This window comes from Sciurus carolinensis, chromosome 8, assembly GCF_902686445.1.
Source record: "Sciurus carolinensis chromosome 8, mSciCar1.2, whole genome shotgun sequence".
Taxonomy (NCBI): domain Eukaryota; kingdom Metazoa; phylum Chordata; class Mammalia; order Rodentia; family Sciuridae; genus Sciurus; species Sciurus carolinensis.
The window spans coordinates 145740534-145810015 of NC_062220.1; the positions used below are offsets into that span (position 1 = coordinate 145740534).

General features: G+C 47.7%; 1 protein-coding gene across 1 annotated transcript; it reads left to right on the forward strand.

The window, feature by feature from the left end:
• Nucleotides 1-35733: 35733 nt before the first annotated feature.
• Ppp1cc (protein phosphatase 1 catalytic subunit gamma) lies at nucleotides 35734-55102 on the forward strand. The gene is made up of 8 exons (XM_047562494.1): nucleotides 35734-35988; nucleotides 45852-45983; nucleotides 46874-47104; nucleotides 51002-51106; nucleotides 52244-52467; nucleotides 52676-52810; nucleotides 53739-53799; nucleotides 54711-55102. Exons 1-8 carry the CDS (start codon nucleotides 35934-35936, stop codon nucleotides 54779-54781), a joined length of 1014 nt encoding a protein of 337 aa, XP_047418450.1. The 5' UTR covers nucleotides 35734-35933; the 3' UTR covers nucleotides 54782-55102.
• Nucleotides 55103-69482: the final 14380 nt, after the last annotated feature.

Genomic DNA, 69482 nt, shown 5'->3' on the forward strand with positions numbered 1-69482 from the left:
TCCAGGGTAGAATGGAATCTCTTTTTCTAGTGCCCACTTATTTCAATACAATCAGGGGCAGGGGAAAAACCCACCTAAACAGGGTTCAGTATGTGCTGATTTTATTGTAAGTGCTTGATAAACAGTAGCAAATATAATCTCATACATGAGTGTCTTTATTACACCCATTTTACAGATGAGGAGACTGAAGCACAGAGAGTCAAAGTAACTTGCCAGTAAGTGGCAGGGCTAGGATTTGAACCCAGGTAGCCAGGCTCAGAAACTGAACTCCACCCCCTCTCTCCTCTGCCTCTTATAGTTCTAGAAACAATCTCCATTGGCATTTCGGGTTAGCTCCTTTTAGACTTTAAAAAGGATCTACCTTTCACATTTGTTTCTGTCTGCATAAAGATAGATTCAGGACAGGGGGACCTGGGGTGGGAGGTGGTAACTGGCAGAGAGAGAATGCATAGAAATGTCGCAGAAACCCCTCCAGGTGTATTTTTTGGGAAGATGCATTCACTATACTCAAAAGAGTCGATATGTGGACTTCTGTTGTAATGGGAAATTGACACAAAAGATGGGGTCCCCTTCTGCTGTCCAGGCTGTTCTTGGACTTCTGGGCTCACCTGGTCCTCCAGCCTCAGCCTCCCGAGCCGCTGGGACTACAGGGGTGCCGCCACACCCAGCTAAGGGCTCCGTGCTGGTGGGAAGTCAGACATGCATAAAACGACAAGGGCTCGTCTAAGTAGCAGCGTGAAGAGTGCTGGGTGGGAGTCCTGGAAGCAGGTGACCGTGTGTAACTGGGGTCTGGCCTGGATACAGAGGGCTTTCTGGAGAAGGGGGCGTCCAAGCTGGACTGAGGCCATCAGAGCTGGTGGCGTCTCTGGGCAGGTGGGAGCAGGCAGGCTCACTGGGCCCCTGAGGAAGGGGCCAGGGCTGGAGCTGAGGCTGGGAGTGGAAGGGACAGGACAAGGCAGGTCTGGCGGCTGTTGGACGGTCCGTCTGTCCTGGCAATAGTGAGAAGCAAGGGGTACCAGTCCAGCAGAGGCCAGGTCAGATGACCTCGTGGAAGCCCGCCCAGGAGGGAGGAGTGAAAAGTCCACACTCAGGTCCCTCAGCCACCATCCCTGGGTTGTCCGGTAGATAAGGAGGCCAAGAGGGAGGATCACGATAGTGAAATTGACAGAAGATGCACTGTTTGCCAAACGCTGCTCCAAACACTTAAACGTGGGCTCACCACAGGTGGTGAGTAAGGTGCATCCCCGTTTCACAGAGTGGTAAGTTGAGGCTCAGAGTGGTTAGGCACTTTGGAAGGTGGCAAGGTTTGGAATTGACTGAACAGGGATAGGAGTAGGTGATCCCGGGCACGTGTCAGAGCAAAATGTCTCACCGCTGTCCTGCCCGCAGAGCCAAAAGCACCCCAGAGGTTTCTGGTCCTGCCCTCCTGCTTCACGAATTCCCCCTCAGAGCACTTATTTGGCTTCAGGCCGCTAAGGGTAGTAGCTCAAGTCTAGGCCCCAGGGTCTTCCTGTCTCCCCAGCTGTGTGACCTTGAACAAGTTGCTTGAGCTCTCTGTGCCTCGACTTCGTCATCTGTGGAATGGAATGGTGAGTGGACCTACCGCCCAGGATTGCTGTGAGGAGCCAAGGCAGATAAAGGGCGCAGCATGACCCTTAGCTGGCAGCTAGCGGCCAGTGAAGGGACCCAGGCACGAGGTGGCCGGGTGAGCACGGTGCCCTCGCTCTGCCACGGCTTCCCCTCTGGGCCTGTCTGCGTCCTGCTCATCTTCCTGTGATCCAGTCGGAAGCTCCTCTTCACGGACCCCTTCCTGCCTCCTCCAGAAACGAGTGAGATGGACAGTCTAATAAAGGGACCTCTGGCAAAGGTGTGGCAAGGCATGGGACACGGGCCAGGGACAGAGCCATACCCAGGAACCGGGGCAACAGTCCAACAGTCGGGAGCCCTTACTCCCTGACCCCAGCCCCAAGGCTGCGGGAGGGGAGGGGAGGCTTCCAGCGCTGGGCGGAGCCGCTGTCCCTGCTGCACAGATTAGGCAGGACTCAGCGTCAGCAGAAGGCGGAGTGTCCCCAGGGAAGAGCGGACATCACGACCTCCCCGGCACCTCCCTCCCACCCACTGGGTCAAGCCCCGCCCCCAAGCGGAGGGCAGGGGAGCTTCCTGCGGCTGAATCCCTCCCGGGCAGAGCAGGTCTGGAGAGGCCGCAGCGGACACCCAGCATGGCCATCGCTGGTGAAGGACGAAGCCAGAATTCAAACTCAAGCCACCGTGAACCCAGACAGCTGCAGGTGGCAAGGTCTCAAATCACCCAGCAGATCTGGGACACGCACCCAACCCCGGCAGGTCCTAGACTCGGCTATGCCGGCGCTGAGTCAGATCGCAGGCTCCTCCGCCTCAGTTCCTGCCAGGGCTTTCCTGACCTCGTCTGTATTGCTCTGGGTTCTGTCACGGCTTGGTCAACGAAGGCCTTGCAGTCACACGGGTTCAAATCCCTGCTCGGCTTCCTGAGCCTCCGTCACCTCATCTGCACAAGGGATCAATGCTGACCCTGCTCACACAGTGGTGGCCAGGATGCCCCACTGAGCGCCGGGGAGACGCGGTGGCTGTTTTCATGCCTGTCCACCCTTGACCAGTCCCTCCCCCACTCACCTCCCAGCTGGTGGTAGCAGCGGCTCCAGCTCAGACCCCGCCGGAGCCCCCCTCCTTACAGAGGATCAAAGTCAGGGAAATTAAAAGCCCAGCAGGATCCCCCAAGACAGCCAGCTTAGCAACCCAGGCAATTAAAGAAATCTCGCAGATTTGAGTTCCAAGCAAAGCGGATCGTAAAATAAATAAATCCCCAACTGGAAACCCCTCTACGGCACTAAATCTGTGCCCTGCGAAACTATTTTTTAAAGTCCTTTGGGCGTTGGAGTTATGAGAGGTAAGAGTTGAGAGCGTGAGTGTCTCAGGGCTGTCCCATCTGCTCACGGTTTCAAGGTCAGCGGAGACCATAATCGGGCTCCCCAGACACAGGCGAACGAAAGGGCTTCTACCCAAGGAACCACCTAAAGCTCTGTATGAGTATTCAAAAGCAGGGAGGGACAATTTCAGGAATGTACTAGGTACTGGTGATTAGAGCATAGTATTGCCTTCATGCCGAACATCCTGAAGTTGATAATCGTGCTGTAGTTATGGAAGAGAATTTTCTGGTTCCTTGGAGGCAAGCTTCGGTAAAAAAAAGGCATCACATTCATAACTTCTCAAATGATTCTGATGTTTACTTACATATGGAAAGAGAAATGAGAGAACAGACATGATAAAAATCAGGGGATGTGGGAATCCTTTAAACTATGATGGGAAATTTTCTGTAAGAGTGAAATGATCTGGGAAGTTTTTTGGTTTTTGTTTTTTAATGCAGATTCCAGGGTCAGCCCCCTGCACACTGGACCTGGGGACAGCCCAGAAGTCTGCATGACCCAAGCTCCCCAGGGGATTTCAACACTCAGGGAATTCATCATTCCAAGCTCTGCAAAAACTGGGGTGCTTTCCCAACCAGAGAGCAGAAGCCCAACCCTCTGGTTCTTCTTTCCTTTTCCCCGCCACAACTGGCAAGGAGCCACCAATGGAGAGGTGTGCAAACCCAGTATGAGGGGTTCCTCCAGGATTCTGCCAAGAGCAGGGATGGCTCCCAGCTTCCAGCCTCTGTTTCAGATGTCCCATTCCGCTCTTATTTTTCTTCTTTCTTTCTTTTTTTTTTTTTTTTTTTTTTTTTTTTTTGAGGTGGGGTGGTACCAGGGATTGAACTCAGGGGCACTCAAGCACCAAGTCACATCCCCAGCCCTATTTTGTATTTTATTTAGAGGCGGGGTCTCACTGAGTCACTTAGTGTTTCGCTTTTGCTGAGGCTGGCTTTGAACTCTCGATCCTCCTGCCTCAGCCTCCCGAGCCGTGGCCCATCACGCCCAGCCATTCAGCTCTTATTTTCATCTAGCGCCCCATGACAAAGGCCCTGAGATTGGGGCAAAGTGGTTGACCCAAAGCAGATTCACGGCAAACACCACTGGTCCATCTCCACCAGCTCCCACCGGCAGGAACGTGGCTCCAGCACACAGTTCCCCAGGCACCCTCTCCAAGCACTGCAGTCGGAACCTGAGATAAGATCTGGTTCCTGCTCTGGTCTCCTGACCAGAGGATGAACCAAGGAGCTTCCCTACAGTGGCTTTTGCTCAGTTCTTTGAGAACACTCCCTGTTCGTGCTATCTGCTCTCCCTGCTCACTTGGGATCTTTATAAACATCCTGTCTAAATCCCCCGTCTCTCAGAGAGGCCCAACTCCAGCCTGACTCCTCTGGAAGCCTCCCCCGGGGTATCCCAACCCCACCTAAAGTCATTCGTGGGACGCGCTGATGAGAGATGCCCATGCAGGGCAGAGGAACGTCCCTGAAAGCCTTCTCGCTAATCTAATTCAGCCTCTAGCGGAAATCGCACCCGGTCCTTTCGGCAGCGTCCCTCTGGCCACACATCAGCCCCACTTGGTATGGGAGGGTGTGGCATCCGGGCACTGTGACTGGCAGGGTTCTAAGACGGCCCCCAGGTGCCCACCCCTGGCGTACAGGCCCGGCATCGTCTCTGCCCCTCCGGTGTGGCGGGACTTGGGAACTTGGCAGGGTTTCTGGCCCACGGTTGCGTTACTTTATGAAACAGAAGAAATCTTGCTGATGGAATGAAGGTTCCTAAGTCACAGGAGTCGAATCAAACGAAAATTCCCTACACGGCCTGACCTACGGAACTGTGAGGCTAAATGGCTGCTGGCTTGAGTGGCCTCGTTTATGGTGACCTGTGGCCTCGTTTATGGTGACCTGTTACATGGCAGCAGGACACTAATGCCTGGGTGAACGTCAGGAGCCAGGCCCCCTTGCAGTCTGGCTACCAAAACTTAGTATTAGCTGACCATGACCTTTGTGCCCATCTGCTTGGTGCCAGTCTCCTCTTCTTCCCTCCGTCCCCCACGCTTGACCTTCTGCACTTCATTCATTCCCTCATTCATTCATTCATCCACCCCACAGCCCCTGAGCCTTTACTCTGTTCATGTCCAGTGCTGGTTACTGGGGACCCAGAAGTGACTTGTGTGTTCCCCAGCCTCCGGGAGCTCTGTCTGGGGCAGAGAGCACTCCATGGTATCCCTTAGCTCCCTTAAGGCCCCTCCCGGTATAACCTGTATGGGGTCTTGACTCCAGAACCTTCCAAGGACTGGTTTCAGCACATTGCTCCACCTGAACCATGAACCTAACTCCCGAATCGTTGATGTGCAACAGATCTTGCTGACGTTTCCAAGTGGAGACCAAAGATGGCATTGCACCACGCCTCATCCATCCAACATCCTCAGCTGTGATATTAAGCTTCTCTCTCCTGAGCCGTGATATTCCAGGTGTCCTCGCTCCAACCTCCTCCCTTGTAAATATCCTTATTACCCTGAGAGTTCGTTTTGGTTTTCATATTCCACTCGGCACCAAACCAATGTGGCTGTGGACCTTTGAGCCTCCTGGTTCTCTGGGCAATCCGGCCCTAGCTCTTGTGACCTTGAATGAAGTCCCTGCTGTCCCAGTTTTGTGGCCTGCATTCTGGCAAAGGCCCTCAAGGAAGAACAGCAGCTCTCTGAGTACCCCAGCCAAGCTGTGGGAGTGCTTGAGGGAAGGTACCATGTGACCTGACGCCAAAGCCAGATCGTGACCATCGGCACACCTTTCAGAGGAGGACACTGGGGCAGAAAGGCAGAGGCCCCGGCACAGCGTCTAAGATCGGTTTCTAGAACATCACAGCCACTCCGGGACCCTCAGGGACCCCTTGGGCATGGCCGTGAGCTGAGCCGCTGGAGGTCCCAGCTGGTCACACTGGATGACATGCATATTCGTCTCCCCGTTCTCTTGAGGAGGGGACTGTATTTATGGCTTGGATCTGGGACGTCCCCGAGGTTCACGCTGTGGAAGGCTTTGGGAGGTGGTGGGATCGCAAGGGCTCTGAGCTCGTGGCTGGATTCACCAGGTGTTCACAGCCGATGGCTGTGCGAGGAGGCGGAAGCTTGAGGAGGCTGTCGCTGGGGACACGACTTTGAAGGGTATATCTTGGCCCCAGCCCCTGGGCCCCTCGCGCCCACTGGCCACCATGAGGTGAGCAACTCTGTTCCACCATGCGCGCCACCGAGATGCTCTGCCTCACCACAAGCCACGACCGTGGGGCCCGGCCACTGTGATCTGAATCCATGCGCCAAAACAGATCTGTCCTCAAGTTGATTTTCTCAGGTGTTTTGTCACAGCAACGGAGAACGAGCACAGGGACTGTCCTCACACATCCAGCCCTACGGCTTTACCGCCCATGGCCCAGGAATCTCCTGCTGACTGAGATGCAGCGGTGCCCAGCCAGCTTCCGATGCCCGACGAGGCGCTCCCGCTCAGTCTCCCTGAGTGGCTCTGTCACCACCTGCTCATTGCTCCAGTCAAGGCACCGTCCTGACTCTTCTCTTGCTCCCATCCCCCCACCACGATCCGCTCTGCTAAATGCTCCCCAACCTGCTTTCTCTTGTTTCCACAGACCCCGCCTTGGTCCAGGCCACCATTATCACAGACTCCTCCTCACTATGGCCCTGGCTGCTTCTTTTCTCCATGCTACCGTCTATTCTCCACCTGAGAAAACATTATTCCCCTCCTGGAGCACCACAAATTCTCACATGACCAATATGCCTGCTTGGTCCGACCCTTGACCGCCATCTTGAACTCTGTGCCTACCACTCTCCCCTGCTGCTCAGCTCTAGTCATGCTAGTGTTTGCTTCCTAAACGCAGCAAGCTGGATTCAACCTCAGGACCCTTGCACGCACATACTGTTCCTTCTGCTTAGAATCTTCTTGCTCCTCCTACCTACTTGTGAAACTGGTTCCTTCTTGCCATTCAGCTCTCATCCAAAGGTCACCTCCTTAGACACCATTCCTACTAGCACTGGACCACCTACCCTCACGCCTACCCAGCCCCTGCCTCTACTTCATCTTATTGGATTTCCTACATAGATCCCTGTACTTTCATGACCTCATTTTTAAAAAAATTTTTTAGTTATCAATGGACCTTTATTTATTTATTTATTTGTGGTGCTGAGAATCGAACCCAGTGCCTCACACATGCCAGGCAAGTGCTCTGCCACTGAGCCACAACTCCAGTCTGTGACCTCATTTTTGTTTGCTTGTTTGCTTATTTGTTTGAATTGTCTTCTGCATGGGAATCTCAACTCTAAGAAGGCATCTGGTTTGCTATTCTGGGCCTGGTGTCTAGACCAGTGCCTGACCTAAGGGCTTGCATGGGAAATGTCTCACAAGTTTACTCATGCATTCATCCAGCACATCTCCTGAGGCTTATGCTTTGCGAGCCAGGAAGCCCAGGGTAGAAGACTCACCAAGACTTCTGGCATCAGCAGATTCAAATTCGGGCTCACCATCACCCAGGTCTGAGCCTGTTTCCTTGTCCATAACATGGAGACAACAATACCTGTTTGGCCGACTCGTTATAAGAATTAAACATGAACTTGTACAAGGGTCCCAGACAGCCTGGCCCATAGTAGGTACTTGTGCATCCTGTGGCCCAGGATGTCTGGAAGAGGTCTGGACACTGTGGGCACAGGCCTGGCACACGGACAGCTGTGGAACAGCTGGGGCCTGCGTGGGTGGGAGACCAAGAATGGATGTGGGGCAGGGAAGGGGGAGACCCTGAGGCCAGCTGGTGACCCACTTGGCCACAGGAACAAGGAAGAGAAGGGTCATAAACAAGCCAGAACAACTTCTTGAAAGGAGAAATGATGGGAACAGCCTCGGGGCTCAGGGTCACAAGGTGCATTCCAGGGGCAAATAATTGGGAGGACAGGCACATGCGGGCCTCCCAGCCTGACCTCCAAGACCCTGCAGTTGGGTCAGGGATCACGGCCCACTCTCAGGACACCACCTCCCAGAGGGCCTACCTATGTGTCCACTGGTCAAGGGCACAGAGGAGTCTGGTCAGGACTAAAAGACAGCAGGTGTCTGGAGTACTGTGCAGTGGCACCAAGAGCAAGCTGCCCCTGGGCCGGGGTGGTGGCTGGGAGGCAGAGCGCTTGCCTCGCACGCGGGAGGCATTGGGTGCGATCCCCAGCACCACATTAAAATAACTAAATAAACAAAACAAAGGCATCGTGTCCATCTACAACTAACAATTTTTAAAAAATTAAAAAACAAAAAGAACGAGCTGCCCTCTAGGCCCCCTGCCCCGAAGATGTTGTCAATTAGGAAAGACGAGTTGGAAGAGGCTCTGAGAAGAGTTCATACGTGTCTTTGCATGTGCATACCCCACCAGCTCCAGAAGGATGCGGGAGAAGCTAGAAGAAGCTAGGACAGCAGGGCCCTCCCCAGAGGAGAAGGGAGTGGTGGAGCGGTGGGAGGGAGGCAGGGCCCACCCCCGTGGAAGGCTGGATCAGAAACGAACACGCAAAAGCTGCAAGGAACAAAGCAAAGGAGGAAATCACTGCGGCTACCCATCCTGGGAACTGCCTCAGCCGTCCTCCTCCACCACGCAGGGCAGACAGCATATTTCTTTCCAAATGATCCAAATAGGAAAGCTGCTTCTATTGCCCCTTCTGGGGTCACTCCTCTGCTTAAATCCTTTCAATGCCTCAAAGCTGAGCATATTGTACAAGCTGGAAAAAAAGAAAAAGGATTGGTGGATTGAATGAGTCAATTCATATATGCACACATGGACTGATCACACTTCCTTGATTTTTTATGATTGAAATAGAAAAGTGTGCAGACTATTACATCAAAGATGATCTCATTTTTTAAAAAAAGATAATTACGTATACACAAAATCATCTATGCATATATTAGCACATACAGTATGTGTATATGATTTCTGGTCTGTAACTGGAAAAAAAAATCTAGAAAGATCAAAAAATGCTTGTTCTACATCTTAATTTTAGTGGTGATTATAAGGGTATAATCGAGAGTAAAAATTCACTGACTTGTACTTAAAAATTGGACACTTTCCTATATGTAGTTATATCTCACTTCTTTAAAAGGAGAAAAGAGATCTGCTATCATTTGGATTTGGATTTGGAATGTCCCCAATGACCTGAGAGTTAATGACTTGGTCCCAGCCCCATCTTCTTCCTCATGGCTTCCTGGCCATGAGGTGGGCAGTTTACTCTTCCATTGTCCCCCAGAGGACTGAGAGCAAATCCACCCAATCACAAGCCAGAACCCCTAAAACCATGAGCCAAGATAAACCTTTTTTTCTTTACGAGTAATTATCTCAGGTACTTTGTTATAATGACTAGAAGCTGACTAACACACAATCTATGTACATTTTCTGCTTGACATATTTCATAGACACCCCCCGCCACCCGCAATAAATGAGGAAGATGGCTTCCAGAATCAGCTTGAGGTTTTTAGTAGCAATTCCAGTCACAGATGCACATTGGCTAAATTCAGTAGAAAAGGAATTTAATCCCGGGGAGAGCCAGGAGCTCACACAATTGCCAGGAAGGCACACACGGGCCCCACACTGGGGAAACCTGCTTGGAACCTGGCTGCTGAACCAGCTCCTCTCTGGTTGCTGCTGCTGCTGCTGCTGTTCCCGGACCCTGGATGGGTTTCCCTTCTACACCATCCCCCACTCCAGATTTCTCTCGTGGCCGCTCCTCTGGCCCAGTGAGGGTGGAAATCCTCCTTGGGCGGACGTGCAGCTTGATCAATTGAGCCGCCTGCAAGAGGTGCTGGGAAAGGGAGGTCTGGCAACGCCTGCTTCTTTGAGGCGGGTTCTGCCTGCCCCGGTGAGAGCCATCGTCTGAGGAAGTCCCAAATTCAGCAAGGGGACACAAACGCTGAGAGCCAAAAAATGCAGTGTGGTGTGCTCTGCCGGGAGGGTCAGAGGCTAGGACAGGCATCAGGGCGCATCCTAAAGGATCTGGAAGGTGGCCAAATACTATAATTCTGCCATTCTCCTCACCTGCAGGGTTAAGATTTAGGGTGAGATTTTTGCATTTAACACTGAAGTGGGTGTCAGGGTCAAGGTCAAGAAAAGGGCCATTTTTAACAAAGGGATCTGTCCATCTCCAGCCCACTTTTTCATCTACGTACTGCACCCTGACCAGGCCGGCTCCTGATTGGACCCGATTCGAAGCCACTCACCTCATTGGCTGGCCGTTAACCAATTAGAGCCTTTCTTCCGAGCCACGTGGTTCCCCAACTTTCTCGCCTTGCGCTGTCGCTGTCGGAGGAATCTCTGTGACTTTTTTCTGGGTGGCCTTAGGTGAAAAGAAATACCTAAGGGTTCCACTTATTAAGTAGTTAGGCCCAAACAATTTGATAAGTATGTATGGCCCAACGGTTTACAGCTTTTTGGAAAAATAAATTGATATGAAACTTAAAAAAAATTTTTTTTTCATTCTTAACCACAGTTTCACGGAACAGAACGTGGGCGCCTGATGGGCAAGACACAAATTCTCAAACCTCAGAATCAGATTGGACACCACCTCATTTCCGGCTCCACCTTGATTTTCCGGTGGTAACTACTCTCCGTTACAACCACCGGGAAAAGCCCAGCTTGCACAGATGTGACATCATGGAAATGGATGTCGTGAGAGCCAACGCTAAAACTGTGAAGGATGCCTCCACGGTTTTTAAGCAAATATTAACTGAGCACCTGCAACGTGCCAGATACTGAGCTAGGCAAGGAGGGTAACGTGGCTACTTCGATTTGAAAGTGTCTGCTTCAAATCATCCAAATTGCTGCTCCCCCTCCTCCACTCAGAAACTCCTGGAAATCCATTTAGATCCCCTGGGTTAGTTTCTATCACGGGTTCCCACCGGTGCCTCATCCTGGACCAGACGCCACCTGCCCTGCTCTGGGAGAATACTCGGATTCAGGAGGCAGGGCTAGTCCAGCAAGACCTCAGTTCCTTGGCCGCGTGTTCTGCCAGGGAGCTGTGAGCAGGATCTCAAGCCAGGCTGTAGATATAACTCCTGATGGTTCTGACTTTCGTATGAGTAGGCGTATGGTATGTAGACTTACATTTATTATTCTTATGCCAATGTGTCACACGGGTTCTAGATTCTGGTACAGGAACAGCAAATACAATTGTCCCTCAGTATCCTTGGGGATTGGTTTCAGATGCCAGCCACTCCCAGAAGTTAACCCAACCTGAAGATGCTCACACCCCTTCTATAAAATGACATCATATTTGCATATAACCTACCCACATCCTCTCATGGACTGGAAAACATCTCACAATGATACAATGTAAGTGCTATGTAAATAGTTGTTCCTGTTACAGGGTATTGTCTAAGAAATACTGTATAAGTTCAGGATAGATGCAATATTTTTTCCCAAATATTCAAGCAAGGTTGGTTGAATCAGGATATGTGGAACTTACCAATTTGGAGCGCCAACTGTGCATGGCAAACCTGCCCCCGCTGCCCCTTCCCAGATGGTGGCAGGCATCAATAATGGATCACAGCACTCTTTCTGCCTGAGATGTGGCCTCAGAACTCCTCCTTACACAACACTCCAGGAAGCCACACTAACCTTCTGTTGGCACCCAGAGGGGAAAATTCCCTTCCCTGTTCTAGAACTTTCTGTACATCTGTCTCCTCTGTGTCCCCCAACATACACCAAGAGGCCTCTCAATCTTACTTTTACATAGCTGGGGCCCTCCGAGCAACTGGGAAAGTACAAGACCCCCCTTCAAACCCCAAGTCTTACCATCAAGTGAGAAAGGGTTCAGACATGTCACTCAGAGTAGCAGGAATGAGTTTATTGAAGGAATAGGAAAAGGGAAAGGGGACACTCTCAAGGGAGAGAATGGGTCCTCACAGAGGAGAGGGACCATGTGCCTCTCCTGCACTCCAGAGAAGTTTGCAGAGAGTCCCACCCAGGTCTACTTCTTGACTTTTGACTGACAGCAAGATGACATCAGACTTTCCAGTACCCATTGCCATGACAACTCTAGGTCACCTTGACCCATGCTGATCAGTTCTAATTGGATTCTTTTTTGTGGGGTGGGGGTAACAGGGATTGAACTCAGGGGCATTTGGCCACTGAACCACATCCCTAGCCCTATTTTGTGTTTTCTTCAGAGGCAGGATCCCACTGAGTTACTTAGCACCTCGCTGTTACCGAGGCTGGCTTTGAACTCAGGATCCTCCTGTCTCAGCTTCCCGAGCAGCTGGGATTACAGCTGGCTAATGGGATTCTGAACCATACATTCCTACAGATTTTATGGTTAGGAGGAATGATCCTTATCTCCCTGAGTTTCAGGCTCTGTTCTATGAAAATGGTCTAAAAGCTCCCTTCAGGGTAACCTGGGTTCTTCCCATCGACATTATCTCAGGTCTGCATTTTACTGTAGATAAGAGGTGGTTTGCTGAGGAATGTGACATAGCCTGTCCGCTTAGGCCAGGCAGGGCTACAGGTCAATTGCTTCTTGAAAAAGAGAGCTTGTGGGGTCAGCACAGCGGGTCCACTTTATGGAATTAGTCTCTTAGCCTCGTGTTCCCACCGTCTGCATCTGTCTGGCCCCTAGCATTACCAGGATACTTTTATCTGCTGTTAAGAAGAAACTAGCAAAAAAAAAAAAAAAAAAAAAAAGAAGAAGAAGAAGAAAGTAGCTGTACGCCCCTGTCATCGCAGCCGCTCGGGAGGCTGAGGCAGAATCGGGAGTTCAAGGCCAGCCTCAGTGACAGCGAGGTGCTAAGCAACTCAGTGAAACCCTGTCTCTAAATAAAATAGAAAATAGGGCTGTGGCTGTGGCTCAGTGGTTGAGTGCCCCTGAGTTCAATCCCCAGTACCCCATGGCCCCCCAAAAAATGAAGAAGAAACTGCTGCTAGGTATTTAAAGAAAGTGAACAACACTCAAACACTGTCTTGGAAGCTGCTCAGAAAGTTCTGAGTTATAAGGGAAAAAGAAAAAAAGTGAATAAAATAATTCGCCCTTTGGGGAGCAATTGCTTCTATTAAGAACATTTTTTAAGCCCACTCTTTCTTCTAAAGAGATCAGTGTTCTGGATTAAGGGCTATCACAGTCTGAGTCTCTGGAGTTGGGGGCAGAACAGAAGACCTCAGTGGATCTTTCTGTGTGAACGCTTCAGTTTTCTTTCTGGAGGATCTGCTGCTCTCCCTCCGCCCTCCCTCTCTCCTTCCCCCTCCCTCCTCTCTGCCTTTCTGCAGGTGTATTTGTCTCTCCTCCCACCTGTCTGTCCATCTCCATTCATGCCTTCCTGAGAACCCAGCTTAGGGGCGCCTGCTGACATTCGTCCCTGCTTCCTGGCCTCTGTCCTGGATGTGGGTCTCCATTCTCAACCTGGTCTATTTCTCTGTCTTCGCTGTCTGTTCTGTCAACCGACTGTCTATGGGAGTCAAGCTCATCCATCTTTTCTTTTTTAGGGCAGGGGATGGAACCAGAGGCTCAGGCCTGCTAGGCAAGCGCTGCCCCTGAGCTACACCCCAGGCTTTGGGCTTTGCTACCTTTCTATCTTTTTCTGTGCTTTTATGTCTGTCTCTGTGTGAACTTCCCTTGGTGTCCTTGCCTCGGTCCTTCCCTCTCCCTCCCCCTCCCCTCCCCCTCCTTCCTCCCTCCCTCCCCCTCCCCTCCCCCTCCCCACCCCACCCGGCCTCCTTTCCCTCCTGTGAGCCGCAGACAGCAAGCCAGTGAACGTAAAGGGAAGAGCCACCAGAGATTTCTAGGCCACCAGATGTGCAGCACATTCAGACAGCACAGCTGGAGAGTGTAATGACTTCCTGGCTTTCCGGAACAAGCTTGCTGGCTGAAGATTCTGTGGGCTCTGCGTGCCTCCCCCCGCAGCCCCCATAGGCCCTATGTCCTGTTGGTCCCGAGTCTCTCCCTCCTCTCCTCCTTCTCCAGGCAGCAGCTCCCAGGTCCTCCACCTGCACCTGGACCCTGGTCATGAGCAGCGCTTGGGAAGAGGAACCGAGGAGGCAGGAAGGCCTAAAGGAGGCTCTAGAGAGGACGGGAAGAAAAGGCTCAAAGCAGGGCCTGGCCTTGTTCTTGGCCCCATTTTACAAATGAAAACCCAGGGGCCACCCCAAAAGCTGCCCAGAGCTAATGCCCCAGTCATACCCCCAGCATCAGGGCCCACAGGCGGGCAAAGCCTGGGCAACCAGACAGGGCGGTGCAGTGGGCATGACCCCTCGGGCTTCTGCCAGGTGGATAGAGGATCCCGAGTTCAAGTCCCTCCACTGGGACTTAGAGACGGTGGCCTTATGCAAGCTGTGCTCACTCTCTGAGCCTCAGTCTCCTCATCTGTGGAATGGGAATACCAGCCCCCATCACAAGGGGGTCTCAGGGATCAGGTGAGACAGGACGTGTGAACTTCTGTTGCTGGAGTCGTTTGCAGACCAGTGGGAATAAGACTGAGGCCCACTTTCACACAGTGTGGTCGACGGCGGATCCCCACCTCCCAAATTTTTCTGAGTACTTTCTATGCCAGACCCGATCCCAGCACCTCATACGGGTTCACTGAACCCTCAAGGCCACACTGTTTTGTGGATGAAGACACTGAGGCCCAGAGAGCCTAAGATCCTTGCCCAAGGCCACACAGCACGTAGCCAGCGGGGTTGGGCACCATGCTGGCAGCTGGCACAGAGCCACCTTGTAACCACACACTCACTCTGTTGTCTGCTCAGATTCTTGGGGATTTACGCTCACCTCTCTCTCTCTCTTGACTTTCCTGTACACAAATAATACGTGAATGTGTTCTCAATGGAAAAAGTGAGGGGCGGGTGTTACCAAAGCTCCACCCTTTCCTGTACTTTCCACTGGGCTTGATTTGGAGAGAATCCTGCTAGATGTTTCCGAAGCGTTTGCTGCTTTCCAGAACCTTCCCCCGGCTCTCTAGAAAACCGTCATGGAGGCTGTAACCCTGAGACTAAAGGAAGGTGGGGCTGGAGATGGCGTCTCTTTCTGATGTTTAAAGGTCTGTGACCTACGGATCCGCGGAGAGCTTGCGGCAGGCAGACTCTGCCAGGGAGCCCAAGCTGACCGGTGCTTCTTTGCCTGTCCAGAGACAAAATCCAGGGTGGGTCACCCCTGGCGCTGATTGCGGCAGCCGCTCCCCAGGTGTGGCTTTGGGCCCTTGGTGAGGCTGGTCCACCTGGGATGGGCTGTAAGTGCAAGAGGATGCCACACAAGACTCAGTGCGTCAGCCGAGGTCACCATGATCGTCATTGCTGCCATCGTTTGCAGGAGGAAGGCGTTGGGAGCTCTTTTGGTGGAAATACACTGCCCTTCCAGCATCCTGAAGCCTTATGCACAGAAAGGTATAGACCGTCTCCGGAATACTTCATGTTGGTACCATGTTGATCATTGGGTTTAACATCGTGTTGATGATCATTGGGTTTTAATGTCATGTTGATGAAGTTAACTTTTCCTGATATTTTTACTTTGTTAATGTAGCCTCTATTCTATTTCTAATGGAGTCACTATTCCAAAACGGATGGTTAAAGAGACAAGCTAATTTTTAAAAAAAATTCTCAGTAGTTCAATTGTATCAGGTGCTCAGGAGCCAAGTAGAAGGCTAAACTCACCCCGTTTCTCACTTCGTCCATCTCCTCACAATAGCTCACAGGTACGCACTATTCTTGCCTCCATTTTGCAGAGGAAAAAACTGAAGCTCAGAGAGGTGAAGTCATTCACCCAAGGTCACACAGTCTGGAAGCAGCAGAACAGCAATCTGGCACATCTTTCACAGGATTAGCTGTGCTCAGTGGCAGGACAAAGAAGCACTCCGGGGACTCCGCTCAGAAACAAGTGTAGTCAACTGGAGCTTTTGAAAAGCCAGCTGGCATTGGAGTAGTGAGCAGGAGCCATCGGAGAAACACAAACCCATCTCTTGAACGGCCTTCCAAGAGGAGACATCAGCTGGATCATTTCCACGCCCTTTTTATTTGTCCTACCCTTAAAAAGGCCCCTGCTCTAACCGAATGTGGAGCACACATTTGAAAGCACTGGTTTGACGTAACAATCAGTCTGGGGCACTGACAGGCCTGGAGGTACGGGCTCCCCAGTTCTGTGCTTCCTTCTTCCTTTAGTAATAAAACCACATGTGACTATTCAAACCAGAGACCATGGTTCACTGCAGCTGCATGGTTGTTGATATGATCGTGGGTTACCTTCCAGTTCATGCGATATAAGCAGAAATGGTAAAAATAAGTTCTAGGAAGTGTCCTTAAATATAAGAGACACACCTTCATTTCCCCTTGACAAACTCTGTGAGGCTGGAATGCAGACAGGATGGTTGGTGCTCCAGCAGCCATCTTGTCTTCCAAGGGGGCAGGTGCCAGTCGCGGCTCTGCAGTGATACGCACATACCCGTGTTCGTAGCAGTGCAACTCAAAAGAGCCAAACTACGGAGCCAGCCTAGGTGTCCAGCAACAGATGGTCATAAAGAAAATGCGGTCTAGATACACAGTGGAGTTTTACTCAGCCATGAAGAAAAATGCAATTAGGGCATTTGCAGGAAAATGGACGGACTAGAGACCATCACGTTACGCGAGATCAGTCAAACTCAGGAGGTCAAGGGTCAAGTGTCTTCTCTCATATGTGGAAGCCAGAGAGGAGAAAGGAAACCGAGTTAAAAGGAGTGGGGATGGGCTGGGGAGATGGCTCAGTTGGTAAAGTGTTCGCTCTCGCAAGCACAAGGCCCTGGGTTCGATCCCCAGCACCACAAAAAAAAAAAAAAAAAAGGAGTGGGGACGAAGCCACAGTGAGACTGTAGGGAGAGTGGGGTGGGGACGCTGGACAGCGTCAGGTGGCACCCTGGACATTGAAAGTGGGTGGCCGGTGGGGAGACTGGAAGTGGGTGCCTCGGGACCGTGGGCCCTCAAGGGAGGTGACTGGAAGGCCCTTCCCCAGGTGGTCCCAGGGAGACCGAAGCAGGGACCGCCCGCTCCCGTCCCTCCCAGACCCACCGGGTCGGCAGCCACAGCAAAGCTGTCTGCGGAGCAGAGAGAGCCTCGCGGGACCCCGGAGGCCAGGCCTTCCCTGTGGCCCGGAGCAGGGGACTCCGCCTTCCTCCGGCTGGCGAGCGGCACCTTGGGAGTGGGTGGGAGAGAGGCAGCGGCTGCAGGTCAGGGCCACGCCGAGCACTTGCCGCCCCTGGTCTTCTGCCCGTGGACTGGGCCCTGTGACCCGCTCCGGCTCCGGGACGCCAGGCGTGGCTGGGGTGTCCCTGGGGGGAGCACTTGCCTAGCACGCAAGAGGCTCTGGGTTCCACCCCGCACCAGAGGGGGACAAAAGACCACCGCGGGCCCGTCACTCAGGCAGGAGGGGGCCTTGCTGCTGCCCCCCCGCTTCCTGGCCGTTTCCTTTTAGCCACAGAAGCGAGGTGTCCCTTTGGGCCCCAGAATGAGAAGACCCGCCAGGCAGAGCCACAGCTGCGCCCCGACCTGCACAGGGCCAGCCGAGGGTGACCGCTGGGACCCGGGGCCTTGGGGCTGTGTCCAGGCGGCAGAGGCCCCCAGCACAGCCACCCTGAGTGGCTGGGGTGGCCGAGGGCTGTGGAGGAGGAGGGCAGACCTCAGGTCCATCCCAGCTCTGCCTGGAGCAGGTCGCCCGGGACCCTGCTGCTTCATCTAGTGAAGTGGGGACCATCAGGGCAGGCGCCTCCTGGGGCCGCCGGGCAGTAGGTGATGTGCCTGGGGCAGGGGACAGAGAGGGCCGTGCTAGGAAGGGCGAGGACCTCCTGCACCTCACGCTGGGGCCGGAGCCCCTGAGCTCCAGGCTGGGTGACCTGGGCTCATACCATGGGAAACGCAGCCAGGAGGAAGCCCCCGTCCCAGCCCAGCCTCCGCCCTCCCCCAGAAACCCCCAGGAGAACTGGAACCCAGGCTGGGTGCTGCCCGGGTCCTGCCCTGCTCATGCCCAGCAAGGAGCAAGTTGGTTTGTGCTGGCCGCTCAGCAGAGGCCCTCCCCTCGGGCTGTGTGGGAAGAGAAGCCAGTCCTGGCTGCAGAGCTCCCTGCTCTTGGCTTGACTCGCCTTCCAGGCAAGGCGCTTAGGGTGTGGAAGAGGCTCCCCCGACCGGAGACACAGATCCACACGCCACCCACCCACCTGCTCGGATGAGGCCGCCTGTTCAGGCCACTTCCGGGGCTTCTTCAAGGCAGACAGCCCTGGTGGACAGGGAACGTGCCTCCTGGTTGATACCATTGCTCTGACTTGGTTTGAGTCCCACGAAACAGACTCAGAGGCAAGGATTTCTACTGCGAGTTGCTTATCTGGGAAGGGATTCCAAGAAACTTCAGGAGGAGAGAGGGAGGGAGACAGGAAAGGGAAGGATATTAGTAAAAGGGTCCTTGACTTGGGCAGGTGTCCACCCAATCCCTGGCTCTCTTGGGAAGTGGTAGAACCTTTAAGGGGCAGGGCCGAATAGGAGGAAATGAGGTCACGGAGAGTGTGCCCTTGAAGGGGGTTTGGGGACCCAGCCCCTCCCTGTTTCTCTTTTTGCTTCTACCTGACACAAGGTGAGCAGCTTCCTCCACCACGTGCTCCCACCATGTTCATACTGCCTCAAAAAGCAATGGGGCCAACCAGCCACAGACCTAAACCTCCAAAACTGTGAGCCAAAACAAACCTTTCATCTTTTTAAGTTTATCATATCAGGTATTTTGTTACAGTTCTTGAAAGCTGACTAACACAAATGGCATCTTTTATCAAGCAAATTACCACTGTGGACAACCACGGCTCAATCCTACAGGTGGACATGAAGAACAGGGCAGAACATACCTCAGTGTTCTCCCAGGCACGGGATGACAGAACTGGGGTATCATCTATCACTCACTACCACAGTTTAGAGATGTTCCCAGGGGAAGCTCACTCCCTGGCGCTTCTGATTTGCCCCTGAATATGCTGAGCAAGCTGGGGGCAGAGCCAGGTGCAGGAGTTGGCAGCAGGCCCAGGGGTAGTGGGAAGTCATGAGATGCTTCAAGCACAAAATTCGAGGAGGCTTCTACTCCAGGGATTGTGGAGGTATGACACCTAAGTTCAAGCCTCAGATGGGCTTGCACAGAGACTGAAAGCTGATGAGGTGGTCGGACAGCTTTTACTCTGCTCTGCAGCCCACCGGCCCGGATTGAATCCTGACTCAGCTCCTCCAGGGGCTACTCTTATTTATTTATTTATTGTTGGGACTGGAGATTGAACCCAGGGATGCTTTACCACTGAGCTGTAGCCCCAGCCCTTTTTATTTTTGATTTTGAGACAGGGCCTGGCTCAGTTGCTGAGGCCGACCTTGCGCTCACAGTCCTCCTGCCTCAGCCTCTTGAGTCGCTGTCCTGAGTTACAGGTGTGCGCCACTGCACCTGGCCAGGAGCCACCCTGGACTTCTTCCCCTTCTGGAAACTGGGCTACTTATAGTACTGGCTCCGCAGGACTGTGAGGATCACACAGGATGATTCACTGGAGATGCTGAGTTCAGTTCCCTATGTGTTAGTTCTGACGGCAGCAGCCAGCATCGCTGCGCACGGGTCCTGACGTTTTTCAAGAATCGAGGAACAAGATCATTTAAGAGAAGAACCCTTGCAGTCAGGCAGAAGAGGAGTCAAGTCCCCGGACCACCTCTCTGAACCTCAGGTCCTGATGGTTAAAATCATGATTAAATAGAAAGACGTTTAGCCACAAGTTAAAATTTTTTACACATAAAATAAAAGGTGCGTGCACAGAGTGTCTCTAAACACTGTGCCTGGTTTGAAGTCAAGTGTGCGATCAGTCTCAGGGGTAATTACTGCGTTTTTAATTTCCCGTCCTGCCCAGGAATGTCCAGGAAGAACGCATTCAGTCAGCGCTATTTATTGCACATCTGCAACTTGCAAGGCACTGAGAGGCGAGGTGAGAGTTGTTAAGAAGAAGCGTTAACGACCAGACCTCTGGGTGCCTCTGCTGTGCCCCTCGGCTGCCCCCGCCAGAGCAGCAGAGTGAACTTGCCAGCAACCTCAAGCACATGAGCGGATTCAGAGGGAGCTGGTCCCGCAGATTCCGTGGGTTTCCCCACGCCCGCCCGGAGCTGCCCGTCCGCTCGCCCCTGCACTTGTTCCAGAGCAAGAGGAAAAGAACCACCCTACCCAGTGCAGCCCAGTTACTCCACGGCAGGCACCTTGATTTGCCCTGTCTTCTTGCTTTCCCTGCTCCGGGTGTGGCAGGAGGGGAACCGTGTTATCCAGGGTCGCAGAGGAAGGGTCTCACATCCCGCAAGGAGGAAAGCTTCCCGGTGTCCCCGTGGGGTGTGGTGCCTCCGTCCCACCCGACCCCTGCATGCAGCCGGCATCTCCTGTCGATGACACAGCCCTGCTGGGCCCTGGCCCTTTGTCTTTAGAGGCGTGAATCCACCAATGCCAGATCAGGCCCTGGTCAGGAGAGCAGAGTGCGAACGGTCCCGCGCCCTGCGTCTTGCCCCGGCCCTTCCCTCTTGGCCCTGACCGCAGTGGGCGTCCCCTCTGCCCGCAGTAGAGCCGCCTGTCTTCCGCCGCGCCCATTCATTAAGCAGCTGGGCCTTTATGTCCTGATGGCTGCCTTTTCCTTTTTTTCTTTTTGGTTTTTGGCAAGAGAAATCAGGCCAGAACTGCCAAATAATTTTCAGAAATCATCTTCTGATGTAACCAAGGACAGCTGGTTAGAATTCGGAGAAGAGAGGCCTTCAAAGGTCGCCTTCAAAGTCACCCGCCACGTACTGGCCACCGCCTGCTCCTCCACCCCTGCACGTCTCCGCACCCTTCTCCCAGTAACAATATCCTGCTTTTCCTGGGGACCAACCCTCCGCCTCATCCTGGGTTTGGTCGGGAAGATGGCAATCGCACGTCCTGTACCCATGTGGTCGTGACTCTGGCCTGGCTGAGCGGAAACTCACGCACCTCTGGCTACTGTGATTGCTGACTGAACCACTGAGCATCAGGTTCAAGAATTGTGTTCGATCTGCCAGGGAGATGAAACTGCTACCTTCTTTGCTAGTCTTGGGGTTGTGAGGATGGCGGAGGGGAAGGTCTGACTGAGGGAATGAAGTTCGAACAGAGGGACACTGAACTGAGGGATGGGAGGAGAGAGACGAAGGGAGACCAGCCCTGATAGCATTTAAGTTCCTGGATCGAGCCATACCTGAATGCACTTTTAGCTCACACTAGTCAGTTCAATGTTTTGCTGAAGCCACATGAGGTTGGGTTTTCTGGTTCTTACAAATAACGGTCCCAATTTTTATCCCCTTTCCCTCATTATATCACCATAGAACATTCTATATAGTGTGCCTACTTATCTTTTTTTGTTGTCTGTCCCTACTCCACTGCCACATAAAGTCAGTGATTTTTTATTTCTTCTTCTTCTTCTTCTTCTTCTTCTTCTTCTTCCCCTCCTCCTCCTCCTCCTCCTCCTCCTTCTTCTTCTTCTTTTTAATGCAGGGCTAATATGTGAAGGGACTCTGTTTTACTTACTGCCCAAAATAGTGCTTGGCACATAGCAAGTGTTCAATAAATATCCTTGAACAGGAAAATAAAGAGCCCTGAATAGGAGCTTTCCTACCCATTATCTCACCTGGACCTTGCCCCCAGGCCGCAGGTAGGGAAAAAATGCTAAGAAGTCTCACACTTCCAGAGCCACTGACCCGACTAATGATGTGACCCTTGTGTGGGAGGCTTCTGCTCAAATTCCACTGATCTTCATTATATTGCTCTGAAATTCCATTTATTATTCTGAGGACAATACAGTCACCATAGGAACTATGATTTAGTGAAACTCTTGCTACTGCCAAACTCAGTCCTCTATGTGGATTCCCTTTTCCATCCCCCACAAAAGTAGGCATCACTCTTATCCCAAATTACAGAGAAAGAAACAGAAGTTCAGAGAGGTCCAAGCCACATAGCTAGAAAGCATCAGAGCTATAGAGAGATGCCGTTGGCCGGCTGCCCACACAACAGCCCTTCCCTCTCCTCCCCTTATCCCTTGCTGGCAGAGTTCCACTCTCAGTATAGACGCTGAAAATCCAGACTCCCCTGCAATAAAAACAAAACAAAACAAAACAAACAAACAAACAAAAAACGGTGTCTTTTAAAAAGTGCTTTCTCCCTTCATCACCTGTACACTGTAGGGACTATCCGTGATGTCTGGAGCTGTGGCCACCATCTTGTAACTATAAGGCAGCCAATACTCTGAGATGAGACAGCACAGAAAAAAGCAAAAGAGCCCCTGTTTTCAGTTGATAAAGAATATCCAGAGACCCTGGGGAGTATTGATTTCATCCCCTAAAAAATGCCAATTACCAACTAAACATGCATACGGGAGACTAAAGTATAGCCACACAATGGAATACTATGGAACCATATAAAAGAATTAAGAACTTCTCTGAGCACCAATATGGAAAAAATCTCCAGGCAATGTCGGGAATTGAGAAAAGTAAAGAACATGATCTGCATCTGCTTGTCAGTGAAACAACTCTGAAAGAATATCAAGAAATTAATGAAGCGACTCACTCCAGGGATGGGAGACAGTATAGATGGGGGACAGGAGTGGGAGGGAGATAAAATTATTTTTATAAATTGTCAACTTTTAAACATGTAGGTATCACATGAAAACACAGAAATTTAAAAGTAAAAACCGAAATTTAAAAATCCAGGTATTCTAAAGACCAGTGTTTTCAAAACTTCTTTACAATAGTTATGGAGGCTGGGGTCGTGGCTCAGTGGTAGAGCGCTTGCCTGGCATGTGTGAGCCCCTGGGTTTGATCCTCAGAACCACATATAAATAAATAAATAAATAAAGGTCCATTGACAATTTTAAAAAAAGTTTTTAAATAATTATGCCTGCTCTGCTGTTAATACATCTTTAACATTTTTAATCAATTTTCTTTTCTTTTTTTCTTCTTTTTTAGTACCACGAATGGAACCAGGGACACTTAACCACTAAGTTACAGCTTCACTCAGTCCTCTCTTATATTTTATTTAGAGACAGGGTCTTGCTGCGTTGCCTTGGGCCTCGATAAGTTGCTGAGGCTGGTTTTGAACTCATAATCTTCCTGCTTTGTCCTCCAGAGCCACTGAGATTATAGGCATATGCCACCACACCTGGCTTCAACTTGCATTTTTTTTTTAATTTAAAATCTGTTTAAATTTTTTTCATAATTGGAAAATCAGCATTATTTGCCATAAATATAATTATAAATATGTGTAAACATGTAATATACATATATACATACATATATAGAAGGCATAACAATTTCCTAAAATTCTAGTTGGATATTTTCACACCTTCTAAAAGATGGGACTTAAGGTCTATTTTCTTTGTTAAAAAGCGATTACAGGGACAGGTGCAGTGGTGCGTGCCTGTCATCCCAGCCCTTTAGGAGGCTGAGGCAGGAGGATTGAGAGTTCCAAGCCAGCCTCAGCAAAAGCGAGGCGCTAAGCAATTCAGTGGGACCCTGTCTCTAAATAAAATGCAAAATAGGGCTGGGGATGTGGCTCAGGTCAAGTACCCCTGAGTTCAATCCCCAGTACCACAAAGAGAGAGAGAGATGATTAGGGCTTGGACACTGTCAAAGACGTGTTAGCACAGCCAAGACTTTCCCCTTCAGGTGATCGTTACTCCTAAGTAGAATATTACACGAAATGAAAAAGTAAATCCCTGCTCTGCACCGGGGGTTGTCCGGGGAGGCCCCGGCCCGCCACGGGACTTTGCGAATAAAGTTTTATTAGCACAGGGGCACCCACTGGTGTACACAGGGTCTCCAGCACCTCGCCTGGCGGGGCAGCTGGGCATCCCGCAGCCCTCTGGCCTCCAGGGTATTTCAGCAGGTGCAGCAGCCCTGGCTCCAGGCCGGTCACACTCTGTCTCTGGCGCGAAGCTGTGTGACCTTCTCCGGGGGAACCTCTCCTGGTGGTGACGAGCTCAGAGCAGCCGGAAAGGTCAGGAGCTCGGGGTTTCGTGGAAGCGGCTGTTTTAGGGCCGGAGTCCCCCCGCGGCCGGAGGCCAACTGGAAACTGCAGCCCAGGTGGAGCTGCGGGCCACGGGCCGCAAGGGCCAGAGGCGGCCTCTGTGAGGTTTGCGGGCCGGGGACTCAGGGGTGATGGGACGACCCGTCCCGGTCTGGGGCTTCCCGCGGTTAATGTGTGTGTTTGCTCACACACGTGCCACGGCCGGGATGCGACAACGGACGAGTTTCCCTACGGTCCGGAGGCCAGAGGCCAAGGTGCGGGTGGCCAGGGTGGCTCTCCCTCGGCCTCTCCCCTTGACTCGCCGGTGGCCAACTTGGCCTCTAAAGGCTGCCTGTGCGCGTGTCTGCTCGCCGGGCTCCCCCCGCAGGCTGAGGGGCTCCGACAGACCCCACTCCACTTTACTGCCCCGTTAAAGACTTGGTTTTCCCGTGCAGTCACCTCCGAGGCACTGGGTTTAAATCTGTAGCCTGCGAGTTTGGGGAAAACAGAATTCAGCCCACGGCTTAGGTGTTATGTGCGTTGTTTAAAAATGGGCAGTAAATGACCAAGTGTTTCTTAAAAGTAGACTAATAATCGCAACCAACCTTTTAGCCTGAGTTCTTCATTTCTGGAAGTACTGTTTGTCCACTACTTTAAAAACTCGAACAGCACGGAAGGATGAAAAGGGGAATGGACGGGCACTCTCAGCAACCCCACTCCTGCCTGTGGGCAGTGCTAGCATATCCTTCCAGGAATGGCCTTTTCTTTTTTTTTTTAATTTTGGGACAGTTGCTGAGGCTGGCCTCAACCTTGCAATCCTCCTGTCTCAGCCTCCTGAATAGCTGGGATTACAGGCGTGAGCCCCCACACCTGGCTTGTTTATAATTTTGAATATAATGACAAACAAACAAAAAACAGAATGAGTCTGGATGGTGGTTCACAGGAGGGGATTTTTTTTAATTGCCCTTGACAATATTGCAACCAATACTGATTTTGAGCTTCGGAAAATGAAATCAATAAAAGGCTGTTTGTCAGATGAATGGATAAAGAAACTGTAATGGAATATTATTCAGCCATAAAGAAGAATAATATTATGGCACTTGCAGACAAATGGATGGAATTGGAGAATATCATGCTAAGTGAAATAAGCCAATCCCAAATAACCAAAGGCCAAATGTTTTTTCTGATAAGTGGATGATGATATATAATGGGGTGGGGGGGTGAGAGAAGAACGGAGGAACTTTAGATTACATAGAGGGAAATGAGAGGGAGCGGGGTATGAAAGATAGTGGAGTGAGACAGACATCATTACCTTATGTACATGTATGATTACACGAATGGTGTGAATCTACGTCATGCACAATCATAGAAACGAAAAAGTTGTATCCCATTTGTGTACAATGAATCAAAATTTAGTCTGTAAAAATTTAAAAATAATTTTTAAAAAAGGGCTGTTTTTGTTCCCCACTCCCACTCTGTTAACCCTTGGTGCCCCCCCCTTAGACTACAGAGCAGAGACCAAAGAGAGTGTCCCTGGCCCTGGGGAATGCTTTCTCATCCTGCAGTGATGGGCACTCATGAGTCAGGCCAAGGTCTACTCTCCCCAAGGGATGTGCCCCGGATGCCCTTTCTTCCTTGCAGAAACAGGCAGGGCCCCAGGTCCCACCAGGCCTGCAACATGAGGCAAATAGCAGCCTCACCAGGACCTGCTGGGAGCCGAGTGTGGTGGCCTTTGTCACCTGTGTCATTTACCTGAATCCTCCCCCAATTTTTATTATCCCCATCTTGCAATTATCGTATGAATACCTTCAATTCCAACTGCACCATTTATCTGACCAAGTTCTACTGAGGAGACGAAGTCCTGTGGAGCCGGGAGTGTTGGCCCAGACCCGGAACCCCAGCCACCTGGGAGTCTGAAGCAGGAGGATCACATGTTTGAGGCCAGTCTCACAACTTAGCGAGGCCCTGTCTCAAAATAAAAAAATTAGAAAGGGTTGATGGAACACCCCTGGGTTCAATGCCCAGCACAGGGGCCAGGGGTGCAGGGACGGACTCCCAGCTGGTAGGGAGACAGAAAAGAGACAAAAGCGTAATATGGAGTCAAGCGGTGGAGAGTGACATGGGGGGGACACAGGAAAACGGGAAGGGGAGAAGACACCATGGCCGGCTGGGGATCAGGGCTGTTCTAGACAGAGGCGTGGGGAAGGCTTCTCGGACAGCTGCCAGAGGAGCAGAAAGCATTTCCGTGCAAGCGGCGGCGCTCGGGCACGGAGCCCGAGCCTGAGCTGGGAAGCTGGGCGGCTTCCCTGGCCTTCCGGCCCTGGCCTTGGGGGGAGGCAGCTCCTGATAGTGGGAGTATTTACACCACGGAAATGGACAGACTCGGTCACCAGGCTCGCGTCCCTTCCTCCCCCTCCTCCTTCCTCTCCAGGACACCGCTGTGCCTAGACACAGGTAGGAGGCTGGATTTTCCTCCGGGTTGGACGAGGAGCCATAGGAGTTTGGAGTGGCCACAGACTGCATTTTCTAAGAGGCGGCTCTGGGTGGGGGGAGGACAGGGGGCAGCAGGCAAGAGCAGAAACAGTTCCGCCCCAGAGATGCAGATGATGGTGGCTGGAACTTGGGGGGACTGGACGGGGGTCGCACTGGGATTTGCTGATGACTGGGGAGCGTGAGGTGGGAGCCACCGGGGTGCCAGGTGGCTTTCCAGTGCTCGGGTTGTCTTTTCCCATTGGCTAAACGCCTGGAGACTGCATGACTTAAAACAATGCTTATTTGTTTCACTCACAAATCTGCAGTTTGGGCGACATCGGTGGGGCAGTTCATCCGCTCTCTTCAGCCTTTGCTGGGTGGCTGGAAGGATGGGGCACCGAGAATCATCTAAAGTTCTCCACTCACATGACCGGCCTGGGGCTGAGAGCAGAACCTGCGTGGACCCTCCTCCCAGGACCTCTGCCGCACCTCACCTCGGCAGAGCTCCACGAGTCCCAGAGAGAGTCAGGTGACGCTGTACTGCCTTTCGGACCAAGTGTCAGAAGCCAGCAAGCAGGACCCGGGAGCGGAGGGACCACAGTTGGCGCCTTGGCAGGGGCGTGGCCAGGTTCCGGTCAGGGCCTGCTTTGGAAGAGGCACCTCCCCCAGGTGTGCCAGTACCAATAGGAGTGGACCGCAGGTCATTTCATTCATTCTGTAGTATCTCTACAGATGACAGAACGAAGACTCAGGGATGGGAAGGCACTCCCCAAGGCCACCCAATCACCAAGGCGACAGAGCCTCAGTTCGGCAGTCATCCGATTCCAGGTTAAGGACAAGCACCCCGCCAAGGTGATGCAGCCAGGCAGGACTTGGAGCGGCCGGGGTTGGCCTTGCCAGGTTAGCTGCTGCCTGCTGGGGCGCTCTCAGGACCCACCTGGGCCCTGAGCGTGCGTCCGAGTTCCTGCCTCTGCAGGGCCCTGGAGCCTGGCGGGGCCTTCCCTCCAGGCTGGGGGTCGGGGGCATCTTGTGGGCAGGTGGAAAGCTGATTTCAGCACATCCCAGAAAGCCGTCACTGTGCGGCTGGGCTGGCACGCTCAGCCGGGCGCTGGAGGGCTGGGCGGTGCATGAATGACTGTCCGGGCCCAGCCAGTGGCCTCTTTGCTGCAATCCACGTTTCCTGGGAGAAAAGGCCAGGGCAGCGCCGACACCGAGCCCGTCTCTGGGGATCACTGGTTTCTTTGCACAGTAGCCGAGCCTCTCTGTTCGTCATGGACAGCATTCAGTGGTTTTCCAGAGCTGAGGTCAAGGAAGCCTGGACGTGCGGCTTCGGCGCCAGAATGATGGGGGAGGGGCAGTCCCAGGATGGGCTTATTCTCCTTTTTGCTTTTTGTGCATCCCTTTCTCTTTCCTTTCTTTCTTTCTTTCTTTTCTTTCTTTTTTTTTTTTTTTTTTTTTTTTATGCCAAATTGTGTATTTATTTTTTGGTAAACCATCTCAGGCATAAAAACAGACAATTCCCAAACCAAAACTAACCCCGATGCCTGCCAACAGGTGTATGGAGAGACACATTCTTATCTATCTGTACGATGGATACCATTCAGCAATAAAAAGCAATGAGGACGCATGCCACCGATCGGATCTGTAAAACATCTTGCTGAGTGGAAGGAGCGGAGGGTAGGAAAGCAGCTGGGCTGGCGACTCCTCCGCTGTGAAGGCAAAGCACTTGCCAGGGCCTGGGGCCGGAGGCCAGGCGGGTTGACAGCCTCGGGCAGGAGGGAAGTTCTCGGGGTGATGGAAAGGTCCGAGCTCCTAAGGGGTGGGGCCCCAGGGGCGCATTCATTGGTCGAGATTCACTGGACCCTTCTCTAAGTGGGTGCGTCATACCTGAAGAAAGTTGATTTGTAAAAACATAATAGAGCCCACTCCTAGAGTCACCTTGCAATTTAGGAAACAAAGCATTAGAAGGAAAATTGCACCCCAGGATGTGTCTCCCTCCTTTCCTCCTGATGGTTCTCTCTCTCTCTCTCTCTCTCTCTCTCTCTCTCTCTCTCACATCTTTTTGTTCCTCCCTCACTGTATGGTTGCAGATTCCTACGTCAGTATTACAAACTGCAGCTTGAAAATCAATAGGATGGGGGGGACAGGGTGAGATGGGATGGGACAGGACAGGGTGAAAGGTACTGGAGTGTTTTACACGCCGCAGAGCAATTGAACAGGCTGTCTGGGTTGGGTGTAAAATGCCTTTCTCTCAGCACGTGGTCACCCACCCCCCCAACAAGTTTGCAAAGTGCCGTCCTGAATTTATAATGCTGCACTGCTGTTTCAAACGCTTACGTCATCGCATCTCACAGCTTCGTCCTCCCCAGCTGGCTTTGGCGGCCGACACCAGCTTTGAGATGCATCATCCACGTGGACGCGCCGAGCCTGGGCCCACTCATTTCCACCACTGCATGAACCTGCCACCAGTTATCCTTCATTCCTTCTCATGATTGGAATTTTTTCCTCTCGCCAAATGGGACACTTAAAAAAAAGTAGCTATCCATTCCGACAACCACCATTTGATAGTTGGAAGGATATTTTAATACAAATAAATTCAGAAAAGTCTACTTTCTGCAACAAAGACAGTCTTAAACTGAATAAATCTGACTTGATAAAAACCCATTCCTCCCGCCCCTGGTGGCTAGGGCTGTGGTTTTCCTTCTTGTTGGTTGTTAGTTGATCTGATGTCGGGTAGTAAGAACGCAGTTACCTGCACAGTAATCTTAGGCTGGCTGGTTGAACTGCCGGGAAGGCGGCAGGGAAAGCCAGCAGGGTCTAGACGGAATTCCAGCGGAATCTCTACTGTAATACTTTGCTTCCTTCATTACCTTAAAAAAGAAAAACCGCAGTCAAATATGGCCAAATGTTAACATTCATTCACCCTGCAGTGTGAAGGGGGCATCCATGTAAATATCTTGCTTGAGGCTTTAAAATAATCATTAAATATATTGAATGTATTTATTCAATACATTACATGTATTTGGGTTTTGTTGCAGCAAGCCACTGAGCCACACACACCCCCACCCCCAATTTTCTTTTTTATTACCAACCAGTACTTTGCTCTAAGTTTTAAATGGTTCATTGAATTTCTTTTTCTTTGTTAACCAGAGTTGGGGACTTTCTAATACAGGCAAAATTTTCTAATACAGGTAAAAGTTTGGTTCCTGGTGGGACATGGTGGTGCACACCTGTAATCCCAGTGACCCGGAGGCTGAAGAAGGAGGATTACAAGTTCTAACCAATCTCAGCAACTTAAGTGTGACCCTGTTTCAAAAAAGGGCTGAGGATGCAGATCAGTGGTAGAGTGGCCCTGGGTTCAATCCCCAGTACTCAAAAACAAAACAAAAAAGTTCCTCATAGTTTAAAATCCAGAGCAGCCAGTTTATCTGCTTATTCTGTGACCTTGGGAAGTTATGTAACTTTCCTGAGTCTCAGGTCCCTCCCCTAATAAAAAAGGAGATGTGACAATCCAAACGTCCATCAAGTCCATCAACAGGGGAATGAACACACATGATCCATCCATAGGAAGGAATATGATTTGTCCACAAAAAGGAACAAGGTACAGAGTCCTGCTAGTGCCAATGCATCTCAGAAATCACGATGCTAAGTGAAAAGAGCAGACGCTCACAGTCACATGTCCTGTGATTCTAGTCATATGAAATGTCCAGAACAGGCAAAAACAGACAGGCAGACTGGCAGTCGTCAGAAGCTGGAAGGACAGATGAACAGGGGCCTGGGTTTCTCTTTGGTGCGGTGAAAACACTTTTGAAACTAGATAGAGGTCATGTTTGCACACCATCGTGAAGATCCTAAATGCCTCTGCCCTCAAAAATGGTTAGTGTTATGGGAATTCCACTTCAATTTTAAAAGAAGGGTGGGAACAGATGGTGCTTCCTGGAGTTACCGAGGATGAAATTAAATAATGCGTATGTATGCAAAGCTCCTGGCCCTGTGCCTTGCTGTCCTGGTTATTGTTCAGAGAGTCATTCCACCTACTGTGGAGGAAGGTGAGGTTGGGCTTGATGAGCACATTTTTTGTCTTGTAAGTCAAGTGTATGACTTGGCCAAGGCCCATAGCGAGTCACCTGGACTCTGCACTAGAACTTGGCTCTTCCGAACTCTGCATCCGAACAAATCCTTCCCCCTGTGCTGCTTCTCCTAGTTGATACGTGAATGGCATCTTACTGTTTACACAATAGCTGTCCTCACACCATCTTCTAACTCAGCGACTTCATGGCCTCTGCAGCCACACAAATCTAGATTCAAAGCAAGTTTCTCTGGCTTTGTAGCTGTGTGTCTTTAGTCAAGTCACCTAACCTCTCTGACTTTTTGTTTGATAACGTGGGAATAATGACTTACCCTGTGTACTAAGTGGGAATGAGACAGAAGATGCACGTAAAGCAGGTGCTCTGTGGGCGTAGTTCGGAGTGAGTACTGGATAAACGATACCATAGTATTCTTGGCCCAAACAGTTACCTTGGGCAAAGCACTTAACACAGGATTAAGAGTGACAGGAAAACAGGATATTTTCAAAGCCCCTTTGTTGCAGGCCCCACATGCTCTAAAGTGGTGGTTCTCAGCTGGGCCAAGAGAGTGGTTTCCACCTAGTAGACAGACGATGGAATTAGGAGACGTTTTTAGGATTGTGACACGGGGGAGGTCTATTGATCAATCCAGTGGACAGAGATCAGGGGTGTGGTTCAACATCCTGGAGGCCTGACAGAGCCCTGGTGACAGGGAATGGTCGCCCCAAATGTGAACGGTGCCCAGAGGCGAAGGAGACTCTGCCAGCCTGGTTCCAAATGACAGCTCGATCCACCCTCCCCAGACTGGGACAGCTTGCTGCCTTCCCCGCCACGGACTGACTCATTCTGTGAAGCTAAGGAACATTTAGCAAGGCGATAATCATCCTAATTTCTCTGCTGGGGAAGTCCAGATGGAAGTGTATCTGGGCCTTCTCAGACAAGCCAAGGTCAGCCCAGTGCCCTGAGAGCCAAGACTGGTGCAGGAGATTTTGAACAACCTGCCTAAACCCCTCCTCCCAGAAGGCTCTGGAAATGTTCCAAAGGCTCCCCTCTCCCTGATCCCCAGAACAGTGTGATGTCAGATTGACTGGGTTTACATCCCGGCCCTGGGCCTCCCTACTGGGTTACAAATGATTTCCTCTGTTACCTAACTCCTAGAGAGGCGTGAAGGTCAGAAACCACCCTGCCAGAAAGACCAGGAGCGCAGGGGCGGGCACGCGGTAACTGCTATTATCAGCATGGTTACTGTCTCCCCGAGTGCCTTAGAAGGCAGATTCTCACAACAGCCTTCTCGGACAGGCAATATCGTCCCCATTTTTCAGATAAGAAAACTGAGGCTCAGAATAGGAAAACCACATTTTCAACAGCCTCTTTCAGGCCTCTCAGCTTGCACCCCACTCCCACCCCCAGAGTCTCATCCCAGAAACCAAAAGGATCTTTTACAAATGAAGTCAGATGCTGCTGGCTTACTGGGTTATGTGGTATTTTATGATCCAGCATTTCTTTTCTTACTTTCTTTTTCTTTTTTCTTCTACTTCCTCTTCCTCGTTCACTTCTTCCTCCTCCTCTTCTTCTTCCTCTTCTCTCTCTCTTTTTTTTTTTTGGTGGTACAACCTGACCTAACACTTCTTTATGATTTAGGTGTTAAGGAGGAAAATTAAGAACATGACTGTACATGATTGTATAAAATGTTTACATCCAGGGGATATTGAGTGAAAGGTATATGGAAACTCTTTATACCATCTTCACAACTTCTCAGTTTAAATCTAAAATTATTCCAAAATTAAAAAATTTCTTTTAAGCTGGGTGTGGTGGTGCCCATCTGTAACCCCAGCCACTCAGGAGGCTGAGGAAGGAGGATTGCAAGTCTGAAGCCAGTCTGGGCAACTTAGCAAGGCCCTGTCTCAAAACAGGAAAGGAAAAGGGTTGGGGGTACATCTCAGTGGTAGAATGCCCCTGGGTTCAATCCCCAATACCAAAAGAAAGAATAAATGTTTAGGAAATAGATGTTTAACATGATTTGAACCCTACAAAATGGATATATGTATCCAAACATCGATTGCTACTCCATTTATATGCATAATTTTTTTAATGTATCATTTAAAAATCTTTTTTAAAAGATGCTTTCCATTCTTTTTTAAAGCCAGTGTCTGCCCATAAGATGTACACTTTGTCAAAGAGATTGCACCCACATTTCCCCCCCACCAGCGTTCCCTACTTTGTAAAAACCTCCAGAATATCCAGAGAGCATTCAGACGGCCGGCAGCCCTGATCATCAACTTCTTCCAATCATTTATTAACAATCCTGATGCTCATTAAACTGGGGAGAGGTTGGGAGGAGCTCACCCCCCACCTTCCAGAACAAAGTCCCAAATGATTGGCCTGGGACTAAATGTAGCCTACAGAGCCACTGTCTGCCTCACACTGTTTCAGAAGAATTTGAGTTCATGATCAACTTTTTAAAATGGAACATTTCACATAAAAATCCATATGTCCAAGTTTTGCTGAAAACTCAGAGGATCTGGCCATGCTGGGTCCCAGTCTCCCCTGAGGCCCCGGTAGGCTGGAGCTGAGATGTGGCTGCCCCCTCTGATGGGATGTGGCTCCCTAGTTTGCCATGGTCCCCACCTAGCTGGCTGAATGCTTTCACATTATTGGCCTCATCCCTTTAGGCACTGGGATACCCTGCAGAGAACAAGTGCCTATAGAGACATTAATGGCTTTAAAATACTTTAGCCACAACCCCTCTCTCCTAGTCTTATTTTATGAGCTCGCCACAGTCTTTAGCAGCCCCTGAGGAATGCCCTGTGCGCCCAGGAGGACAACTTGGAAAGGACCTTTTAATCCACTCTCATCTCATAGACAGGCAAACTGAGGCCCAGAGAAGGGAAAGGACACTCCATCAATGAGGCAGCAGCCTCTCTGGTCAAGTGCTTTCCTCTCGGGTTCCGGGGGAAGCCACGATGGGATCACAGCAGAGAAGGGCCAATAGGGAACCGGTTCCTTCCTCTGCCAGCTGCTCAAGCCCCTTGGTGAGCTCTGCCTCTCTCAGGCCAGCTGACTCACTTAGGTGTGTGCTAGTAAAACTAGACTCTGGAGAGGAGTTGTCCCACAGAGGATGGCAGGTCGAGAGAGGCTGAAGTCCTCCTGTCCTCAGGGTGTGGACAGAGGTCAATACACCTGCCATTTTGCATATGGACAACCTTGGCACATTTACTGTGGGCACAGACGTGTTTCAACCAGTCATCCCACCTGGTTCCACAATGATACTGTGTTCCAGTGTGTGCCAGGCCTTGCCATAGCCTCTGGGTCTTTACCATGTGGATTTACGGAATGTGAAACAGGGCTGTATTTTCAGGCTGTCTGGAGTTCCTGTCCTGCTCTCTAACTTCCTATCTGTGTGGCCTTCAGCAAAAAACTAGCCTCTCTGTGCCTTGCGTTCTTCATCTGTAAAACAGGTGATAGGCATAGTACATAATCCCTGGGGTTGTCTTAAAGATACAATGAGAAGATTTTTGGTACATAGTAAGAAAATGAGTGCAGTAACTTTTTTTCCTCCATTGCACTTATCAGAAGCTGAAATTTTTATTTGCATCTTTGTTTATTGTCTGGCTTACCGAATGACTCTCCATGAAAGAAAGGCCTTGTCTGACTTGCTCAACGCCTGCTTCACCACCAGAACAATGCCTGGCACAGAGTAGGTGCTCCATAAATATTTGTCCGTGTAGGGAATTGTTCTTTCATACCTCCTGCTCCAAATGCCATCGCAATGATACACCCTGCCGGGGAGGAGTCCAAGGTCTCCTGGAATTGGGCAAGAGCCACCCTGACCTCCACAGGCAGATGTTCACAGCAGTGCTGGGCACCGATCCCGAGAGTCATCAACTGGGCTCGGTGCCTTGGGCTGACAAACTGCACTCGTGTGACTTCTGGTGGGCAGAGCCTTAGCATGGGAGAGCGAGTTGGTGACTGGACAGAGGAGTGAGCAGCTGAGAGGATTAGAGAGCCCTGACCCTCAAGAGTTGGGGGCCAACAGTAAGGGCGAAGATGGATGCCCAGGTGGCACAGTCACTTCGATGGCACACGGGAAAGGGAATTCGTGCATCCTGCATGTCTTGAGAAACAAAATGAATTTCTCCGGGGAAGGAAGGGGCTTTGTAAAGCGCTGCCGGAAGAAACAGATAAACGGAAAGGTCAGGAAAGGAAGCAGATGTGTCTGCTAAGCGTGGGCGGCACTTCCAAACCCAGCCAGAGGCGACGCGCAGCCCCCGGAGGTGGCACCGTTTTGGGGGGCGGGAGGCTGAAAAGGGATGCATTCGGCGAGGCTGGGAAGCCAGAGAGGAGTGGGCCTGAGTCTCTCCGGGTGTCTGGAGAGCCCGGGACTCGCCCGCACAGCCTGCCCCTGTAAGACGCTCTTCTCTTCCGCCCCGCGGCCCCGAAGCGCGAAATGTGCAAATTCTCCTTTTATCCGCTGCACGCGCTCATTCAACTCGGCTCAGGCTAGAATCAGGGTAACCGTTCCGATGATTACATAACTTTCCGAGTTCAAGAAAGATAATCCAAAGATAGGAATGACATTTTATTTTTGAGGACGGGCTCCCCCCGCCCCCCGCGTGGTGACAAGCGCGCGCACTCGATCCCCGTGTTCCCACCGCTCACGGTAACCCGCTAGCATTTGGGCACGCGTGGGGGAGGGCGGCTTTTCTTTCCTCTTCTTTTAGACCCCAAAAGAATTTTTCTCTTCCCCCCAGTTTCCAGCAGAGCTGAATTCAAAATACGTCAACCTACTTCTCTTATATTATCACCCTGCTCCACCCTCACCCACATTTATCTTAAGGGGTAAATTCCAGGACCTCCAAAATGCCTCGGTGGGCTCCCGCACGGCCAGGTCTGTAAACATCTGGCCCCGGTGAGTAGGATCCACCGAGGACGCGACCCCATGCTGGGAGCGCACAGCAGCACTCTGCCCCTCTAGCCCCAACTCCCGCGTGCAACTTTGCAACTCACGCTCGGGCCGGGGGGCCTATTTGTTCGGCCCGTTTGGCGGAAGGATCCCGCGCGCGGCAGAGACGCTCAACCGTCTCCTCCGCCTCCCGCGCCCCGGCCCCGCCCCCTGGCCCCGCCCCCTCCCGCGCCCCGGCTCCGCCCTCTCCCGCGCGCCCTGCGGCCCATAAAGAAGTCCCGGCCGGGCCGCTGCACTCCCCCGCGCGCATCCGTGCGCCGCCCGAGGCTGGCTGAGGAGTCGGCGGCCATTTTGTTCTTCTCGTGGTTCCAGTGGGGAGAGAAGGAGGAAGCAGGGAGCGGGGCGGCTGGGGGGGGACCCGCCGCGGCTGCTGCCACCGCCGCCACCACCGCCTCTGTGCTCGTGGCGTGGCAAAGGAGGTGTGAGTCCCGGGCGCGAGCCGGCGGCGGCGCCGCTGCGGGCGGGTCGGCGGCGGGAAGGCGATGGCGGATATAGATAAACTCAACATCGACAGCATCATCCAACGGCTGCTGGAAGGTGAGGGGGGCGGCGGGCCGAGCGGGCCGGGCCCGCGGGCGGGGGCTCGGGGCCGGGGGTCGGGGCCGGTTGGGCTTGCGGCGCGGCGTCCGAGCCCCGCGGACTGGCCGGCCGGGGCGGGCGGCGGGCGGCGGCGGGCGGCGGCCGGGGTCCTCGGCCCCGCTCATTCATTGCACCGGGACGCGGCCCCCTCCGGCCGGAGGCTTGAAACTCCGCTCCCCGCCCCCACGCTCCCGCCGCCCGCCCCGGGGGAGAGGCCGGGGGTCCCGGCCCGCCGCACGCGCGCTCCCACTTGGGCCCGCGAGCTCGAGTTTCCAGTACTCGTCCTCCAGCCGTGGGACGGGGTCCTGGCCCACCGCGCTCGGGCCGTCGCGGGGCGGTGACTCCCATCCTGCCGGCTGCTGGTTTTCAGTCCTTTCGCCGTCCCGAGACGGAGGGGCGACACGCTCCGTCCCCCAGGCCCGGGCTCCCCACCTCCTCCTGCTCCCGGGGCCGGGGACGAAGCCCGCTCTCGGCGCGGTCTGCGCGCGCTCTTGCTGGACGTGCCTGGACACAGACCCGCGGTGCCGGCCGTGCGGGCGTCCCGCCGGTGCCAGGTTCCCTGTAGGTGCGCCCCGCGTTCCTGGTGCTCGCTGTGATAACAGCCTGCGCTTCTGCAGCGCTGTGTCAGGGGTTCTCTAAGCGCCAAGTTCAGCCCTCCCAGCAGCTTTGCCAGGTAGGTGCCTTGATCTTTCCCCGTTTGACAGAAGACGCGAAGACACAGAAACGGAGTCGACCAAGGCCCCACAGTGACAGCAAGGTTCCAAGCCCAGCGACCCTGGAACTAGAGCCTGGTGCATTCCGCTGTCACCCAGTGTAGGAAGGAGGAGGTGCCCGGTGGCTAAGGAAAGCTAAAAGCAAAGCTTTAGTTTTGGCTGACCTGAGACTCATGAGGTGGAAGAGGGAACAGATTCAGATTTTGAGGAGGGAAGGGGAGTTGAGCACCCCTCAGATTCAAGACCTGGTCCACTAATGCCACCCTCTTATCCAGGACTCTGGGAAGATTCGGGCACGTCCCCTTCTTGATTTGGACACTCGACAACGTGAACTGGCCGAGTTTTAACTTACTTTGCCTTTATAACTACCCTAAAATGTTGTTATGTTAGTCGTGAGTCACGGAGTTGAGAGCATAAAAGGTTGGGCAGTTCTGGTAGATTTTTTTTAATTCAAAACAACTGAAAATATTTTCTCCTTATTTTGTGTATTTTTTACCTTTTGTACTTTATTTAAAGAAAGCCCTCCCCCCAAAAAAATATATTAAGAAAGAAAGAAAACGCCACTTAAATCCTGCTAAGGACCTCTGAAATGCTCTTGAAATGTTGCTGCCTTTTGTGGGTGAAAACTTTTGTCATTCATTCTGTGCTTGGCATTTACATAAGAGCCATATCTTTAATACTAGTTAATTCAGTTCTTTATATGAGGCAGCACTTGGTCAGAAACCCACTAAAACTGTTTACCATAGAAATGAACTTTTCAGGGCTGGGGATTTAGCTCATTTGGTAGAGTGCTTGCCTTGGCAAGCATGAGGCCCTGGGTTCAATCCCCAGCACCACCAAAAAAGAAAAAGAAAAAAAAAGAAATGAACTTTTCTTTGAATATTTTGATTCTAAAAATTGAATGTCTGCATCTATTGACAGGGATATGGTTAGGCTAGACTGTAGTGGGCTTTTTTTTTTTTCTCGGAAAACAGGAGAAATTGGAATCTTTGGATCCAAAATATTAGAACTTTTAAGTTATGATTTACTCTTAACTGTCTCTATTCACCTAACAGATTTTGTTAATTTTAACCTATGGAATCATGCTAAAATAATTGCTGGGCAGGGCTGGGGAGATAGCTCAGTTGGTAGAGTGCTTGCCTGTCAAGCACCAGGCCCTGGGGTCGATCTCCAGCACCGCAAAAAAAAAAAAAAAATATTGCTGGGTAAATTGGCTCATCTCTCATTTCATAAGAATTACTCTTCTGAGCTTGAAAATCAGATTTTTAAACCTTTTTTGTTGAAATAATATAGGAAGGCAGTGCATTTAAATGCCTTGGGAATAGAAAACTTCATAATATATGTACTTAAATTATTTTTTCCTCATGAATGCTAAATTGGCAGAGGAACATTTGAAGGTGATTGTTGAGAATATATATACCTCCAAATTAGAGGATACTGATAATTTTGTAATTTGGTAATGCTCCAAAAGTCTTTTTCCCTAAAAATTTTCAGTAAGATTTAAGTAATTCTGAAAAGGAGATAATATGATTTTTGTGACCTTGTTAGGCTTTTATACATGTTAAGAATTGTTAATCTTGAGGACTGTACAAACTAATTGAGAAGTGACTCAGGAATAGTACTGAAAAGGTAACAAAAGTGAAGTCTTATTTAAGAAAAACAGCACGATGGTTTAGTTTTTAGGCACTTGCAGCTCTGCAGTTCTAAACTAGGTAGGTTTTTGCAGAGGCATCACCTCTGCGACCCACTTTGGCAGCCTTTATCCAAGGTCTGCCTTGCTAATGATAAAAGCCTTAAGGTTGTTACTCCTTAGGGTAGCTGATATTAGTTAATTATTTAGGTAACCGCATAATAAAACTTAGGAGATTTAAAGAAAATGTACTAGCTATTGATTAGTCTGATACTTTGATGTTTTGGGCAAAATTTAGATTTGGGGCAGTTTTACTCCTTTTTTTTTTTATTTTTTATTTTTTTGGGTGCTGGGGATCGAACACAGGGCCTTGTGCTTACAAAGCAAGCACTCTACCAACCGAGCTATCTCCCCAGCCCCAAGTTTTACTCCTTAAACCTCTCCGGGAGAAGAGATGGCTAACTAGTGTTTTCTTGCATTGCAGTAGTTGAAACTCATTCTGGTTTACAAGAAGCATCTTTGCACTAACAAAGGCCATTGTCTGTCTGCAAGACCATGCAAGAATGCTTAATTGCCTGCCTTTCTTTAGTTATTTAAATATGACCTGTGCCCTGGCCATGGAAAGTGTTAACCAGTTTAATCCTCTGATCTGAGAGTGTTTCTGAAGATAGAGTTCAGATGTTGTGAGACTCCAGAATCATTTAAATGAACTATGTGTTTGACTTTTGAATATGAAACATGGACCTAAGCATAATGACTTTTAAAAGTTATTAAAATGCAAAAGAAAGAAAACAAAAGTAGTCTTTCCTAATGAATACCCACAATTATTGGCTTTTTTTTTTTTTAAACACAGAAGATGATTCGAACATTGCCTTCAAATTGCATGTTTCTAATTCCCTAATTTATACTTCATACAAAGTCTGTGTTGTGAACCTCTGCCCTCTAGGGTGTCAGCTGAATGTCACCGTATTGCCTAGGAGGCAGGACAGGAATGTGCTCTTGGAGATGATGTTCGGCAATTTGCTCAAGACTCTCATGGTATTGGGGGTGAACCACTGAGCTGCATCCCAGTACATTGAAGTTTTTGTTTAAAAATAGGATCTTACCACATTGCCCAGGCTGACCTTGAATTCGGGGTTCTCTTGCCTCAGCCTCCCAAGGAGCTAGGATTACAGGCGTACACTACTGGGCCCATCAGGAGACTTTTTTAATTTTAATCACGCAGTCAAGGTTTACAACTTCTCGTGTCCTTTGCATGTTGTAGTAGAAGGTAGTGATGAAATCTAAAGGGTCATATAAATCATTGTGTTGTGCTTGGAGAGATGCGATGCCCAGGAGCAGAGACCAGGCTCTCCTTAGAACTGGGGAAAGGGCAGTGGGCCGGGCCATGCTTACTACATCCTGTAGTTTTCCGTGGTAGAAGTTAATGAGGTTGATAAGACTTTGAAACTATATCCTATTATGATTTGTGACACGTTCCACAAAATCATGTGCCAGTCTTGATGGCGAGGATTACTGACCCTGGAGCAGGGAAATGATTGGTGTTGTATGGACTGAAAGCTTCACTTAATTTACAGTTGGGGCTATTTGTAGATTTTAACTATGAAGGAAATGATATTCTGTGTGAGAATTGCTTCGTAGGTGAGGAAACTCCAGTCTTATTCAAGAGAAATAATTTCCTTGGATTATATTTCCTTGGAGCTGAAAATCTGGGATGAATTGTTTTAGGATCACCTCTTTAGCTGAAGCATGTGTCTTGATGGTTTATCTGAAATCTTTGGTTTTTCCACTACACTAGGGTCTGCTGACATCCTTTGACTAGAAGGATGTCACGATATTAAGTCTTAACAGGAACTGGAAATTGATAAAATATAGGAACAGATGTAGAGTATATACTCTGAATTTTATCCCAGCGTGTTCTTAGACTGTGAAAAGTTAGATTTTTCTTTTCCCTTTTTTTTTTTTTTTAAATGAATTGACTTCCCCTTGGGTGTAGAAGACCATTGAGAGCAGTGGCCATGTTTTGTGGCTCTATCTTAACTGCCTACCTTAAGAAAAGTGGTGTCAATTTAAAGCCTGGAGTGCATATGACACCCAGCAGTTTCAGCAGACGTGGGAGGGCGGGTGTGGAAACAGTTGTGGTGGTCAGAAAGCGAAGGTCTGCCTGCTGGTGATTTTGCAAAGAAACCAGAGTTCTTTGATAACATTTTTATGTTTTTTTGTTTTGTTTTGTTTTTAAGAAAATCACATGGTAGTTTGTGGGAAAGTTTAATGTTTCAGAGATTTAGGATTTTGTGTTTGAATTGAGATCTTTTTTCCCCTAAATCTGTCATAAATATCAGTCACTTATGAAGATAATAAATGATTTTATAATTCACTCAAGTAATATGATGTGACTTTTTAATGCTTTTATTAGTGCATGGTAGTTATATCGTGGTTTATTCTTAAGATTGCCACCAGCTTGAATAGGATTATCTCTTTTTTTTCTTTTCTTTTTTTTTTTTTGTGGTGTTGGGGATTGAACCTAGGGCCTTGTGCCTGCGAGGCGAGCACTTTACCAACTGAGCTATATCCCCAGCCCCATGAATAGGATTATCTTAAAACAACAAAATATGTTGAGTCACTTTCATACTGGTCATGCAATTGTTAGGTTCTAAAACAATTTAGCAGGGGTTCTTGTCTGTATGCTATTCCTTAATAAGACATTTCAACAATTAAGGACCTTTATGTGACGAGAATGGCTTTATTTTATTATTTTATTTGTTGGTTATATATGACAGAATGCATGACTTTTTAAATTCCTCATAAATAATCTCACAGTAGTCAATTTTCTTCCATAATTTTCATCTCTTTGTTGTTGTTGGGCTGCATGAAAAGTTAACTGCCTTTTCTGAGAAAAGGCTGTTGTTGCAAATAATCACCAGTAACATTCTTTCTAGTTTCAATTTTTTTTTTTTATCAGTTTTTGATAACATTGTGTAAAAGTGGGGTTTTTTCGTTTTGTTGTTTTTTGGTACTGGGAGTTGAACCCAGGGTACTTAACCCCTGAGCCACATCCCCAGCCCTATTCTATATTTTATTTAGAGACAAGGTCTCGCTAAGTTGCTGAGGCTGGCTTTGAACTCATGATCCTCCTGCCTCAGCCTCCCAAACCACTGGGATTATAGGCATGTGCAACCATGCCTAGCATGTGAAAGGTTTTTGACCTACTTCTGATAGTGATTTACCAGCTAAAGTTACGTTTTTATATAACAGCATTTGTCATTTATTAACCACCAGAATGCATTTTTCTAAATCTCCCTTTCTAGCCAGATAAAAGAAATGCCTGTACTAAAAAGTCATGTTTTAAGCCTGAATGGGTATTTTAAGGTATTGTTGTAATGTACCCATGTTCACAACTTCATTTCTTTGTAGTGCCTGGCACCGAGATTTCTGACACACTTTTTAACCGGAGAATGGCCTTATCCCATATCAAATTTTTGCACTATAACCATATATCAGGGTTTTGGTAGTTTGTCCTATAACAATTCCCTTGGTGTGGAAGCATCTACTAGACCTTAGAGGCCTTGGAAGAAGTCACTAAACTCCAGCCTCCAAAATGAGGTGATAGTACCTAACTTCATAGCATTGTTGAGAGAATTAAATGGCAACGTGAAGCCCTTTAGCACAGGACCCAGCAGATGGCAAGTGCTTAGTAAATGTTAACTACAATTAATTTATTTGATGGACATTGCAAATAGTGAAGTAAATTTTTGTTACTAGCTGATTTGACAACTTTTAGGAAATACCAAATGGGGCTGCCCAAACTCATTTGGAAATCCTTTAAAAACTTCAGAGTAACCCTAGCTACATGCAATGATGCATTCCTGTAATTCCAGCAACTAAGACTGAAGTAGGAGAATTGCAAGTTCAAGGCCACCCTTGGCAGTGTAGTGAGAATCTGTCTCAAAATTTAAAATTTTAAAAATGAATGAGTACGTAGCTCAGTGAAAGTGTTTCTGGGTTCAGTCCTAGTACAAAAAACAAAAACACCAGAGTAGTCCTAAATTTTCATGATTATAAAGACATACCAGTAAAGTCTGGTAGGCAAATCACACTATTCACTATTGCTTTGTAATTTTAAAGTTCAGAAACTTTTGGCTTTTGTTTTTGGTTTTTTGCTAGTTGAAAGTGTATAGTCTAGAGTATATGTTAATTCTAAGGCTACATGTCATTAGAACTCAAAAGATTGATCCAAACTTCATGCAACATTTTGAGCATCTGCCAAGTACTAGAATTGCTTGTGCACACTACATAGCAAGACTTGTGTTCCTGGGGCTTCTGTTGTACCAGGGGAGTCCAGGTGAACAGCAGACTCCAACTGGCAGTTATCATCCAAAGTACCCTGTGGAGTGGGTGTTGTAAGAGCAGTTCAGAAAGTGTGGTACAGGATGTAAGGGAAAGCACACGAGTAACAGGCTCTTCTTACAGGGTGAAGGGAAGTCTGGGTGGAGTCCTGAAAGATGAGCAGAGAGAAATCTCCCCACTGGTGGGAGAGGATTTGGCAGAGTATCTTTTTTTATAATGTTTTCCCCTGGACTGTTTGTAGAGAATTCATTTGTTATGGTGGGGAAAATATGCATCTAATCTTGTTCTCATTAAGAGTAATTTTAAAATTGTTAGTAGTAATGCTTTTTAGTAATCTCTGAACTCTCCCACTCAGGATAAATAGAAAGACAGTAAGAGAATTAAAACTCTGGTAAACTTATGTTTAAAGGTGGCAGTAGGAAGCTTCCAAAGCCAAGAAAATTTATATCAGCAGCAGTGATTTAATCTGATGACATTACTTATTATAACAGCAAAGAGTGGGCTACTCATTCACAAGTGTGGGACTCTGCTAAAGAAAATTCATTTTGAAACCAGAAGCTACGAGGAGTTCCATCCTAGCCAAAAATAAAGTTTCTTGCTGGGCAGTCTGCCCAGGTTTCTGGCTAACTTGTGGAATCACTGCTGATTAGGGTTTTCTAGGCCAGCGATGCAGGGATGGCTCCATGTTTCACCAGGAGTCTGTGTGTCCAGGCAGAAAAAAGAGACTTACATGGTACTTACAGAAGAAAACGGGGTTTTTTGCTCATTTGCTGTTGTATTACACGTGTATCTTCTTTATATCTTCCTTCAAAGATTTTTATTATCGTGCTTCCCCTCTTACTGCTTCTTGTTTTATAAAATTTTTAATCAGAATGAAACTTTTATTTATTTTGTAGTCAAAGTAAAGTGATTTGCCCAAACCCACAGAACCAGTACCAATCCAAAGCATTCAGGGTCCTACCTGGCTCCTCTCTTCTCTCTACTTTGTGCTTCAGGAGCTTATCCTCCTTGTCCCTTCTTCCTTCCTTCCTTCCTTATCTTTCATTGGGAAACAATGCCACTCCACACAGTTCCATTTCTGCTTTACTTGTTTCTTCAGTAGCTGCTCAGGCAGAAGGATGGCTTCACCTAGGGCAGTATTTCCCAAAGCGGGACATACTCTTCTAATAGGAAAAAAAATTCTCAACAAATATCAAGTTTTTTACTTAGGGTTTTTTTTTTTTTTTTATTATTACTCTGTATTACAATTACTTAGATATTCACAGAACAAAACTAGACTCAAACTGGTTAAGCTCTCTGCTGTTATTCAGCTTTTAAACCAGTGCTTTTATAATTTTGAATGCAAATGATGATGCCTCCAGAACCAATAAGATTTAAATTATCAACATGATTTAATCCGATGGATTTTGTGGTTTTGCTTAAACTAAATTACTTGGTATTGGGTTTAGTGATGGAAAGATGCAGCCTTGATTTTCCTCTTTAGTCAGACTCTGTGTTTTTACTTTTGTTTTAATTCAGACAATGCCTGTGTGCATAAGTCTTCTTACCAGATATAAAAACTTGGACTCAAACATGTTGAGGATAATCAGGCTGTGTATTTCCTTAGGCTTTGCCAGCAAACCATTTTGCTAGATTGCCTATTTCATCAAGGGGCCACTTAATCACTGTAAAATTAAGGTACATTTGCAGTTCAGTTCTGTTTAATCTGTATTTAAGAACTTTCTAATCGGTTACAGCTGGAACCAAAACAAAAGTTTCTCATTATACTGCTACCTACCTACTGATAACCGAGCTGTCACAAGGCCTCCCCTTCTACATTGAGCAGAACTGAGAGCTCTAAGTCGGCACGGAGGAGTTCAGGATCCTGTGCTGTGGGATTCCTTTCTCCCACTACTTTTTCCAGATTTTATTTTTTATTTATTTTTGGTGCCCGGGATTGAACTCAGGGGTGCTTAACCATGAACCACATCCCCAACCCTTTTTTTTTTTTTTTTTTTTTTTTTTTTTTTTTTTTTTTTTTGAGACAGGATCTCACTAAGTTGTTTAGAGCCTTGCTAAGTTGCTAAGGCTGACCTTGAACTTGTGGTCCTCCTGGCTCAGCCTCTCCCCTTGCTTTTTATATGTTAAGAAGACTGAGAACCTTTCTTTTCAGCACATGCTGACATCCTTCACCATATACACATAATTATAAACATGAATTCAGGCCCAGAACTTGCACAAAATACTTACAGTGAGCCTGCATCATGTTTGTGGGTGGTGGGGGGATGGTGAATTGATCCAAGGGCACTTTATCATCACGGAGCTACATCTACCGCCGGCCTCCCCCGCCCCCTTTTTTTTTTATCCTGGGATTGAACCCAGGGGTGCCTAACCACTGAGCCACATCTCTAGCCCTTTTTATTATTTTGAGACAGGTTCTTGCTTAATTGCCAAGGCTGACCTCAAACATGCAATCTTCCTGCTTCGGCCTTCTGAGCCACTGGGATTGTAGAAGTATACCATTGTGCCCAACCTGTGGTATTTTTTAATGAGATGAAAACAACACATACGCTTTTTCAGAGATAAATCAGAGACCTTTGAGATCCTCGTGGTCCTCTGAAAAACACTGATGGGTAGAAAATTCTTGAGTATTTCTAACCCCACATTTTGAAATAAGCAGTTCTTAGGACAAATTTGGTAATGCGACAGGGTGAAATCTGTCATTATTCCAAATAACTGTTATTACTGTCATGTTAGCGAATGCTAATTAATTTATAAAGCTGTAGAAAATTGGTGGCTTAAAGAGCTGCTTCCGTGAACAGCCTACAGGTAAACAAGGCTTGGAGGTGGAACTAAGACCAGGGGCTGTGAGCCATGGGGAGTCTGATTTCAGTGGTAGTAAAGGAAGACCTTTAGCATCCACACACGGTGACTCTTGCTCAGGATGCTGTTGAGGAGTCTTAGTTGGTGTAGAACATGCAGCTGAATTCTGAGTCCTAGATTCTAATTAGGCATTAAAGTCATGCTCTTTATAAGTGTGTCCAGAACATTAGGCCTGTCAGAAAACTACTTAACTTCTCAGATATTTAAAATGTTTATGTTAAATTGTATTTTGATTTGTTGGGGCTAATTGAAATTTTTCTGCCCTACAGTGAGAGGGTCCAAGCCAGGTAAGAATGTCCAGCTACAGGAGAATGAAATCAGAGGACTGTGCTTAAAGTCTCGTGAGATCTTTCTCAGTCAGCCTATCCTCCTAGAACTTGAAGCACCACTCAAAATATGTGGTAAGTTGTGACACTGAGTTATCTGTGGCTGCAGGATATGTTGATGGCCTTGTATAGGTAGTAAAATCAATACTATTTATAACCCGGAACTACTTAAATAGCTTCACAATGAACATCTCTAATAGACTTAGTTTACTTAGGTGTGCTTTGGATTTTTGAAAATTATTTCACTAAAGGAATATAAACATTGCAAAAGAAAAAAGTAAAGCAAGGAATGGAGAACTGTGGATAGCTCTGAATTATGAGTTTTGGATTGTAATTCAAAAGCAAGCAACATTGGTTATACCTTAAAAAAATAGAACTTGCATTTGGTGCTGGATTTGTCTTTATATTGTTATACATAGCAAAAACAGATCATCTATACACTATAAAAACTATTGATTTGAGTAATGATAGATTCTCTAGCATATTTTACTATGGATAAGATTTGATGCATGTTTTTAAAGTGAAATACTCTTTGGCGCTGTCTGGCAGGGAAGTGCAGTGGTGGGTGTGCTTTAATTCCTTGGGAGCTGTGGCTTACGGGAAGCCCAGAAGGGCTGTTGACACAGGACCCAGAGACTCAGCTGTCGGAGATCAGCCAGCCTGAAAGGAAAACCATGTTACTTTGCTTGAAGGCATGCTGAGGCATAAAACTGCTTTCCACAAAATAAATTCTTAATTAGTTGAACTTTGTGTGAGGTTCTGGGCATATACATAAACTTAAATTTTTTTATTACAGTTAAGTGAGATACAAGATTAAAAATTAGTGTTTTGGTTGTCACTTTAAGCTCATTATCAGAGGTCAGTGCCATTGTGCAGTGAATATCTAAAGAATTCCTTTTCGAAGCTTGGTTCGGGAGTTGAGCTATAAGTATGAGGATACTGTATAACCGGATTCTTGTCTGCAGGTGACATCCATGGGCAGTACTACGATTTGCTTCGACTTTTTGAATATGGTGGTTTCCCGCCAGAAAGCAACTATTTATTCCTTGGGGACTATGTGGACAGGGGGAAGCAGTCACTGGAAACTATCTGCCTCTTACTGGCCTACAAAATCAAATATCCCGAGAATTTTTTTCTTCTCAGAGGAAACCATGAATGTGCCAGCATCAATAGAATTTATGGATTTTACGATGAGTGTAAGTACTATCTACCTCTAAGGAAGAGTTGCTTAATTAAGATTCTTTGTCCTAAACTGAATTGTCACACATTGCTGTTAGGGTTTGCATGAGTTTAGAATTCATCAGGTTGAAAAATGATGTTGCTAATACAGAATTCTTTTGTATTGAATTCCTTTTTTTTTTTTTTTTTTTTTTTTTTGCTGTGCTGGGGATTGAACCCAGGGCCTTGTGCTTGAAAGGCAAGATATATCCCCAGCCCTCTTATATTTTTATACTGGATTTTATATTGGATTCTTTTATGATGTGATAATCAGAATAGGAATTAATGGTCATAGTAGTGATTTCTTTTTAAGATGATTGTTGTGTGGGCTGGGAATGTAGCCTGATATGTGAGACCCTGGGTTCAATCCCCAGTAACCAAAAAAATAGATAATTTTTGTGAATACAGTATTTAAAAAAAACAATTCTTCGTACAAAGAATTACCTGTCCAGATAGTTTGTAACAGCTGTGTCTAGGTATGATTTCATTCCATGAAGTACATCTAGATGGATGTGTTGTGCTGTTCTCTGGTGTGAAGTGAGGTTGTAGCGTTGTGCAGCTGTCACCATGGCTCCCATGAAGTTACTTGTCTCCTTTCTGCTCTATCTTTGCTTTTTCTAGAGAATATTCCATGTCAGTGTGATCTTGCAGTGTATAAATAATTAATTTGCAAAATGTGTATTGTTGTATTTCTCTTCTTTCTAGCACATGTATACTCTGGTAAAATGGCATTTATTTTCCCAAAGAAATACTAAAACAAGAAAGTAAATACTTTAAAATGGTTTGTAAATTTTTTATAATATTTTACACAAACAATTTTGTAATTGATTTTGGATGGTTTATTTGAAGATGCACCTTGAGCTGATTATTGACAAATGAGATTCCTTTTCTTTTTTCTTTTTTTGTAGTCATACATGGGCAGAATGCCTTTATTTGTTTATTTTTATGTGGTCCTAAGGATCAAACCCAGTGTCCCACACCTGCTAGGCAAATGCTGTGCCACTGGGTGACAGTCCCAGCCCCAGCAATGAGATTCTTAAAGCCTTGTAAATCATCAATTGGATAGAGGATTTTTATTGTTTAGGCAAACAAGTCAAAAAGTTTTGAATCATTGCCTCCACTGCCCTTTTGTACTCATTTCTGCAAGGAGAATGTTCAGGTTGGGAGTGAGGGTGATTAAGGAATTCCAATTGCTTGACACTTGATATGTAATCATGGGATCCGTGAAGGACTGTCATTGTGGCCCTCCCCTCCATGGTGGTCATAACCTGCAGTCTCTCAGAACACGTGTTCACACCTCAGTCACAGAAGGGCTGCTGAGCTGCTCATTTGTTGGGTGTGCACCCATAGAGAGGGTGCACTTGTAGACCTAATGCTTCTGTAACCATCTTTTCCACACCTGGATGTTTGTTTGGCCCATCACCATTGAGATCCAGCTGATAAGATGAGGTGGGAGGGATCATCAGGTAGAAATATCTATAGGTTTTGAACTGACTGGGACAAACAGTATGTGAGGAAGACATTTGATATTAACAATGACTGTCAAAGGATTAATGACAGAGCACTTATTCTGCTTAGGTGGTAAAAGTAAGAGGCAAGGATTTTTATCACTGTTAGCAAGTACTTTGATAATTTTGTTGATAAAGTTTCGATTCAGATGGCTTCTTTGCTGTAATGTGTGTCCTCAGGTGATGGTACTGGCTACACCAGTTTGGGTTTCTGCTGAATGCAGTGGTCTTTGAAAAATGATTGAGAAAATCATGTTGGTTCATAGTTTTAACTCCAGTTTAGTCTTCTAGACATATCTGTAGACCTTAGGCCCAAGCTTCCTTCTCCCAGTAGGCATATATTCACCATCCAGCCCATTTGTGGGCATAATAAAATGAAAAGTTTTATTCAGATGTAGGTTTCTTTGGAATAATTTTAAAACTACTGCTTCGGGGCTGGGGTTGTGGCTCAGTGCTAGAGCACCTACCTAGCATGTGTGAGACCGTGGGTTCAGTCCCCAGCACCACATAAAAATAAAGTTGTTGTGTCCACCTACAACTAAAAAAACACAATATTTAAAATAAAAATAAAAACCACTGCTTAAAGTGATTAGTTTGTAAACACAATAAATACCCTATACTACTCCCCCACCCCCCTTTAATGATGCTGAGACCACTGCAGTGTCTATTGTTTGGTCAAACAGTAATGTTTATTGGTCTTTTCCTGATACCAGAGCTGTCTTATATTTAGTAACAGGAGACTGTGTTACAGCTTCTGGCTCAGAACTTAGGAAGTGTGGAGGTATCTTAGCAATTACACAAACTCAGCCTTGGTTGGAGCCATATTTCTAGTGGTCTGAGGTGGCCTTAGGGAGGAGGCACAGAGAGAGAAGGCAGTGATTCTGGAGCTGCTCAAAGATAATAAGAGGAAGAAAACTAAATGGATTTTTTACAATAGAGGAGCTGACAAAGATAGCAAAGAAATCAGCAAGAGAAGCTGGGCTGCGTTGAGTGAAGCTGTCTCAAGACAGAAGAGGGTTAGTTGGTGGTGGCAAACGCAGCCTGTGGGAAAGGGAACAGCTCCAGCAAAGCCTGTATGCAGTTGTTCAGAGACAGGTGTCAGTAGGAAATAGAGTCAGAGCAGTCACTTTATAAGTGGAGGGTAAGACAGGCTGGCCTCTGTTTTTATTTTTCAGGTATCATCTTCACTATCAGAAATTGGAAGTGTTGACTTTGCACAGATTCCCCTTCAGCCTTTTGTAGGGGGAAATTTAAGCTTCCAGAACCCTCTAGTAGAGGAAGATATGGAACAGAGGCAACTATAACCTCCAAAGATCGAACCATGATCAGTAATTTCTAATCATCAAGGAGCCAGGAATGGTTAGAGGAGACAGCCAGGATCCCTCTGTGCAGGGAGAAGTAACTTGTTTGTTGGGTTTGCATTGCATTTCAAGTCCTGTGTGAAACTCCCATTGCTGCTTGATTTTGTAGTAGGTTGAGGTGAACGGTATGGTTCAAGAAGTCTTGCTTGGTCTGAGTAGTACACCAAACCTTTAGATGTCCCTCTGTTCCCCAGGATAGGAAAGGAATTGTTGGTTTAAGAGTAATTAGTGGTGTTTTGCTTTAGTATGTTAGGGCAGAGGAGGCAAAGGCATGCCAACATTGGTACTTGTTTGTGACTTAAGTCTTGAATTCAACATAATTTTCATGTAGAAACAGTGCTTAAAAGCTTACTTCTGTCAGTCACACTCTGACTTCAGATTGTGTGGAATAATGTGCTGGTGAGGGAGCACTGCCACCCTGTAACCTCAATTGAATGGGAGCATTCTAAGTTTGGATAATGTTAGGAACAGGTACTCTGAAGTACCTACACCTGTATTCCCTTGTATTCATTGTGCTTCCTGGTAGAGCAGGGGTTGCAGTTATCTGCTCTCAATAGGTTGTCGTGGGAAAGTCAGCGTTAGCTCTCAGGCTTCCTCAGAGGAGATGCTGGTGGTGCACCAAAAATGGTGTCCATGATAGCCTTTAGGATTAGGATGGGTTGAGATTGGACAGAACAGATTAGATCTCAAACAGAATTGATGCTACCAAATAACTGTTGGGATATGATGGTAATCCTTAATCATTTTCCTCTCTGGGACTCTGATTTCACATTTCTATGAAATTTTAAAATATTTCATGTGAAAATGTAAATCGTTGCTTATAGCTCAGACGTCTCTGTGTCATGTACCTTCAAATTCAATCCTCCTAAGACCCCTCCAGGAGATTTTTAATAAAAGCATAGTTTTGCTTATGTAGAAAATAATCAAAATTTTTCTTTAAGAGAAACTAGTCTGAGAGAATGAAACAAAAAAACAGTAATCTCTTCAACCATCTAAATTTTCACAGGTAAAAGAAGATACAACATTAAACTATGGAAAACTTTCACAGACTGTTTTAACTGTTTACCGATAGCCGCCATCGTGGATGAGAAAATATTCTGCTGTCATGGAGGTATGTGGGCTGATTTTCATGCCGCATAGGTTTGATCCCTTCTAAAAGGTGAACACTGGTGTGAGCTGTCACTGCAGTGACTTACTCTGTCCAGTGGCCCTCTTTTGTTTATGTTACATGCCTATTTCATTGCAGCCAGAATCATTTAGTTAAGAGGTCTGAATTAAGCAATTGGTTTTTACAGGGAATTCTAGACTGCAACAGTTGGATTTGAAAATAGATCAGAGAGTATTGCCTGGGAATTGAACTCAGGGATGCTCTACCACAGAGCAACATCCACAGTCCTTTTTATCTTTTATTTGGAGATAGGGTCTCACTAAGTTGTTGAGGCTGGCCTTGAACTTCTCCTGCCTCTGCCTTCAGTGTAGTTGGGAGTACAGTTGTGTACCACCACACCCAGCTCTGGCTTGAATTCTAAAAGCTGTTTTGCTTTGCTCAGTGTTTGTTATGTATGATGTAATTAAAACAGTAATTGCAAAGAGGATTTCTTTTTTTTGTATGACCAGAAATTAAATGGCCATCAAAAGGTCAACATAACATTTTAATGAAGGCATGATCTCTGCCCTCCTGTACTTAAACAGGTGGGTCAAGGTGGGCATGAGATTGTGAACTCAGATGAGAACAGACGACATCTCAGCAGTTCTAGTATATTTTGGTCTCTGGACAGCAGAGCTGCCTCTCACACGAATACCTGCATCTTCTGTGCCCAGTCATTACAAGTGGTGATAACAACATGTAGTATACACGTTGCTTCATATTCTCTCACTCAACCAGGGAGGCACACAGAGCAGTAGTGTTGAAAGTCAAAGTCACTGGATTTTAATTTTACGAGTTCCTTTATGTTGAGTTGACCTGTGCACTGTTTAAAATACAGCACGCCCTGCAGATTAGTACATATAGTGAACTCCAGCGCATATTCAGTTTAGTTTGTGGTGCTGGGGATCAAACCCAGGGCTTTATAAACAAGCTAGAGGCAAGCTAGAGTAGTTTGTTTTGATCAAAACTGAATAAATAGAACATAGTCATAGTTTTGATTGAAGTTTCCGTGTCAGAGTTATTGAGTCTGTAGACAAATAGAACTCTGAGGTGGTAACATCTTTTTAACAGTTCTCTCTTTTTTTCCTCCAAATTTAATAGGTTTATCACCAGATCTTCAATCTATGGAGCAGATTCGGCGAATTATGCGACCAACTGATGTACCAGATCAAGGTCTTCTTTGTGATCTTTTGTGGTCTGACCCCGATAAAGATGTCTTAGGCTGGGGTGAAAATGACAGAGGAGTGTCCTTCACATTTGGTGCAGAAGTGGTTGCAAAATTTCTCCATAAGCATGATTTGGATCTTATTTGTAGAGCCCATCAGGTATTGATTTTGAATTTTACATGTACACTTAAGCGCATGTGTGTGAGCACAGATTCTCCTTGTTGATTTTGGTGGGTAGGTATTGCTTATTTATACTAAATGTCTCTGGAGACAACCTACAGAATATCAGGCTCAGTGGGAAACTGAAGAGTGGTTTTACTCACCTAAAATTTGCATCTACTTACACTGAAAAAATTTTCTCTCCAAGGTGGTTGAAGATGGATATGAATTTTTTGCAAAGAGGCAGTTGGTCACTCTGTTTTCTGCACCCAATTATTGTGGAGAGTTTGACAATGCAGGTGCCATGATGAGTGTGGACGAAACACTAATGTGTTCCTTTCAGGTAGAACATGTTTTCAACATTATTCCCTTTATTAGGTGTGAATCATGCTGACTTAAGAAAAAAATAGTTGCTGCTTTCTGCCTACTGTTATTCATGTTAAGTAGGCTGAATTTTTGTTTTCCCTTAACCTGGGTTTGTCCTAGTTGAGTAAGGATCCCTTTTAAAGGGAAAACAAGAATCATGAAACCATTCCCCCAGGTTTGAATTTAACTGTTTTGAATTAAGTAGGTAAGAACAGAATAATATATTAGCTCCTCGTACTTTTTAAATGGATCTAAAACCATACCCTCAGTGTGATGTTAGGCTAAAATTAAATCTCCACTTGTGTGTGAAAATAGTAGTAACTGCAGTATGCCAGATGTGCTATAGGATCACTTAGTTCTACCCACTTTTCTCCAGTCTGATTTCTACAGAACCTTTGTTGAAGTGCCATCATGTCATTTGGCCTTCACTCAGCACAAAAGCATTATTTACGCGAGAGCATCTGTCAAACTTTTTTTCAATTGCTTATTATGATAAACATGGCCAACTTGAAGTTGGCACAGTCAGAAATAAAATATAGCCACTGAATTCTTGTGGCAGTCACCTGTTAAATGAATTTGAACAATTCTTTTACCACTTCCCAGAGAGAACTTGGAGCTCCCAGAGACTGTGCAGGGTCTCTGGGGTTTGAGAAACTGTTCAGAAGTGGTAGCTAGAGGTTCTGCAAACTTAGAATTGTATCTATTCGTCATATTTTTATAAGCACAATGTTTACATGTCAGCTTGGTTAATGCTAATACATGAGTGAGGCTTTCCAAGTTGTGGGACCAGGTTTAAACATCCAGAACCTTTCTGGGCAAAAGATTTGAATGAGGTTTTTAAGTTTATGAAGATTTTGTGTTGAGTATATTGCTTAAAACGTATTATCTTTTTTAAATCTCTTCAGATTTTAAAGCCTGCAGAGAAAAAGAAGCCGAATGCCACAAGACCCGTCACACCTCCAAGGGGTATGATCACAAAGCAAGCAAAGAAATAGGTGTCATTTTGACACTGCCTAGTTGGGACTTGTAACATAGAGTATATAACCGTCATTTTTAAAGCTGTCATGTGTACTGGTCAGCCTGCTCAGATAGATCTGTGTTTGTGGGGGGTCCTCCTTCTGTTTTTGAGTTAATGAATGGCATTTGCTGGTTATAGCAGCAAATGAAAGACGCTCCACTCCCAAGAAAAGGTGTTTAGTTTTTGTTTTTTAATTCCCTGTTCCTTTTGCAAACAACTTTAATGATGGTGTTAAAGCTGTACACCCCAAGACAGTTACCTGTCTATGGGGTAAGTGTACAATTGATCTTTTTTTAATTCAGTACAACCCATGAATAATGTAAATGCTCATTTTCCTTAGGATATAAAGAGAGCCCTAGGGTGCTCTGAATCTGTACATGTTATTGTCATAAAATGCATACTGTTGATACAAACCACTGTGAACATTTTTTATTTTAAAATTTTGTTTCAAAGGGATTGCTTTTTCCTCATTGTCTTATCATGTACAAACTAGTTTTTATAGCTATCAACAGTAGGAGTAACTATCTCAACCTTGCCAGCATCATTGGTATGATGTATATTTAATTAAAGCACACTTCCCCTACCTACCGTATACTTAAAATGACAATTAAAGCCATTCTTTTAAATGTTTGTGACTCTTTCCTAAAGCCAAAGTTTCTGTTGGAAAATGTACTGACACACCCGAAAGAACAGGGTGGCATGGTGGTGCACGCCTGCTGCCTCCTCGGGGATTCAAAAACAGGTTTTTGATTTTGAATAGCAATTAGTAATATAGTGCTGTTTAAGCTATTAATGATTAAAGTTAATAACATTTTGTACAATTTCCATATAGTCTATTCATTAAGTAATCTTTTTACAGTTGGATCAGGCCTGAACCCGTCCATTCAGAAAGCTTCAAATTATAGAAACAATACTGTCCTATACGAGTGACCGATTATGCTTTCTTTGGCCTACATTCTTTATTCTGCGGTGAAGTTGAGGCTTATAAGTCAAAACAAAGGAACTAACTTGCTATCCACCAGTTTATACAGAACTCACAGTATCTATGACTTTTTTAAACTAAGATCTGTTAAAAAGAAATCTGTTTCAACAGATGACCGTGTACAATACCATGTGGTGAAAATTAATTCAGACTTATTAAATGATGAACTTGTTAAATCTTCTCAGTGTCTATTTATCAGCACAATACACACAGAAAACTGTTGATGGCATATTGAATAGATTTTAATGAATAAATTGCTCTGGAAACCACACTTTCTCATCTTGGATTGTCTTCCTTCACGTGGTCTGTTTTCCAACGGTGGGTTGTGATATAGATGCTCGTGTTTTTTGAGTACTAATCTGGATGTAACTGAGTTTCTATAAGTGATGAGGTGGAACTGCCCTCGCCTACTGTTTGGGGAGATGAGACTTAGACTGTATCCATAGTTTTCTTATTGTTCGTGTTCACTTGTACTTACAGGTACATTTAAAAGCTACCTTATTATTCTGACTCAGCCACCTGCATCTTCACACACAGTTCTTGGATCTCTTCCCCTTCTGTAATTCCTGTGGAACACAGTGTGGTGCCGTGTTTGTGTTTGCAGTGCTGGGGGTTAACCAGGGCACACTATCACTAAACCACATCCCCAGCCCTTTTTATTTTGAGATAGGGTCTCCCTAGTTGCTGGGATTACAGGCCTGCACCGTGGTCCCTGACTTATGTGTTTCTTTGTGCAAATGTGTTGAATGCCTATCCATTTCTCATGTGTGCTAAAAGTGGGTAAAGCCAGGTCACCCAAAAAGAACTTTTTTTTTTTTTTTATGTGCTGAGGATTCAACCCAGGCCTTGCACCTGTTAAGTAAGCCCTGTCATTGAGCTATATCCCCAGGCCCACCTGAAAAGCGCTTTCCTCTGTTTCAAACTGGTTTCACCTGTGCCATGGAGAGAGCCATCTGGCAAGGAGTGACAGTGGGACAAAGAGAAAGGAACACAGGTGCACTGAGGTCTGGCCTCCTGTGCCTGCCAGCAGGTCCTGAGCAGACCTCATGGCCTTCCTGCTCCACATTCTGCGACAAATCCAAAATCATATTGTTACACCTTACACAATAATCCCAGACCCTCTTTGACAGAAGAGAGGCGAACATTGATAGTTGCATCAAAGACCAGGTCTGCACATTTTAAAACTATGCCTTGAATATTAAGAATTATCACCTACAGGATTTTAAAAGGCCATAGGTTGTAAAATGGAGCCACCCTGCACCAACACTGGAGTGGTATCTAACTTAAAGCAAAGAGCAAAACAGTCTGGTTTTTTAAGATGTAAGATCTTTAGGAGAAGCTGGCCACACTGGCACACGCCTGTAATCCCAGCTTCTTGGGAGGCTGAGGCAGGAGGATCATGAGTTCAAAGCCAGCCTCAGTAACTTAGCAAGACCCTAAGCAATTCGGTGAAACCCTGTCTCTACAAAGGATGGGGGGGTGGTGCTGGGGTTGTGGCTCTGGTAGAGCACTTGCCTAGCATGTGTGAGGTGAGGCACTGGGTTCAATTCTAGCACCACATATTAATAAATGGATAAAATGCAGCTATATCAACATCTAAGAAAATATTTTTAAAAGGCTGGGGGTGTGGTTCAGTGGTTAAGCACTGGAAACAAAAAATAATCCATAGGCTAAAATAATTTTGAAATTAATATGTGATGCATTATCAGTGAATCCTGTCTCCTCTATCTGCCTTTTTAACCTAGTGGTTATACTTCTCCATATTCTGACTTGAGTATGAATGAATGACTTGAATACTGAGCCAGAGTGAGTCCCTGGCTGTAGATCAGGTGGTAACAGTTGCCTCTTATTGAATGAAATAATGTGATGTGCTTAGAAGGCCTGGCTCCTGCTCCTCTGCAGTGCTTTCTGAGAAACCTCAGTTCAGGTGTTTGCATATCTCAGCTGAGTTCTGAGTGGCACCTGCTTTGTATTTGATGTGATACTGAGTCTGGATAGCTAAGCATTTCTGAGCACTGCCTGTATACAGAGCACCTTTGTAGGTTTCCAGCAGGAATCATGAAGTCATTAGGAACCATTGAAATGTCATTAGTGTGACATTTTAAGTTCTAGTTTTAAGTCATTTTCTTAAGTATTTCTGGTCTCAAGATGATAGCACCATTGTAGAACAGAAAAAGGCGACACTGTACTTAGGTAGCTAGACAGTCATGTGATCGAGTCCATAGACTAGGCCTGGTCAGGTGTAGCTAGAGTGAGCAGCACAGCTGTCATTTTTGTTCTTCAAGCACCTTAAATAAGACTCGAGACTCGCCACATGATGTACACACGATAGAGTGCGGAATACAGGAACAAATCCCAGGCGCAGGTGTTGGGTTGGAAGTGAACCCCCTGCTCCCCAGTGTGGGTGGGATGGGAGTTTGAAAGGGACCTCGTTTGCTGGAAAGTGACAGTCAACTTATCATTAGGGCAAGGCAAACATCAGAGTCCCCAAGACAGCCAAAGAACCACTGCAGGGACACAGTGCATGAGGGATGTTGGAATTGCTTGGGGCAGAGGAAGCATGTGAAATGAACCCAGAGACAAGGGTCTCAACCCACATGTGTGAAGTTAGTAGTAGAAAGGGGACAAAGCTGGAGATCCACAGGAGGACTAGGGGGAAAGGGGACAAAGCTGGAGATCCACAGGAGGAATGTTTCACATTGTTTGGATCTCAAGTAACAGGTTATTCAGCCTGGACCCGCTACCTTGAATTTGCAGGGATGGTTTTGAGGAAAAAAATTTTTTAAAAATATTTTTTTAGTTGTAGATGGACACAATACCTTTATTTTTATGTGGTGCTGAGGATCAAATCCAGTGCCCCACATGAGCTAGGCAAGTGCTGCACCACTGAGCTGCAATTCCTGCCCGAAAAATAACAGTTCGTATCTGAAAATCAGATGTGAGCCTTCAGCACGGATCAACCTAGACTATGCCCCAGGCTTTGTTCTCACCTGTAAAATAGGGACAGCCAGAACACTTCCTGATAGGGTTGTGAGGATGAGCCCACAAAACCCACGCACAGCCCGGCCTGTCTAAACCTGGTCATCGCTGAGTGGACATCCACAGAGATGAAACTCCAGAACCAAAGGCAACACAAGGGGACTGGAAAGGACGTTAGGAAAGCATCTTGCAGACCTTTGTGAGCCCCTGAAGAGTAAAAAGGAAGACAGACTGCAGTGAAAGGAAGACTGAGAATTCCCAGCCTCCCTGATTAAGCACTTGATTAGTGGCTGATCACAGAGGTTACTGAGATCCAACCAGATCAGCCAGGCGGCTTCGTTAGCTTGAACAAGCATGGCATTGGGATTTATTGCAGTTGTCAATAATTTCAAGTACAGGTGAGCATTTTTTTTTAGGTGTTTTGTCAGTTGTGAAGTGTAAATATGTTACAGTCCAATAAAGCATCAGTTAAGTAAATTTTGTAAAGTTAAAAATCATAAGTTTGCAATAATTAAATAAGGAGATGGGATATTACCTAGCTAAACTCAGGAAAAACTTCACACTCCTGAGCTAAGAAAAATGCCTCCAAATGTGAGGCATGCAAGATACCAGAAATGAATCAGTGTGGCAGTGGTCTTCAAATGCTTCTGAAAACAGCATCTTGAGGCATTGCACAAAGCTGCCTTAAAGTCTAGGACTTGAAAATAAGTCATCCATCTTTGTTGATGGAACATTCAATTTGGTAGCACCAGTCAAAAATCAACATGCCCTTCTGTCACCTTCAGGTAAAAATGTTTATGTAGTATTACCAACGTGCAGATGCCACAAGAGTTACTGAATAAAGCCTCTGGTGAGGCTCAAGAAGGAATCATTCCTGCCCAATGTCAGACTGAAAATTCTTGACCAGTCTAATAGTTAAATTGTAACCCAAATTTGGGGCTAGAATATCAAATTCATTCTTATATCCCAACCGTCTAGTTCTCAGTGAAATCCAACTGTGTCTAACTAATTTCAGTCTTCATTTAACTAAGAAGTTAAAAATACCTATTTCTGGGCTGGGGTTGTAGCTCAATGGTAGAGCGCTTGCCTGGCACGTGGGAGGAACTGGGTTTGATACTCAGTACCACATAAAAATAAATAAAGGTATTGTGTCCATCTACAACTAAAAATATTTTTTAAATGCCCATTTCTTTTTCTTGTAGCTGCCTAATTAGCACAGTTGCAAATACTGTGTATCCCAGCAAGGACCGGCCCACGCGCCAGTTGTTCAGGGCTGACGAACAAGAGAGCAGTAAACTAGTCATTATGTTCTTGGACAGACTGGCTGCTTGACCTTTCCAGCAAAATTGGCAAGTTAGGTGGGTGTGACAGAGAGTGAGGGGAATAAAGGACATTCTTGCTGAGGTTGGCCTAAGTTAATTTGCCTCAGTTTAGCTCAGAGGAGCTCAGACTTCTCATCCACTGGCTCTGAGCCTTCAGGTTGAGGTGGCGAGAGTCGATAGAGATGGGAGACACCCCAACCAGGAGGGATTTACTGCTGTATAAGTGGTAAGAAGCACAGACCCCATGTGGACCAGGCAGGCTGGGTTCAGCTCAGCTTGGCGTACTTTGGCTTCAGGCCAGCTCTTGCTGTTTGCTGTCTGGCCCTGAGATATGTCGTCTCATGATAAGAGGAAAGAACACACAATCCTAAAATTTGCTGCAGTGCAAATAATGTTGGGTGCACATTTTGGTCACCAAGAATGGTACTTTTTTTTAAATCAGTTTTTAAAGTGCATAATCTTGCTCAAGTCAGTATTACTTCATATCCTCAACCTCTGTTTTTGCATTTGTAGAATGAAAACAACAGTGATCTGCCTTCTTTTCCCAACTCCAGAAAGCTGGGATTCCGCTAAATTCTGTCCACACTTTTTTTCCAGGTGGAGTCCCTAAAACAGAACAGTATTCAGAGGCCCTGTGTATAAGATGGATAAAACCAGACAGCTCTGATTGGAAGCAGGGCCTGGGGCTGCTCACCCCCACCAGCAGCCACCCCAACAAACTGCTGTCACTCCAGGAGAGATGGGCCACCCCTTCCAGGCCTGTGTGTGTACCAGGGCTGCTAAGATGTCAGCTCACCTGCCTACGGAGCCTCCCACCCTTGCGGTGCTTTGCCCAGGATTGAGGGAACTGAAGAACTGGCTCCAAGTGAGTCCCCAGGCAGAAGTCAGTCACCTTCAGAGCTGCTTAGCTGCTTTCCTTTCTTGGCATCACACAAGGTGACGAAGCTCAGGAAAGCCTTCTGTAGCTTTGACAAGGCTGCTTCAGGAGGCCAGGGCTTTTCATGAGGGGGGCTCCAGTGCCCCCATCTTTGGCTGTAATTTATATTTTAATGGGTACCTATATGTATATATAAGTGCTATATATTTTATATACTGTATATTTTTGTCTTTTTTTTAAAGTATGCAAAAGAATAAAACACCCACATACCCATCACCTGGGTTGTGAAATGGAATATTATTGGTATCTCAGGACGTCCTCTGTGTACCTCCCTAATTACGTCCTTACCTCTCCATTCAAAGCTCACCACTGCCTAGAATTTTAAGTCATTTTGTTGCTTTTCTTTATTTTGTTTGTTTATCCCCAAACAATATATTGTTAAATATTGTCAGGTTTTAGCCTTATAGGAAGAGAATTACACCATATTATTTTGTGAATGGTTTAACATTTATTTTTCAGAGACCCATGTTGTCTTGCTCAATTCCCATTTTATGTGTGTGTGTGTGTTTATTGTGTTGATTTCCAGACAGGGTGGCACAACCCTGTAATCCCAGTGACTCGGGAGGCTGAGGCAGGATTGCAAGTTCAAGGTCAGCCTCAGCAACTTGGCAAGATCCTGTCCCAAAATAAAAAAGGGGGTTGGAGGTGTAGCTCAGTGTCAAAATACCCCTCGGTTCAATTCTCAGTACTTAAAAAAAAAAAAAAAAAAAAAAAACCCACTGATTTAGAAGCATCTAGAATGTCAACAAAACAGCTGCGCCTTCTTTTTCAGCTGAGTCACATGCAGTTGACAGAACAGTTACTTCAGGAAGCTGCAGAGAGAGCTTTACATCCCGGGCCGTTCTGCCCACACTGCCGGCAACGTCCGCGGCTGTTGAAGTGTCACCAGCACAAGGCAATCCAGAGGCCCCCTGGAGAGTGCTACCTGGACACGAGGACACTTTCCACGACCGGTCCTACACACCCTTGCATTTCCATGTTCTTGTTCCAACGGGGCGAGTTGTCGGGAGCTGCCTGGAAGCGCACGGAGCCTCTCCGCGACCTCCTGCCTCGGTCTCCCTCCCCTCCTCTGCCTGCGGCCGGCTCCCTGCAGCCAGTGTGCGCGGCCGGAGCCCCCGGTCCAGCAGCCTGTCCGCGGGCAGCAGCGTCCATCCACCGCAGTGGACGAGCTGAGCTGTCTCCTTTAGGCTTCGGGGGACGCTCAGAGCCGCAGGCGGGAAAGGCCGCCGGAGGTCTGGGGCGGAGCAGCCTCGGTGCCCTTTCCCTCCCCGGGCGCCGGGCAGGGCTTCCTCCGGGCCTCCCAAGTGCGTGCAGAGCTCGCGGCAGGCCCTTTGCCCTGGGGCGGCAGCGTCCCGCAGCCCTCCTGGCCTCGGCTGGCCTTCCTGGCTCCGGCCAGGATTTGAGGAGGGGGACGTCCCGTTTCCTGCTTTGCGTCTCCCTGCCTCCCTTCTCTACTTTTCGGAGTTCCATTCCTCGCCATCCCCGCCGCGTTACCGCCACTGTCACGGTGATGCGGGCTGGAAGGCCTTCCCCGCCTCTCCGTGGCTCTCGGCTTCCTTATGCAGGTGGACCTCATTCCGCTTCCCATTTCGCGCTAATGGCTCCTTGTTTTTTCCATCTCTCGTTCTTGATGATCTCTACCACGCTGTACTCTGCTTTATTTTTATTTTCTCTCCAGCGTTGCTTACTCTATCTAATCCATCTACTGAATTTTTAATTTTTATTTCAAGTTCTCTTGGATTTTTTTTTTTTTTTGCAAGATCCCTTTGGTCATTTTTTGTTGTCTTAATTCCCTGCTTACTTTATTTTTTGACATTTTCTATGGATATAATAAGCAACATGGTTATGTTATATTCTAATTATTCCAACATGTGAAGTCTTTATGGGTCATTTTAACATTTGTTGTTTCTAATAATTATCAGTTGTTTGAATGTCCTTTATTTATTTATTTATTTTTCCCTTTTGGTACCAGGGATTGCCACATCTCCAGCCCGTTTTACTTTTTATTTTGAGACAGGTTCTTGCTTGTGTAGGGCCACACTAAGTCTTCGAGGTTGGCCTCAAACTTGTGATCTGGCCTCACCCTCCCAAGCCCTGGTATCAAGGTGTGTGCCAGCCCACCCAACCTGTGTGTCGATTTTTGACAGAATGGACATTTTCTTCCCATTTTTATCTGTGTGGCTTCTTCATCACTGGATTGAAGTTAAGTTCCTCCAGAAAAGATCAGGCGCTTGCCTCTCGCCAGGAGGCTGGGGTAGAATCTTAAGTTCCTCACTGTGTACTGGTCTCATGAAATCAGGCACCAGACCTACAGGTCTCGGTTGTAAACTCTCAAGAGAGAGCTCTTCTCCTCTACCCAGCGCCAGGGTCAAAATAAGCAAGCATTCCGCCGGGTTTTCTCCTTTTTGCTTAGGCCACATGCCCGCCTGTCTTCAGGGTCTGCTGAAATCAGGGCGACCTGCACGAGAATGCCTACAAAATGCAGCCATGTCAGGGAATTGGGGCCTGTAAAAATGGCAGCTTCGTAACAGTCTTGCCACCTTCCTCAGTCCCCACCCCCCAGACGGTGAGGTCTGAAGTAGAGTCCTCCAGGGTTCTGCAGAAGCCTCAGGGCAAAAGCCTTCTCCTCACGCCTCCCAAGGGTCCAAGGTCCTGTTTCCACGAGGGGAATCAGTCTCCTAGTCTCTCATGGCAGCCCTGTGGCTTACTTTTTTAGAACATGGCTTTTTATTTCACTCAGCATTTTAGTTGTTTTCTTCAGGAGGGTCTCTCAGGGTCTTTCTCCATACTCTGCTCACTCCAGGTCTCTGAATTCATTTGTTTCTGTCATTTATAATAAAGTCGAGTCCTTAGCATTGTCCTTGTTGTTTTATGAATTCAAACAGACTTCCACTTAAACCCAGAGACTTCAGTTTTCAGTCAGATGTCTCTAATAGTTCATCCTTGATCCAGAATCCCACTTCAAATGGGAATTATCTTTTACTTTAAATTGTTTGAAGTTGCCACCTGCAAATTCTTTTAAGGTCGAGTTTGATGCAGAAAATAGTTCACTGGGTAGGAATATCACTATTGTTATTTTAAAGACCCTGATTAGCTGTGTTGTTTTCCTCCTCCAAGAGTTCCTTATGCCACTTGGATTCCGCTCAGGAAGGAAGGCAGAGCTTCTGTAGTGACGACTGTCAGGACTGTTTGAAGCCAAAGAAACCCAGTCGCAGAACCCAGCCCTGGGGCTCCTGACGGCACATTTCAGCCCCTGGGCTTGTTGACGTCTGTGAGCGCGCTGAGGTTGCCTGTGAGTGCGCATGCGTGGCTCTTTCTTAGACTAACTTGAGGAGGTCCATAGTGGTTTCAGGTGAGTGGGAGGGACAGTCCTCTCAAATTTCACGGCCATTCTTGTCATTACTACTTTAATCCTGAAGAGGGTTTCTGAAATAGATATATTCTCTGACCTAGAATTCAATGTTTTTAGTCTAGTGTTTTTAAATGGTATTTATGCATGCTTGTTACTAATTAGCTCGCTCGTGGTTTCTTTGCCAAGAGTAGGAAGATCCCGTTGGTAGTAAGGTTCGTGTTTATACTACACACAGGTGTTCGCTTGGATGAACACAGGAACAGTGGGAGCACGTGTCCTCCAGCCACGAGGGACTTTCTGAGTTGTTGATAGCTTCTAAACAGCAAAAGTGGGTGAGTCCATTTAAGCTTTCTGTTCCTTTAGGAGCTGTTTGTTGTAAAGAAATAGGAAAACTACCTCCAAATCATAAGGTTTTCTGCACACTGCTGCTCAGGCTAGCTCTGATGGAAGGAAGCAGAGTGCCCATTTCTGTACGGAGTTGGTGGACACATGTGGCCTTGAGCTATGCCAGCGCCCAGGTCTGCGGAAGCCCCAGTGGCAGCATCCTGAAGCCGGTCTCCCGAGAGGCCACGCCAGGCAGTGACCGAGGCATAGGTGCCCCTGTGGTTATGTGGTCTGAGACGAGGGATGTCACCTCCCTGTGCTCAGCGTCCCCTTGGTTAGAGCAGGGATGGTAACTGCTGCATCGCTGGTTGCTGTGGGATGAAACAACGTGGAAAGAACCGAGACCCGATCCAGGATAGCTGCGCAGGAAATCCTAAGCCTTATCGTTGGTGTGTGTTTCGTCACTTAATCCAGGAGCATGGATAAGAATTGGAGTAAAGGGCTGGGGTGTGACTCAGTGGTAGAGTGCTTGCCAAGCACGTGCAAGACCCTGGGTTCAATCCCCAGCACCAGGAAAATCAAAACAAAAAAAAAGTAAAAGTAAAAACAAAAAATCGTCTCTCCCCCAACATCATGGAGTTACGAATTAGTTTGTAAGAAGCACTGTTGAGAAAGTCTATTCTACAAAGATGCACGAACTTCTAGAAGTGACATAGTGTCAACCAGGAAACCAAAGGAAAAGTAATGTTACACAGAAGTCTCAACAAATCAGTTACAAAGCCATAGATTGTTCTTTCAGAATATTTTGATCTTTTCAACTAATAATAATAATATTATTTTGGTACCAGGGATTTGTCCCGACCCGCGGGACATCAACGCGGAACGGCAAACCTAAGAGAGAAGGAATGAAGGGACAAGAGACGCAGGGAGAGGCAGCAAGACAGGAATTCTGATCAAGCTGCAAATTTTTATTGTTCACACAGGGGTATTTATATGCTCAGGGAATGAGGGGTATGACGAGGTGCAGCCTGGTTGGCTGTGTTCTTCTATTGGGCTCCTGATAGGCTGCAAGTTCGCGCCGGCGGGAAGGTGAGGTTCGCAACGGCGGGAAGGTGAAGTTCCGGAAGAGAAGCAGGGATGGCACCATAGGCGCCATACTGTCAGAATTATCAGCCAGGAGGGGGGAGGGGCGCTGCTGCTTATTGTAAAGGTCAGAATGTTCTCAGAATGAGAACTTCTTGGTCCCTGACAGGGATTGAACTCAGGGGCACTCGACCACTGAGCTACATCCCCAGCCCTATTTTGTATTTTATTTAGAGACAGGGTCTCACTGAGCTGCTTAGTGCCTCGCTTTGCTGAGGCTGGCTTGGAACCTGTGATCCTCCTGCCTCAGCCTCCCGAGTCGCTGGGATGACAGGCGTGTGCCACCATGCCCGGCCCAATTAATTTTCGGTTAGTGCAATACATGCGAATACCCTGCTTGTGAAGCAGAGGGTGTGTGGAAATCTCTCTGTCCCGCTCAGTTTTGCTGTAACCTGAAACTACTCTTGAAAACGTCTTTTCAAAACAATCAAAACACTCAAAAATGTGACAGTAAATCTTCCCTCACTCCTGAGCGCCTAGCTGCTCTCCCCAGGTGTCACTGTGCTCACTGCTCACGTGGCCAGCTGCTGTGTGTCTTCTCCCTCTTCCTTTTTTTTTTTTTGCAGTGCTGGGCTTGAACCCAGGACCTTTGTGCTTGCAAGGCGAGTACTCTAGCAACTGAGCTGTATCCCCAGCCCCCTCTTCCTTTCTTGAACTCACTGTGAAGCGTCTTCACTCTCTCCTGGAGACTTCTGGATGGACACACTGTAGAGCTCTACCTCATTCTTAACACTCGGCCGCAATCTAGTGTGTCCTAAGCCTCGCTGAGGGAACATTCTACCTCCCTTTGCTGAAACTAGGAGCTCAATAGAAAAAGAGCGTGTGGGAGAGACCCCATGGGGATCAGGCAGCCACCGAGCCTGGTCTCGGACAACAGCACTGGCGGTGTTCACTGGAAACCCTTGTTCTTTCCAGCCAACCTGCCTCCTGCCTCCTGCCTCCTGCCTCAAGGTGTGCAGGTAGAGACCTGTGCCTGGGGCCAAAAAGGAGCAGCACAGCCTCCAGTGGGCCAGAAGGAACAGCAGGGGCCAGTCCCCAACGCCGGAGCTGGCGCCTGCCAGGTGCAGCTGTTCACCACAGTGACCTTCTTAGCCACTCACCCTGTGTCCAGGCACCCAGGAAGCTGCTCTGGCTTTTAAATTGTTTTTCTGCAGTAGATAATGTTCATGCATGTGGTTAAATGTTTTTCGCCTGAAGGTTTAAAAGGATACGCAATCAAAGACCCTTAAGCTGGGCGCGGTGGTGCAATGTCTATAACCCCAGCAGTCGGGAGGCTGAGGCAGGATTGTGAGTTTGCAGCCAGCCTCAGCCTAAGTGAGGTGCTAAGCAGCTCAGTGAGACCCTGTCTCTAAATAAAATACAAAGTAGGGCTGGGGATGTGGCTCAGTGACCGAGTGTCCCTGAGTTCAATCCCTGGTACCCCCCCAAAAAAAGACCCCTTAAGCCAATTTTCCTCCCCAGAGATGGTGACTTGCCAGTTCTGTATTAATAAGGATAAATTTTGATCCTTTCTTCCTTACACATGAATTTTTATACACTTCTACATCTTGATTTTGGTAAGTATATTAACTAATACTGAATAATAAATCTTGAAGATCATTCTACATTGGGGTATATACTCCTGTTGTATTCTTTTTTAAGGCTTTTTTTTGGGGGTTGGGGGGCCCTGCTGGGGATGGAGCCCGGAGGAGATTTGGTTTTTAAAGAGAGGACTCCACTAGGTTGCTACGGCTGGCCTCAAACTTGTGACCTTGCTGCCTCAGCCTCCCAAGCCCCTGGAATTACAGGCTGTGCCCCCGTGCCTGGCTTACAGTATTCCTCTGCATGATTCTGTTACCAGACCCCAGTCCTGCGGCTTGCCACACGGCAGGCCAGTTAATTAACAGACCGTTGTTAACGCAAGGACCATGCATAAAGCCAGCCTGGAGAGAAGATGGGGGGCTGCGGTCCCAAGTCCGTCCGTCGGAAACTGATTTGGAAGTGGCTTATAGAGCCGGGCGATGAGCATTCCCAGACGGTGTCACCTTCTGACAGCTGGTGACGGTAACCAGCTGGGCGCCCTCTCACCGCCCCGAGGGTGACCTCCGGGGGGCGTGCCTCGCAATACACAGCGGACCCTGGGCACCGAGTCGCTGTTCCGTGTGCCAAGCTCAAGAACCGAGCTCCCTGCGCGGGCCCGCCCGGCTCCCAAGCCTGCGCGTGCGCAGTTCCTGGCACCACTAAGGGCCGGGCTCAGAGAGCGGCCGCTGCGGGCGCTCCTGCTGCTGGCGGGGCTCAGAGTCGCGGAGGAGAACGTCTCGCCTGAGTCTCGTGGACACAAGGGTCAGAGGTTGAGTGGGGGTCAGGCTCGGCATCTGGTCTCGGGTCAGTGTCCGTTTCTAAAACGCTGTGATTGGTTTAACCAGCCCTCTGCCACCGGACTTGGGGCGCTCGCCTTTGCTACCATGAATGATGCCAGAATAAACCTCCTGACCCACACTGGGGTGTGCACGTGCTCTTCAAGTGCGGCTTCTTAGGTAAATTCGTGAAATTAAATTGTTGATCAGAGTGGGAAGGTCCACTTCTTAAAACTTTAAGTTCTGTCTACCCAAGAGGACGGAAGAGTCCCGAAGCCCCATGTGCCCGTGAGGCAGCCACAACGTCACCTTGGCCTCTCCTCTGCCCTAGAATTGTTATTTTGAGGTAAGTCCTAGATGCCATGATATCTATAAATATTTCAGTTTACATCTTTTCAAGATGATTTTTTTTTTTTAACTGTAAAGGGGAATGAAGGGAAGGGAGGGGGATGGGAATGGGAAAGACAATGGACCCTTTGGTTCATCACTGTCCTGTGCTCATGTGAACACACGGCCAGTGGATTCCGCATCATGTCCAGCCACAAGGGCGGGAAGTCATACTCCATCCAGGCTGTATGACGGTCAAGACACTCCACTGTCATGTATAAGTAAAGAGAACAATTGTTTTTAAAAAAACCTGTAATACCCTCATGTAATACCCAGCCAGTGTTAGAAATTCCTAGGTGGTTTTACTTTTTTGTTGTTGTTGTTGTTGTTTTAAACAGTTGGTTCAAAAGGATCCAAATAAAGTCCCTTCACTGTCTGAAGTCTGCCTTCTGCAGCTTGTCCCTCCTTTTTGAGGAAACCTGGTCCTAGTGTTTGACACATTCTGGATGTTGCATTCCCCTCTAAATGCTATATTTTCTCTAAATCAACAGTTAAATCTCTAGGTTTGATCAAAAAGGAGGGGAACTAACCTGAGGACAAAATCAACCCAAGGAAAATAGAAGGACCAACAGAACAGAGAACCAGCCAGAGGCCTGATCAGACCATACCTGAAACTCACTTGCCACTAATCCAGTTAAATAACAAAATTCCTTCATCACTTCAGTCAGTTTGAATTGGGTTTGCAGCTGAAATGGGCTTCTGGATTTTCTATCACCTTAGTTCAGCAAAGAGAAATGATGCGGCTTCTCAACAGAATGGCTTAAAACTACTTCCACATATCAATGCCTCTCTCATCCAAGGACCTGCATCTGGGTGTTCCTCCAGAAAAGCTGTCGCAAGTCACCTGTGTGCTCCAACCCAGCCCCCGCTGGCAGCAGCAGGTGTACGTGTGTCAGAGAACCATTCTATCATGCCCCTTCCTCCCCGCAACACTTCTCCCGCAGCCAGAGGAGAGGCTTCCCTGCACCCTCCGCACGTGGGTGGAAAGGCACTGAGCACCTTCCACGGCACTGGCTTTGGTAATATCTCCTGAGCAGCATTGGTGACAGCCTGCAGTGTGGCCAGTGCCCACTCAAGAAACTGGACACCACTGGCCAGAGTCCAAGGAAAAGTCCAGCAAGTGCTGGCCAGATCCACGTCCTGTTTGGTGCAAACCCTATTCCTGCGCTGAGCTGGCCCTTCTGGCCTGCCTCCAGCCCCACTTACCTGTGACGGGTGCATGCTGAGCCCTGTCCCAGCAGTAGCTTCTCCAGGCTCCAGGCCCAAGGGGTACTCTTGTCCCCCTTTTGCTGACAAATGAGGAAACAGGCACAGATTGTGATTTCTCCAGCCAAGTGGTGCATTTTTAAAACAAAAATCAGTATGCTCACTTGGTACATAGTATGCACTCAAGTGTTTCTCAAGGCACATAGTATGCACTCAAGTGTTTCTCAAGTGATGGATTTTTAAACGCAGACACCTGGTTAGCACCTTTCTTCACTCGGGCTATTTTTGTAGGAGCTACTCAGCACAGGCCTTGGAAGACAAGGTTCCTGCTCTCCGTGGCTCATAGTCGGGCAGGAGAGACAGGCATTCAACCAAGAATCAGACTGGGTGGACCACTGTGCGGGGAGATAACCCCCCAGCCCTGTCAGGAGGAGGTGGGCGGCTTTCCCGAGGAGGTGCCATGGAGACAGCACAGAAGGAGCCGCCCCAGATGGGCAGATGCTTCTGAGGGGCTGAGCAGGCAGCGAGGATCACAGCGGGCTCGGGAGCGGGGCCTGGGCAGGCGTCCATGCTGCCGTCAGCACTGCACCCGGGAGCAAGCGGAGGCCACCGGAGCATGCAAGCTTTGGGGTTCAGTAAAATCATTTTACTCCCTAACCTGGT

What these genes read in the sequence shown, in the direction of transcription:
- Ppp1cc (XM_047562494.1), top strand. Translation starts at nt 35,934, where the DNA reads ATGGCGGATATAGATAAACTCAACATCGACAGCATCATCCAACGGCTG. An exon ending in CACTAATGTGTTCCTTTCAG is followed by an intron (nt 52,811 to 53,738) that starts GTAGAACATGTT and finishes AAATCTCTTCAG; the next exon opens with ATTTTAAAGCCTGCAGAGAA. An exon ending in ACCCGTCACACCTCCAAGGG is followed by an intron (nt 53,800 to 54,710) that starts GTATGATCACAA and finishes ATCTTTTTACAG; the next exon opens with TTGGATCAGGCCTGAACCCG.